Source organism: Oncorhynchus kisutch, linkage group LG12 (assembly GCF_002021735.2).
Source record: "Oncorhynchus kisutch isolate 150728-3 linkage group LG12, Okis_V2, whole genome shotgun sequence".
In the NCBI taxonomy this organism is placed as follows: Eukaryota; Metazoa; Chordata; class Actinopteri; order Salmoniformes; family Salmonidae; genus Oncorhynchus; species Oncorhynchus kisutch.
Window position 1 is genome coordinate 37,590,100 of NC_034185.2, and position 72,089 is coordinate 37,662,188.

Consider the following 72,089-nt stretch of genomic DNA (forward strand, 5'->3'; position numbering starts at 1 on the left):
TTGAAACATTAATTTGAACACACAGGGGGAAAAAAAAACAGAACGAGGTACACACACACACACACACACACACGTACACACACACACACACACACACACACACACACACACACACACACACACACACACACACACACACACACACACACACACACACACACACACACACACATCATGCCATGCGAACAGGCTTAAACCGTGCTTACCGTCACCATACAAACATATGTCCCCCAAAATACCCACTCACACACATCCTGAGAGACCCCAATGTGGGAATCGTTTGTGGATTTAAAAGGACACTCCTAATCTAATCCAGCAGTAGTAGAAGACTGCAGGACAACTGGCAGCCCAACGATTTCCCCCTGGATGTACACTAACCAACCTGCTACTGACTGACAGACCGCTGGAAACTCTCACTGATCACCTGCTAATAGGATTAACATGTAATAAGATGTAATAAGATGACTGGGACACACACTGTAAAGGGGTTACTGGGAGTTTGACAGTAGCTTACAGGCATCTCATGGCAAGTAAAATTCTGTATTTCATATTACAGTACATCTACTGTAATATAAATATGGTAATACAAATACGGATTCAAAACAAGTACTGTCTAAGACACACAGTACAATACCGTAAAATTGACTTTTCATGAAAACTTTCTATTCAAACTGACAAATTGACTTTCCATTCTCGCGAACATAATGGTGCTCTCCGTTTTGCTCTACGACTCCCACAAGTGTCACGGGACTCGTCTGACAAACCTAGTCATTTAAGGGTTTTTCTTTACTATTTTCTACATTGTAGAATAATAGTGGAGACAAACTATGAAATAACACATATGGAATCATGTAGTAACCAAAAAAGTGTTAAAATATATTTTAAATTTGAGATTCTTCAAAGTAGCCACCCTTTGCCTCGATGACAGCTTTGCACTCTTGGAATTCTCTCAACCAGCTTTATGAGGTAGTCACCTGGAATGCATTTCAATTAACAGGTGTGCCTTGTTAAAAGTTAATTTGTGGAATTTCTTTCCTTCTTAATGCGTTTGAGCCAATCAGTTGTGTTGTGACAAGGTAGGGGTAGCCCTATTTGGTAAAAGACCAAGTCCCATATTATGTCAAGAACTGTTCAAATAAGCAAAGGAAAATGACAGTCCATCATTACTTTAAGACATGAAGGTCAGTCAGTCCGGACAATTTCAAGAACTTTTAAAGTTTCTTCAAGTGCAGTCGCAAAAAACCATCAAGCGCTATGAGGAAACTGGCTCTCATGAGGACCGCCACAGGAAAGGAAGATGCAGAGTTACCTCTGCTGCAGAGGATAAGTTTATTAGAGTTACCAGCCTCAGAAATTGCAACCCAAATAAATGCCTCAGAGAGAGTTCAAGTAACAGACACATTTCAACATCAACTGTTCAGAGGAGACTGCATGAATCAGGTCTTCATAGTCGAATTGCTGCAAAGAAACCACTACTAAAGGACACCAATAAGAAGAAGAGTCTTGCTTGGACCAAGAAATGGACATTGGACCGGTGGTCTAAATTTGAGATTTTTGGTTCCAACCACTGTCTTTATGAGACACAGCGTAGGTGAACGGATGATCTCCGCATTTTGTGGTTCCCACTGTGAAGCATGAAGGAGGAGGTGTGATGGTGTGGGGGTGCTTTGCTGGTGACACTCTCTGTGATTTATTTAGAATTCAAGGCACACTTAACCGGCATGGCTACGACATCATTCTGCAGTGATACGAAATCCCTTCTGGTTTGCGCTTAGTGGGACTATTATTTGTTTTTCAACAGGACAATGACCCAACACACCTCCAGGCTGTGTGAGTGCTATTTGACCAATAAGGAGAGTGATGGAGTGCTGCATCAGATGACCTGGCCTCCACAATCACCCGAACTCAACTCAATTGAGATGGTTTGAGATGAGTTGGACAGCAGAGTGAAGGAAAGGCAGCCAACAAGTGCTCAGAATAGGTGGGAACTCCTTCGAGACTGTTGGAAAAGCATTCCAGGTGAAGCTGGTTGAGAAAATGCCAAGAGTGTGCAAAGCTGTCATCAAGGCAAAGGGTGGCTACTTTGAGGAAACTAAAATCTAAAATCTATTTTGATTTGCTTAACACTTTTTTTGATTCCATATGTGCCACTTCATAGTACTGATGTATTCACTATTACTCTACAATGTAGAAGATAGTAAAATAAAGAATAACCCTTGAACGAGTTGGTGTGTCCATAATTTTGACTGGTACTGTATTTTTGTAATATACCTAAAGGGGTCCTAAAATTCCAAATCAATAATAACGTAGTATAACCATCTTTTAAAAAATCCATATGTCCGTTTACCCCCATTCACTACGTTAATGTGCCAGAAACAGCTATATTTGTTCAATTCAGCAAAACCCCATTCACTTGGGGTTAGTCTGATCAAATAGAAAACTCTATCAGCGATTTGAAATTCATCATTAACGTGACTAAATACAGGTCACTGTGTGTGAACCAACAGTGAACAGCTTTTAGTCCAGTATAGGCTGACTCTGCATGGAAACAGTGTCTGCATTCCAACCTATTACCTATATATAGGGAATAGGGTGCCACTTGGGATGCTATGGGCCATGGACAAAAGTTGTACACTCGGTTATATAGGGTGGTATTGGGACGCAACCAGTGAAGTTCTGAGTCTGTAACCTTGACTAATGTATGCTTGACCTTTAGAGCTGACTTCATCTGGTTCAAATCAAATGGACACTAGGTCACTGTTGGCGAGACCAACAATCACTTGCAGGCCTACACACAGCATGGAGGCTCACGTGTTGAAATTTGGTCACAGTACACAGACACAGGCACAATCGATCAAGAATGTACATGAAAGCAAAACAAACACACACACACACACACACACACACACTACTAAACCAATACAAATGACTGGTTGAACCACAGTCAACGATGCCACCTACAGTACATCTCTATAACCGTATACATGAACATGTTTTAATCCGCAGACAGAACTGGGTGAATAGACACAGACATTACATAACCACTGTAGTCAGTCAGTTGGGGTTAGCTTAGGTTAGCGTAGGGCACAGTAAGGGTTAGAGCATACAGGAAGAGTTGATGAAAAGTGTCTTAGGTAGGGTACAGTATATGCCAGTGTTTCCCAACCCTGGACCTTGAGTACCCCCAACACTACAGTTTCTTTGTGTCCCTGGACAAACACACCCCATTCGACTAATCGAGGGCCTGACGATTAGTTGACAAGTTGAATCAGGTGTGCTTGTCCAGGGTTACAATAAATATGTGTACTGTTGGGGATACTCGAGGACCAGGGTTGGGAAATACTGGTACATGGAATGCTCTCTAGGCCAGGGTGGCAGGGAAAGGGAGAGGGTAAAGGAGAGGTAGGAGAAAGCAGGGAGAATCAGAGAGGGGATGAGGGAGTATGGACTGTATAGACAATGAAGGAGGGGGAAGAGTAAGCTGGAGGCTTGTGTGAAAAAAGGGAGACAGCAGAAGAGGTGGGGAGGGGGCAGGGAAGACTGCCCAGTGGGCATAAAGGGTACTGGCTGACCGTGGGCACAGTCCCACTCTGACCTTGGGAGATGCATCCTATAAAGAGAGAGAGAGAGAGAGAGAGAGAGAGAGAGAGAGATCACACAAACACTGCCAATGACAATTAGCCTCAACCTGGGGTTTCTCTGCCTGCAGCAGCAGACCTGTGCCAAAGGCTGGCAGTCACCACAGAGCAACAGTAAAGCCTCTGTGGATTGGTCTCGGTTCAGCGTGGCACTATAGTAAGTTCTGATTGGCTGGGTGATCTGATCGGCACAACCTCCACCAGGTTGTCCAGGAAGAACTGTCCCTATTGGTTAGGGTGGTTGTGCTCGCCCATGAGGTGTGAGATTCGATAGAACAACTGGGTTCTGGGTATGGCTCAGTGAGATTGAAGGGGGAATAGTGCAAATGGATTTTGTAACAGTGGGAGGTGCTGGTCATGAAACAGAGAAGACGATCAATACTCAATACTATCAATACAATTGTAACAGTTTTGCTTCCGTCCCTCTCCTCGCCCCTACCTGGGCTCGAACCAGGGGACCCTCTGTACACATCAACAACTGCCTCCCACGAAGCATCGCTACCCATCGCTCCACAAAAGCCGCAGCCCTTGCAGAGCAAAGGAAACAACTACTTCAAGGTCTCAGAGCGAGTGACGTCACCGATTGAAATGCTATTAGCGCGCACCCCACTAACTAGCTAGCCATTTCACACCGGTTACACGAGACACAAAGAGGGGAAAGAATTCCCTGTGTTGGAAGTAAACACTGACCACATACCAGTCAACCTATGTGTTCATTTGTTTTAATGAGTCCTTTTTAAAATCAGGAAAATACCCTTGATACCCTCGTGTGTGTGTGTGTGTGTGTGTGTGTGTGTGTGTGTGTGTGTGTGTGTGTGTGTGTGTGTGTGTGTGTGTGTGTGTGTGTGTGTTCACCTGAGCATGTTGCTGGACCTGATGTCTCAATTGTACCTGGTTTAGATATGGACTTTTAGATACAAGCTTCGATGGATGGCCTGATTCAATTCAATTTGTAAGTTGTTTTTGGTCATGTGAAATCCGATGAGTTGATGTTGTGATTAGAATAATGTGCCCTATAATCCATAAAGGCCCATAGAATCAGAATCATAGAATGGAAATTCCAATTCCATGCCATTCTAATTATCTGGAGCCATTTATAATCCAGAAAAGAATTAGAACGGAATGAATTATATGTCTATGTTATGACCACCACTTATCACCATGTTACACATGACGCACGTGTAGTCTGGTTTCTATGACAACAGATCCCTTCCCTCTGCAGACCACACCCTCGGTGACACATCACGGAGATGGGATGGGAGACCGAGCGGGAGGACCGGAGACGTTTGCTTGCGTGTTTAATCAATGCTTTCTCTCCTGTCCATGAAATGATAGAAACCATGCATGCCCTTGCTCGTTGCTTTTTTGACACCGATCAGATTCATTCACCCCTGTTCACAGGGAGAATTCACAGCTACACTGCACTGTGCTACCCCACCTCACAGGCCCAAAATAGGCCTACAGAACAGGCATCCTAGTCGCCGGTCATCCTAAAAACGCACATTTTATAATAAAAACCGGGGTATAATAACGGCATACATGTTGCCTCGACAGCACGAATAAAACGGTATGCTATTAATTGGGTATTTTCGTCTTATCCGACAACAGGCTTTCCCTTGAAATCCAATAAAATGCGTCCTCGAATCTCATCTAGCCGTGCAGCCGCAGCCTGTGTGAGTCGTTCATTGTGCGTTAATAACGCGAACCGTCTGAATCAAAAAGCAAGCGCATGCTTTTGCTTACCTCATCTTCCTCTCCTCTCCACCGTAGTGATAAATGAAGAACGACCTGTAGCCTGTTGTCGTTTTCCCTTTCCGGACGATTCTCTCAGTCCAGAATATAGGCGATGCGAATGTTCTACGATTTATTATCTAGCTATTAATAATAGCCTAGGCGCCGATGGTACGAAGCCTGCCGGGGATGTGCAGCGCAAGCAGATGCTGGAAAGGCGACAGCGTGGGGAAAATGCTACACACGGATGCCACAGTTTTTAGTCTCTTTTATTTAAAGCGAATCTCTCTCTAGTCCCTTTCGAGGTGGTGCCGGTGATGTCGGTGCCATCGTTCAGATCGCCACGGAGAGCTGTCCTGACGAGAGACTGGTCGGTCTGGCTGACAGCGGCTTCTGAGGTGCCATCTTCCCTTCCTCCAGCTCTGGGAGCGTGGACGCGCGGGAGGGAGAGAGAGAGAGAGAGTGTGTGTATGTGGGAGGGATAGGGGTAGAGAGAGTGTGTATATGGGAGGGATAGGGGTAGAGAGAGAGAGAGTGTATATGGGAGGGATAGGGGTAGAGAGAGAGAGTGTATATGGGAGGGATAGGGGTAGAGAGAGAGAGAGAGAGAGAGTGTATATGGGAGGGATAGGGGTAGAGAGAGAGAGAGTGTATATGGGAGGGATAGGGGTAGAGAGAGAGAGAGAGAGAGTGTATATGGGAGGGATAGGGGTAGAGAGAGAGAGAGAGAGAGAGTGTATATGGGAGGGATAGGGGTAGAGAGAGAGAGAGAGTGTATATGGGAGGGATAGGGGTAGAGAGAGAGAGTGTATATACACTCTCTCTCTACCCCTATCCCTCCCATGTACACACTCTCTCTCTATCCCTTCCTCCCGCGCGTCCACACTCCCAGTGTGTGTGTGTATATATATATATATATATATATATATATATATGTATATATGTATATATATGTATATGTGTTTCAGCTACTGTAAGTTAAAAATAAAAAAAATCCTCTCCAAACCAATGATATTCAATGGTCGGGTCCAAAATATCTCAGGGGTTCTATTTTGAAGTGTGACCACTAAGTCTGTGACCATGCCAACACCACCAGGTAATAATGTACCAGGTCTTAATGAAATGGTAGGCCTCCATGATGATGGGAATTGGATTTCCCTGTCATATCCATCCCTTTGAGCCCATGTCAGTCGTCTACACGACAGGTGTGATGGCCAGCTGTTTGCCTGTTCCTCTCTGACAGGTAGGCCTAAACAGATGGGGTTATAAGGTTAAACACAACTCGAGTCCTTTAGTCGTGTGGGTGATGCGGTTTTGGGGCCAGGACACCTGACACCTGTATGCAGGCAAAGTGCGGGGCCAAGGACAACATCAGTGGGACGATGACTGACTCAACTACTGTAAACTAGCCTACCTAATTTAATGTTTTCACTGAGTGTTTGGTCGCATAAATCTAGCATTCTGATCCTCGTGTATGCCTAGGCTTAGTTTCTGCGAGTCGGAAGGCAGAGTCTCTGTCACACTACGTATCTCCACAAGAGGGTGCTGCTCACACACACACACACACACACACACACACACACACACACACACACACACACACACACACACACACACACACACACACACACACACACACACACACACACACACACACACACAAACTCAAAACACCATGGAAATATCTTGTAATAATACTGTCCATTGTTATGACATTATTACATTGAGATTATTACATAGACAGTAGTCGAAGTAGGTGATGACTGAAATGTTTAATGGCTGTCAACAGAGACCAGACAAATACACTCATAAACCAAATAAGAGAATTCACTCATACATCCCCAAAGTCAGGGAGATGATTCATATTTTACTGAAGTAAAACTACAAAGCACACACACAAAATGGAGACATTAAAACAGAAAGGATCAGGAGAAAAAAAACACAGGCTTTCAGTTGACAGAAATATGTAAGAAATTAAACGGGAAAAAGGTAAGAGGACTATGGTCACGGATGGTGCTAGGAAAAGCAACAAAACAAACAAACTCACTCTTCCCTTTACTGCTGGTGAAACTAAACACCTCAAAACCAAAACGGTGTAACTATCAGTCAATCTCAAACATTACTAAAGACAACCTCTACTTCTAAATTCGCTCACATTGCTAGAAACACAAACATTTTTCAAACATCGTGAAAACCGAGTTCGCTTACAGACCCACTACACTTGTAAGAGCTTGGCGTAGAAGCTGCCCTTAACCACAGATCTAGAATCAGATTACCCTCCCCCAATCCTAACCTTAACCTTTTATCTGAACCTAGACCAAATGGTTAGGAGCAACCTCTACCTCCTCCTAGCCTACCCTATTGCCTTAGTAACAGATTTGGAAGTACTGGCTTGGTGATTTGAGGGGGCTTTTGTAATTGGACATTTCCATAGAAGAATACGTATTCTGATTGGTGCTTTTCTGCAGGGGGAGGGTGAAGGCGGGGGGTGTTTTGCATGTCTCGGGCTTAGTTCGGTCTGAGGTGGGGGGGCCTCCTTTGGTCTGAGAAGGGGTGGGGGTTCTGGTGGGTCTAGAGTTGGGGACCGTGGGGGCTGATTTGGCCGCTTCAGAAGACCCAGTCCTTCTTGTTAGGGGGTTCAGATAGATCTGCATAGTCACTAAGTGAAGAGGTGAAATGAGGGGTAAGGGTGACGGCCAAGGGTGAGAGTAGGGGACAAAATGAAGTTTTGTAGGTGTGAGCAGGTGGTAAGGGGTTGAAGTTTTGGGGTGCGAGGGGAAAGGGTGGAGATGACAGCAAGAGAAGGGAGGATGTGTGTGGAGGAGGGGGAATGGGAGGGGATGAGAAGTCATGGTGAGACATGGTGAGAAAATGAGAGAGAAGGATAAAACAAGTGTTCAAATACAGTGCTGACTCATACATTAGAAACCAGAAGATGTATTTGCCACAGATAAGATTTGATTTCATAAAACTTGACAGACATGGTCTTTTCTCGAGATAGATAATGCATGGGATCAGGAACAGGCGGTGGAGTATGCAGGCATAGTATACAGAGCTAGACTAACATACCCTGTAGACGGTTAAGAGTGTTATTCCAGGAGGTTGGACTGAGGCCTACCTTTACAGTGCGTCACCTGCCTCGACCCTACGGACGAAACACAGAAGCAGGTCAGTCTATCTGGGAGGTATAGCATCCACTCGAACCTCGGCACTCTTACCATTTACCAATGGCATTTTACAGTAGGATCAATCTAACCAACAGCTGTTTCCCATTAATCTGGCCATTCCTCTCCCCAAGGTCCTGTTGTACAGCTCAGTGCTGCCCTCTGCCTGTGGGAAGAGCACACTACAGTAGAAATTAAATCATTTTCTTACCGACACTGGCTGCAGGCTCCTTGGTTTTGCTGCCAGGAGAGAATGAGAAAGGAGAAGTTAGGCTCCATCATACAAGCAGGGAAAGTATTGTCAATCTCACGCTCTAGTCTAGAACAAGGATGGAAAACTCTTGTCCACGAGGGCCACAGTACTGCTGCTTTTAGTTGTTATACCAGGTTACCCAGACACAGATATACGCCAGTGTCTGATTGAAAAGAAAAAGCATGGAAACCAGCAGACCTTCAAGGACCAGAGTTGTAACTCCTGCTCTGGAGATCTATTTGAGAAAACGTAAGAGACGTATAGACTAGAACAGTACATTCAGAGCACATTTAAACAGCTCTTCTCTGTTAGGCCTACTGCCATAGACGTACCTACCTTTCAGCTTTCTTATTGCCGGGGGCTGTGGACCCTGGGGGTCCAGGTCGGGGGCCAGGCCGAGACGTTTTAGAGATACATGGACTCTCCTTCACACTGCCTACCGGACTCTTCACACCACTGGGGGGGGGGGGGGGGGGGGGGCGTTGGAAAGAGTGAGAAAACCGAAAGTGTATGATCAATTTGTTGAAATGTATCTAGTGCTAGAGTTAGAGTAGAGGGATAGTAATCGTACTGTACCTCTCTGTGTTTGCAGGTGATGGTTAGTGATTGTGTACTGTACCTCTTGGCTGATGCTGGTGGTAAGGGGCTGTAGTTCCGTGCGGTGGATGTAGAGGGCAGTGTGGAGGTTGTGTAACTCTTCTTCAAAGAGGCAGGGCTGTTCATTGATGGTCTGGACGGCAGGGCCAGAGACACAGGCCTAGCTGCTGTTGCATAGGGGAAATATGGGTGAGGGGGGTGTAAATGTACGTTTTTATGTGTGTGTGGGTGTGTGTGGGTGTCCTCTGACTTCAAAATGGCCCGAGTTGCTCCCCTCCTCAAGAAACCAACACTCGACTCCTCTGACGTCAAAAGTGCTAGACCTGTATCCCTTCTTTCTTTTCTTTCTAAAAAAACTTGAGCGTGCTGTCTCTTATCAACTTTCTCGTTATCTCTCTCAGAACAATCTTCTTGACCCTAACCTTCCAGACGGGTCACTCAACCAAGACGGCTCTTGTCTGTGTCACAGATGCTCTCCTCACTGCCAAAGCTGACTCTCTCTCCTCTCTACTGATCCTCCTAGATCTATCCGCTGCCTTCGACACCGTGAACCATCAGGTCCTCCAGAGCTGGGCGTCTAAGGCTATGCACACTCAGGCAGGACGCTCCTACCAGGTGACGTGGAAGGATCTGTATCTGCACCATGTACTCTCACTACTGGTGTCCCCCAGGGCACAGTTCTAGGCCCTCTCCTCTTCTCTCTATACACCAAGTCACTCGGCTCCGTCGTATCCTCACATGGTCTCTCCTATCAGCCTCCAGTATTTATGCTGCAGTAGTTTATGTGTCGGGGGGCTGGGGTCAGTTTGTTATATCTGGAGTACTTCTCCTGTCCTATTCGGTGTCCTGTGTGAATCTAAGTGTGTGTTCTCTAATTCTCTCCTTCTCTCTTTCTTTCTCTCTCTCGGAGGACCTGAGCCCTAGGACCATGCCCCAGGACTACCTGACATGATGACTCCTTGCTGTCCCCAGTCCACCTGGCCATGCTGCTGTTCCAGTTTCAACTGACCTGAGCCCTAGGACCATGCCCCAGGACTACCTGACATGATGACTCCTTGCTGTCCCCAGTCTACCTGGCCATGCTGCTGCTCCAGTTTCAACTTCCACCTGACTGTGCTGCTGCTCTAGTTTCAACTGTTCTGCCTTATTATTATTCGACCATGCTGGTCATTTATGAACATTGAACATCTTGACCATGTTCTGTTATAATCTCCACCCGGCACAGCCAGAAGAGGACTGGCCACCCCACATAGCCTGGTTCCTCTCTAGGTTTCTTCCTAGGTATTGGCCTTTCTAGGGAGTTTTTCCTAGCCACCGTGCTTCTCCACCTGCATTGCTTGCTGTTTGGGGTTTTAGGCCGGGTTTCTGTACAGCACTTTGAGATATCAGCTGATGTACGAAGGGCTATATAAATAAATTTGATTTGATTTGATTTGATTGCTATGCGAATGACACTCAACTACTTTTCTCATTCCCCCCTTATGACACCCAGGTGGCGACATGCATCTCTGCGTGCCTGGCAGATATCTTAACTTGGATTTTTCTGAGGTCCCTGCAAAATCCCGACCAGCGCCTGATGCGTTGGGCTTTGTTCTTGCAACCATTCAACCTTGATATTAGACACATTAGTGGTAAGGATAATGTCATTGCTGATGCTCTGTCCCATGCTCCTTTAACCTAGTTTGTATCTTCTCTCTGCTGCCCCCTACGGGCTGTCTGCACCTATTTCCTCTTAAATTGCTCCCCAGGTACCAGGGCTGCTGAGTTTGAGGGGCGGACATGGGGCCACTACTAGGAGCCGGGACTGGTATCCTTTTTTTTCTTGTTGGGGAATTTTATTGTTTTGAATATGTTGGGCCGAAATTTCGGTTGAGGGTGGGACCCTCATTTTAAGGAGGGGGGTGTCACAGCCCCTCTGCAGTGCAGGGGCGGTTCCTCCTGCAGGCAGAGGAGGGTCGTTAGTGATTGAGTCACCTGGGCTCAGGGTTTTTAAACTGTTTCACTAATCATTCTTGTCTCTCCCTCTCTGCTCCTCCAGGTATGATCCTGTTTGGTTTGTTCCTTTGTAGTTTTGCATAGTTTTCACTCAGTCATTCACACACACAGATTTGCGCATCCCTGCACTTTACATACACCTTACATTATGATACTTTCACACCTCATTCCTTTTTCTTTGTTTAAAGTTAATAGTTTGGTTTATAATAAAGAACCTTTTTGATTGGCCTATACCTGTTGTTCGTGTCCCCTCATTTATGCCACAGGCTATGAGCCGGCCTGTGACAGCGACCCACCACCTGAAGCTCAACTTCGACAAGACGGAACTGCTCTTCTTCCAGGAGAAGGCCTGTCCGCTCAAAGACCAATCCATAACGGTTGACAACTCCATAGTGTTCCCCTCCCAGAGTGCAAAGAACCTTGGTGTGACCCTGGACAACACCCTGTCGTTCTCTTAAAACATCAAAGCAGTGATCCACTCCTGAAGGTTCATACTCTACAACATCCCTAGAGTACGACCCTACCCCACAGAGGAAGTGGCGCAGGTCCTGATCCAGGCACTTGTCCTCTCCCGTCTGGACTACTGCAGCTCAATGTTGGCTGGGCTCCCCACTTGTGCCATCAAACCCCTGCAACTTATCCAGAACGCTGAAGCCCGCCTGGTTTTCAACCTTCCCTAGTGCTCTCATGTCACCCCGCTCCTTCACTGGCTTCCAGTCGAAGCTTGCATCCACTACAAGACCATGGTGCTTGCCTGCGGAGCAGCAAGAGGAACTGCCCCTCCCTACCGTCAGGCTATGCTCAAACCCTACATCCCAACCTAAGCACTACTATGGGAGGGCAGCTCCCGCTCAGCCCAGTCCAAGCTCTTCTCTATCCTGGTACCCCAATGGTGGAACCAGCTTTCCCCTGAAGCAGACAGCAGTCCCTGCCCATCTTCCAAAAACATCTGAACCCTCCCCCCCAAACCCTTTCCAGCTCTGACTTGGTGTTAGCTATGTTATTAAGGAAAAATGTACTTTCTATGACTGATATAAGGTTGTCCCACCTAGCTATCTTGAGATGAATTGTAAGTCACTCTGGATAAGAGCGTCTGCTAAGTGACTCAAATGTAAGTGTAAATGTGTGTGTGTGCTTGTGTTTGTGTACCTTTCCCAGCAGGCCCTTTCTTGGTGTTGGCGGCCTGATGTTCCTCTGAGATGTTGAGTCTCTTGAGGACGTCGGCCAGGGCCATCTTCAGCAGCTGGATCTCATCCTCCTGCATCTGCATCCGCTGCTCCAGGTACGTCAGGCGGTCCGCGACGTCCACGCCACTCGCAGCAGAGCTACGGTCATCTGGGGAGCACAACCATCGATTGAGTTAGCCCACTGAGCTAAAGCCACTGCTCCAGGTACGTCAGATGGTCCACTATGTCCATCCCGCCTGCCACCAGGTTAAGGTAGCAACATAGGTCATTGTAATCCTTTGAGCTAAAGCCATTTGTACCTAGCCAGCACCACCAAAGCCGCTGGCCATTGGGCAATGAAAGACCATGTTAGCAGCCACCCAAGAGTTTCTGATGGTTCCAGGTGAGCGATACAGACTCATCAAAGTGAAGTCTTCACACTTCAGACATATCGCTCACAAAAAAAAATGAAATGCTGTAGACATAGAAGCTGATACAAACAACACACACGCCACAGACAACAGACAGGCATCTGCATCCCGTCTGACAGATTCCACTCGCATAAAAACCAAGAGACCATTTTCTATAAGCGACATCAATAGGAAGAACAATCCTAAGAAATGGTACCATTTTGTAAATGGGCGTAAAATCATTTTTAAACGAAAGAGATCGAAAACTTGAACCATATGAGAGTAAGACCACAGAGATTAAATTGAATACATTCGCTAATACAAAGACCAAGACAATAGACACCATCTGTGTGGTTTTAGTAGACGTAATCCCAATGAGAAAGATGGTAATAAATGACTGGTGGAATAGTAAACAAACAAACAGAACAGAAAGCTGTCGTGTACCATTGGAAACTCTGTGGGGTGAGGAGTTGTCATAAAGATTCTTCATACTGGTTGACCCTTCCTCCGCTCCAGACCTCCTCCTCCTCCTCCTCTCTTTCACTGTCTGACAGACGATATCTTCTTCCTCCATCCGAGTGACGGTTGTCTCTCTCTTTCTTTATCTGTGTGTTCCGCTGGCTAGTGTCTGCTAGGATCTCATCTCCACTGCTCCATCCACTGTTCCAGTTTCGTCACACACACAGTAGAACCCACACGGAGCTCTCCTCTTTCCTCTCTTCCTCTCCTCTTCTGTCCTCTCCCGTCAGCCTCGCACCAAGATGATAACAAGTACAGCAGAGATCTCTTCTCTTCCTCGCCTCTCTAACTGCATCACATCCAGATCAGAAAGAGTAGAATCCCAGTCCAGATGGAGTCCATGGTGAGGTTATGAAATGTTGATATTATCTATCCCTCGTTTATCACCTCTCTCTCTCTCTCTCTCTCTCTGGTTGGTGTCTGCCAATGTAGGGCACGCTGATGTTTACAACATCGCTTAAAGCCTTGATCTGAGATTGTGTGTGTGTGTGTGCGTCCGTGTGTGTGTGTGTGTGTGTGTAGGGGTTAGGGTTAGTGTTTGATCACGCTTATACACTCTTGCTATCCTCTCAAATTCAGCCTGAACGGTTTGGAGTGTGTGTATGTTTTGTGGGTGTATGTGTGCGTTATGCAGTAGCACAATGATAATCCCCCAGACTGAGCCTCTTTGGTACGAGTGACCCCACCCCCACCCCCACCCCGATAAACTTTGTCAGAGAAAAAGAGAGATGGACGGAAAGAAAGATGGAGAGAGAGATAGAGGGCATGATAGATGGAGAGTTAGACAGAATGAGAGAGAAGCAAAAGAGCGATATAAAGCAAGGAGCGAGAGAGAATCATCTTTAATGCTCCTCTCCTCTCTTTTCACCCTAGTGCAGGTTGCATGTCCTTGTGTTGTTCTCCTGTAAGCAGCTTGTCCAGTTCATCGATCAAATCAAATGTTATTGGTCACACACACGTTATTAGCAGATGTTATTGCGGGTGTAGCGAAATGCTTGTGCTTCTAGCTCCGACTATATACATATGGACGAGCGAAGTCAGAGCGGAACGGACTAAGGTCCAGGTCTTTCCAGGTCTTCTATTTACAGGAGTACATGTCACTCGGAGTATTGGTGGCTAAAGGTGAGACACAACCGGTGCTGACACACCAGTGACTGACACACCGTGCCAGTACACAGGAGATCTCACAGGGGGCACCAGGTGCATCTAAAGCAGTCTTCCCTAAATAGGGGGTCAAGAAGACCACAGATTGTAGTAGCTACTATAATTATTTATCTACAGTAGCTATTATATGTCTATAGTACCTTCAGCTTGGGCACGCTATCTGACAGACGTACTAAACTGTGCCTCGATTTGACCAGAAAACGGGTGAAGACCAATTTCTAAGGCTAGTTACAGGTCATCATAGTAGAAAAAAACAAACTGGCCATCCCAGAAGTCTAACGGAGAGATACAAGTGATCACCAACACCTTATTTGAGCAGGCTCCTAAATGAAAATTGATTTTTGGATTTGTGCATTTTTAGCACTTTAAATGTGTTGTATTTATTACATTTTTTATTTTATTTTAACCGTAAAGTGAGTCAGTGTTTTTAATGAGAACTGTGAAGAGGCCGGAAATTATACTGAAAGACCAATAAACTAAACTAATAAACTAAACGAATGGTCAGGAGGTAAGCCTCTCTATGTAGCCATACTGTATGCGTCCAGGTAAAGGCTGCTACATGTGTCTCTGTGACTTAGTGTTTCTGTTCCTGTCTTTGGCTGTGACATCAGGCCTGTGCCACCTCCAGAGTCCCCATATGGGACCGGGATTAGAATAGCCCATAATCCCAGACCTGGAAAAGGGAATTAGTAGAACACAGCTCAATCTCTGCTGCTGCTGCATAGCCTACCCACACACGCTCACACGCAGGTTATACACACGCATGCTAATGGGATTATGTAGACTCACGCTACACAACATGGCAACAACCCTAAAACAAACATTTAGAAAACATAACTAAACCCGAGGCCTGTAGCAGAGATGGTGATGGAGGGAAGTCATCTGGGTTTCTCCTCTCCCAGATGGTGTGGTTTGTGAATGGCAGAATGATCAGATGTCTAGTCATATAACAAGTTCACAACCCTGCTGCATACCCACACATACGCCTCCTGTTATTAATCCACTGACACCAATACCCCCAAGTGAGCGAAGCTTTGCCAAAATATAATTATACAATTTTAACTAATTCAAAGACCCCCCCCCCCTCAAGAACCTGTCCTTCTGTTACTTTACCTATGCAAATTCTACCCCACCTCTCCATTCCCCACACCTTTAGCCCTCCCACACCAACAGTACCTATCATGAAGTCTGTGTCTGGAGCCAGCAGGGAGTCGTGGTGGTAGGTCTCCCTGAAAGAGGGCCTCCTCAGTCCAGTCTCCTCCATCCCCAACCCCTGGTCCACCAACTCCTCCATGGAACTGTCTTCCATCGACATCCCAGACGCCAGGCCTACCCGCCTCTCTGTGTGTGTGTGTGTGTGGGGCTCCTACGAAAGGCTGAGGGTTACTCATTTTCCTCCTCCTCCTCCGCCTCCTCCTCCTCCTCCACTGAGCTCATCAGTGACCTTCCCTAAACCACTAACCCTCACTCCGCTCCTTTCCTTCCTCCCTCTCTCCATAGAGGAGTGTAGATGGGGCGTAGAGAGAGATGGGGAGGGGGGGGGGGGGGGGGTGATGATATCATTATGGAGAGATTAAAGGCCCTGGTAAGCCATCTCAAGCCCTCAGCCACGGAACACAGGACAGGGGAGGGAGGGAGGGAAGGAGGGAGGGAGGAAGAAGATGGGGAGGAAGGTACAAGAGTGGATGACAGGAAGGGAGAGAGAGGAGGGGAAAGGTGAGAGGGCACCTGGTCTCAGACAGGTTAACTGCAGCCTCCACCTAAGATGTGGGCAGGGGCTGCATATGTGTCTCTATCTGGGTGTAAACAACACATTCTTAGAGCTACAGTGAGAATGGCTCACACACACTCTTCATGTTCCTCACCAAAGATGCATGGGATTTGTATTGGTAGTAAAATGCCTAAACCAGAGCGCTTGCATCAGATTGCCAGCTGGTCTGGCTGCTGCAGCAACAGAAGATTAGGAAGGAAAACTTGATCAATTAAAAGCATGGACAATAAACTGACCATGGTAATTATAATTATGGGAATGGCAGCTCCAGATTAAGGTTGCCCAATGATCAAGGATCGGCTCCACCTAGGGTTACAAAAATCCAGTAACTCTCCCAAGATTCCTAGGTTTTCCAGAAATCCTGGTTGGTTCCAGATTCCTGCCTATTCCGGGAATCTTCCAGCCGGGATTTCAGGAAAACTGGGGAATTTTGGGAAAGTTACCAGATTTTAGCAACACTAGCTCCAACCCTCTCCAATCTTACCATTAATTATTACGGAAGGAAACACTCAAATTGACTTTAGATGAGTGTTTAGGGATAACTCTATCCTACTATTCCAATGATGCAGGAATGGAAGAGTTCAACAACAGACGAAAGGGTATGAGGTACACGAAGGGCCTCAACAATAAGAACTACAGTAAGCTTCTTCCTTTCTGTCTATTTTGCACTTACTATATTGCAAGCAGATGCTCTGCCAACCCAAGTGTTCTGCACTGTACATTATTACTAAATGTTTGCACTGCTCATGTAGGGTAGCTAAACTTTTTGTTCACTGGCTGTGGTTAGTTTGAGCTAGCATTGCCTTATGGAGTGGCATCACCTTCCTTAAAGAGCTGGAGGTGCCGCTGGTAACTGTCCCTCTCGCCCATAGAAGCCACCTAGCCTTTCCCAGTTTAATACCTACAGTAGTGGTGGGAGTGTGTATTCGGCCTACAGTACTGATGGGAGTGTGTATTCGGCCTACAGTACTGATGGGAGTGTGTATTCGGCCTACAGTACTGATGGGAGTGTGTATTCGGCCTACAGTACTGATGGGCGTGAGGATTGCCAGGGACAGATTAAGGGCTGTTTTTTTTATTGTACAATATTAGGAGGCAATACAGAAGTCGGAAGTTTACAAGTTGGAGTCATTAAAACTTGTTTTTAAACCACTCTACAAATTTCTTGTTAACAAACTATAGTTTTGGCAAGTCGGTTAGGACATCTACTTTGTGCATGACAAGTCATTTTTACAACAATAGTTTACAGACAGATTATTTCACTTATAATTCACTGTATCACAATTCCAGTGGGTCAGAAGTTTACATACACTAAGTTGACTGTGCCTTTAAACAGCTTGGAAAATTCCGGAAAATGATGCCATGGCTTTAGATGCTTCTGATAGGCTAATTGACATCATTTGAGTCAATTGGAGGTGTACCTGTGGATGTATTTCAAGGCCAACAGTTGAAGTCGGAAGTTGACAGCTGTTGAGAGAATGCCAAGAGTGTGCAAAGCTGTCATCAAGGCAAAAGGTGGCTACTTTGAAGAATCTCAAATATAAAATATCTTGATTTGTTTTACTACATGGTTCCATATGTGTTATTTCATAGTTTTGATGTCATCGCTATTATTCTACAATGTAGAACATAGTAAAAATAAAGAAAAAACCCTTGAATGAGTGTGTCCAAACGTTTGACTGTTAAACACGTGTATATATATATATATATATAATACAGTTGAAGTCAGAAGTTTACATACACCTTAGCCAACTACATTTAAACTCATTTTTTCTCAAATCGTGACATTTAATCCTAGTAAAAATTCCCTGTCTTAGGTCATTTAGGATCACCACTTTATTTTAAGAATGTGATATGTCAGAATAATAGTAGAGAGAATTATTTCAGCTCTTATTTCTTTCATCACATTCCCAGTGGGTCAGAAGTTTACATTGACTCAATTAGTATTTGGTAGCATTGCCTTTAACTTGGGTCAAACGTCTCAGGTAGCCTTCCACAAGCTTCCCACAATAAGTTGGGTGAATTTTGGCCCATTCCTCCTGACAGAGCTGGTGTAACCGAGTCAGGATTGTAGGTCTCTTTGCTCACACGCTTTTTCAGTTCTGCCCACATATGTTCTATAGGATTGAGGTCAGGGCTTTGTGATGGCCACTCCAATACCTTGACTTTGTTGTCCTTAAGCCATCTTGCCACAACTTTGGAAGTATGCTTGGGGTCATTGTCCATTTGGAAGACCCATTTGCGACCAAGCTTTAACTGACTGACTGATGTCTTGAGAAGTTGCTTCAATATATCCACATAATTTGCCATCCTCATTATGCCATCCATTTTGTGAAGTGCACCAGTCCCTCCTGCAGCAAAGCACCCCCACAACATGATGCTGCCACCCCCGTGCTTCACGGTTGGGATGGTGTTATTCGGCTTGCAAGCCTCCCTCTTTTTCCTCCGAACATAACAATGGTCATTATGGCCAAACAGTTCTATTTTTGTTTCATCAGACCAGATGACATTCCTCCAAAAAGTACAATCTTTGTCCCCATGTGCAGTTGCAAACCATAGTCTGGCTTTTTCATGGCGGTTTTGGAGCAGTGGCTTCTTCCTTTCTGAGCGGCATTTCAGGTTATGCTAATATAGGACTCGTTTTACTGTGGGTATAGATACTTTTGTACCTGTTTCCTCCAGCATCTTCACAAGGCCCTTTGCTGTTGTTCTGGGATTGATTTGCACTTTTCACACCAAAGTACGTTCATCTCTAGGACAGAACACGTCTCCTTCCTGAGCGGTATGACTGATGCGTGGTCCCACAGTGTTTATACTTGCGTACTATTGTTTGTACAATTGAAAGTGGTACCTTCAGGCTTTTGGAAATTACTCCCAAGGATGAACCAGACTTGTGGAGGTCTACAATTTTTTCTTGTCTGATTTCTTTTGATTTTCCCATGATGTCAAGCAAAGAGGGGGGTTGCATCTTGGGTCCCCCACAGGCCTGGGACCAGTGGCTTCAGCCCCGGTAAGCCTCTGCATTAACCTGGCCCTGAGGATTGCAGGCGCTCCAGGAGTACAGTACTGATCATCATTTGGCTAATTGGCTTCTGTCCCATTTCACAGACACCAGTGCAAAAATATTGGGCCAGTGTTTCAGAAATACCCGTGAAGATTTCTGGTCCCAGTCCGTCCTTGCTGCTAGACATGCTCCGGAACTTTGGTGACTACAAAGTATATATTTGTTTAAACCTCCCACTTTGGGCTGTATGTGTCAATGGGTAGGCTGCATACACGCATAAATCAGCAGAATTACTGTCTTATCTCTATTAGCCAAAGCAAGTGTTTTTCTGGAAGCTGTGATGTGCCATTTCCTTTACATTTTCCCCCACGTAGGCCAGCCCCCTATTTCAATTTGATTTCTAGCCAATGAGCTTCAGCCACTCGTCATTTGAGCGACAGCTAGCACGATGCACACACAGCAAACCGAGAGAGCAATGACGTAGCGCACATATCTGCACCGATTCTCGGGGACCACTTTTGGCCCACGAGCGCTACTTTTAAGAACTACTGGCTAAAAAGTAAACAAAAGTACCAAAGACTCTTTTTTAATGTTTGAAGTGTAAAAACAAAATGTGAAAGCCTGCTGGAGTTGTTGAGTTGTCAGATGGAGGATCACATCGTTGATGTGGTGTGCTGTGCTAGCGTCTGGCCACTCAGAGCACTGGACATTCCTAATGCCATGAGCTGGGATAAGCAACGTACAAAGACGGGCCGAGGAAAGAGAGAAGGCCAAAACCTGTGTCCTGAACCCGTAGTATAACTACTGACACCTTGTTGGTTGCAACCAACATAACAGTATGCCATGAGCCAAGATGACAGGTTAGTAATTTGAACACAAAACTAACAATGAACACACACTAGAATCCGATTAAAAGACAGACCACCATTTTTTTTTTTTCACAAAGGACTTCAATCTTTATAAATAGTCTGTCAATGGTACATTAAATCAGCAGGGATGCTAGAATTCTTCCCAAGAATCCAAGAGATTTTCAGAGAGCATGACAAAGTGACACGATTATCTGATACACACATTCCTCTCTCTACTCCAAAAATATCTAGACTTTTAGATCCCCCCCCCATTGTTAAATATATCAAAATATATGCCGACATTTAGCAGTAATACAGAAGAACACAAAAAGCCGAGTTTCCGGCATTTGTTTCGATTGGTTGGAGAAAGAACACATCATGGGTCAGCGAGAAGTGGAATGGTGGATATCGGAGGTCAGGAATGTCTGACCCATGTCACCATGGAAATGATACGTACACTTGACATATCATGACTATGCCCCAATAGCCCAAACACAATATACCATCTCCTTTCCAATAGGCCTATACATGTTTGACAAAGAGAGATATATGACAAGACACCTATCCTATATAATTTCCCCCTCATCAGTGACCTAAACAAAAGGAGATGAGGAAAGGAAACGTTAAAGAGCTTTGTGACGTAGTCAGAATGTGCTATGAAGTTGTCAGTAGGACACCAGATCTGCCTATGTGGCACCCTCTAGGGGCCCAGTACTGTAATTACACATCTGGGAGTAAAGCCATGGTGGGTCAAGACCGTATCTCAACCCTCTCATCTGAATGTCCCCATATGAAAACAATGTGACTGTGCCCTAGGTCAGGACACCTGGTGTAGAGTGATTCAGTCCTCTAACTGGACAGATCAATGAGGCGAGGGTTACCTGTTAAAATGGCAACCTCCCAGACGTCAAACCCTAAGGTCAGCCAGGACGGCTACAGGTAGACGTTTCACTCCCTCAACCACAGATCTAGGATCAGTTTAAGGGTCATCCTACACTCTCAATCATAACCTTAAAGGGGATGAGGAGATACAGTATCTGATCCTGGATCAAAGGTTAGAGTGTAACTTCTACCTTGCCTAACTTTGTGTCAGGATGTGGTTTGGCCTTCTTCACACCTGAGGCCAAGTTCCATCTCTAGATAGAAAGTAGCTCTGGTGCCAATCTGTTTCTGCGGTTGCCAACCTGGCCTTGCCACTAACATTGTTACAGAAACAGCAGTGTACACTGCTAACTACAAACAAATTACTACAACCTCTGTGTAGTAATCTCCAATCATTTCATCTTGAAAACGGAGAAATTACTAATACAAAGAAACCAGTCGTTTTTTTTCAATGAATTAAATATATTTTCCAAATAAGTTCAATTGAAATCTTTATATATTGTATTGTTCACCCCATTCAAATATAGCTTTTTTTTAATATAAATTTTTCATATAATCATCAGCCGGGTCGTTCCACAAATGGGTGCCTTTTGCGTCCCTTTGATATTTTAAATTGATATGATGCACAAACATTGAATCTTAAGTCTATTATATTAAATGCAGTGCCCTTAATTTAGACCTCAAGGAGAATTCAATAAATCCAAATCCCCCCCATATGAATATCAACCCTGTCACTTCTAGGACGATTTCAACCCACTTTAATCCAAACATTTCTCAAATTTTCACCATCATTGTAAATCTCTAGATATGTTTGTTGCTTTGACAAAAGTCATTTCTGAAGATTATTGCTTTAAATGTGAGTAAGTGATTCATTTACATCAGTCCCGCATTTTAAGGTAAAACCCTGTTACGTGCATTGAACTCTTGTTTTTAATATGGTGAAACTATTCCTTTTGAAATATTATTATTAAACACTAAACAATCTAATAGTCAAATCATAGTGTAAAAGCAGGTGAGGCGGTTCTAGTTGTTTTGGGCCATTTTGTGAGCATAACACATGTGACCCTGTTACCTATAGATAGACAGGCTAGAAACGCCCCTTTTTCACACCACCAGCTGTCATTCCCCCTGTCACGAGGGAATCCATGGCTGATTTAAGATGAAATCGTCAACCCTATTTACGGTCAACCCTGTTACGGTCAACCCTGTTACTTTATTTGGCACTTAATAGGCACTTACTTACATTTTTGAGATTTTTTTCAGATGGGAAACATGTTTTGATTCAAATGAACATGTGCTCTTTATGACATAATGTTAAAATGATGCGAAATCAAACGTTTTGTTTTTACCAAGATAGATTTCTCAAAAGGCACCGAATTGTTGGAACGACCCAGCTACAGGTCTAGCAAAAATACTACTACAGCACTGTGCAATGGCTGTCGCACATGTACAGAGGATCAGGGGCCACAAGGTCAGGATTCAGATATGTACACTTAATATTTCATACAACTCTATTTAGCTGGTATTTATCTAATATTCATTTAGCTGGTATTTATCTAGTATTCGGAAGGAAATTAAGTGGAACCTTCTGTAACCAAATTATACATTATAAATTAATCCTAAGAAACTAAAATGTAATTATTAGGTAACTAACTACTATTCTACCATGCAAATTCAAAGTAAATACCAGGTAAATACTGGACTGTAAAATAACGTGTAACGAATATCTCTCAGATATCTTGTTCCAACACTTATAGTCAGAAATAAATCAAAACGTAACCTAACCCTTCCCATTTTTGTTCTTATTTCTGTTCTTACTGGTTTTTGGTCAAATTTCAACTTCTGACTTGTGATTCAAATCCAAAACTAATCTAAAATAAAAAATAAAAATTCTCCTTCCTCGATTTACACATACATTTGTCAAAAATAGTCCCTCTGAAAAATATATTGCATATGCCATTTTAAGAAAATGGCATAAAATATTTTTGATAAGGAGAAATTGTAAAGTAGGAGAATATATATAACTTTTTTTTTTTTTTTAAACAATCTGAGCACCAATAGGAAGAAAATGCCTATTGATAATTTTTCAATTTAAACTTTATATATGATTTTTCATATACAAGCTTTGTTTAGTCGCTATTTTGGGGTATGTATGATTCATACTGTTAGAATGGAGAAAGTTTAAGATGGCTTTTGGGTATTATTCAAAACTTTGCAGATTAGGACAGCAATAGAACAGAAAGCAATCCAAGGTGCTCTTTCCTATTAAAAAGTACCAACTCAGTCAGACACTGCCGTTTGTCTAAGACTAAACGTGACAGACAGACACTTCTGCAGAAGGTTACAAGGCAATGTTGAATGATTGTGGTAAAAAAAAACAAAAAAAACAACACATCTCAATAACGTGTATCAAAAAGACAATTTTTCAGAGATTCCAACCCAAAACCTCTGAGACATCACATTACATCATTCCGCACAGCGAGTTACACCAATATGCCAACTCATACCTGAACCACCTGGACAGTGTGGATAAATACCAATAATCCCATTGTGGACCCACGATCTACAGGAATGATTTATCAGCGTACACATTATTTAATTAGATGGATATGACAGGTAACATATAGACCAGGGCCAACCGTCCTCCTGGAGAGCTACTGGGAATGCAGGATTCTACTAATCAGCTGTTAGAGCAGGGCTGGAGCGAAAGCCTGCATACACAGTAGCTCGCTAAGAGTAAGGTAGTCCACCCCTGAAGTGACACATAGATAGTATGCTGGCGGATGTCCCTAATAGTAAAACACATGAAGTAGTTATGCATTGATAAAAGTTGCCATGACACAGCCTTAGTTTCCATTCTCTACTAAGCACACAGACAGTAATAATACACAGTATTGTCTCCCGTTATAATATATTTGTAGCTGAACATAAATCAGAACACAATCATAGATAGACGTTCTAATTAAGGAATGGATTAGTGCAATCTAACAAGGGAGGGAAGGAGACGAGATTAGGGAGGAGAAGACTAGGAGGAGGAAAGGGGTGGTGCCCTGCTTTAACATCCTTTGGTTTATCTTGGAGAGGGCGGAGCTTCGTAGGGTGGAAAAGGACAGGGAATAGAATTAGAATGAGTAGAATGGAAGAAAAAAAACGTTCCACTACATGTGGATCAGCAGCCATATTGGATGTCCCATGTTGGGATGTTGAATGAATTGATGCTTATCACTTGGAATCCATGAGAATTTTCAGTGTTCTACACAAACAACAATGGCAAGTTGTGTTTTGTCGCACATATTAGCTGGGCCAGGTGAAATCCATGTGGATTTTGTCTGTGGATTTTGACTTTGTCCATTCTACTCATCCAATTTCTATGGGGTGAGACGAGCTGCCTTAAGCCCTACCTTCAAGTCACAAGGCAAGTTATGGGGAACAATAGTGTGGCGTTCAGGAGGGCGCAATATTACAGAAAGTTAAGATAGACATGTATAATAAGCAATGGTGTCTGCAATACCTTAGAATTCCATTTGAACATTTTGGAAAATGTCACCCTTTTGAACACTCCAGAGAGGTGGGCACTGACATCCTCAACAATCCTCCTTTTGATAGACCAATGCAGAGCCGGAGAGGTAGGGGGGGATCTCAAATGACCCTATTCTCCATATAGTGCACGGTCTTCGACCAAAGCCCTATACAGTTCTCTACTAAGTAGTGCACTACATGGGAAACAGGGTATGATTTGAGAAGGTTAGTGTGTTGTGTTTTGTTCTCACAAAGCAAGAGAGAGGATGGTGAGTATTCCACTTCAGTGTTTCCCTTAGCGTGGGGGGCGGGCTTGGTAGTAGGCGTGTCCAATGGTGTGGATTCCGACCAAACATTTTAGAGCCCTTCCTCTTTGGCTGCATAAATGCTTTTTAAAAACACATTTCCTGCAATTCTACAGATTTTGGCAAGATGCCGAGATACATTTTTACAGTTTTAAAGCTAGTAAAGTAGTGTTTGCTGTGTTCTTAAGCCAGGGGTAGGCAACTAGACTTTGCAACGGGACATTTTTGTCCAAGCAGATGGTCGGGGAGCCGGAATATATTTATAATAATTTGTACACTGCAAATTGGCCTTGATTACATTGAGACATGATCACGTCTCTTTTTATTGGTGGGAATACTTGGGGAAAATATTTACTAAATTAAAGTACTTTTTTTGCTGAATTCCTGGTGATTTTGAAGTTATTTTTGATCAAAAACGTAAAAATATGCAGAGCCTATAGCTGACCCCTGTCTTATGCTATCTGAGTGACTTAAACATTATAACAAAATCAATGGGGCACCATGACATTTTTTGAATTTTCCCTGACTGTCTATATTTTATTCGGGCTCCATTATCTATTCTACATACTTTTTATCTAGTTTTAGTCATTTACGGTTTACACAGAAAATGTTTCACCATCCCAATTTTTTATATTTACAGTGCCAGTCAAAAATTTGGACACACACGACCAGCTCTAGGAAGAAATTCTGAAATGTTTTTGTACCCTCTGTGCCTCGATACAATCCTGTCTCGGAGCTATACGGACAAGTCTTTCGACCTCATGGCTTGGATTTTGCTCTGACATGCAATGTCAACTGTGGGACCTTATATAGACAGGTGTGTGCCTTTCCAAATCATGTCCCATCAATTGAATTTACCACAGGTGGACTCCAAGTTGTAGAAACATCTCAGGGATGATCAATGGATAAAGGATTCACCTGAGCTTATGTAAATCAGGTATTTCTTTTTTTGATGGTTTTAAATTAGCAAAAATGTCTAAAAAAACCTGTTTTCACTTTGTCATTATGGGGTATTGTGTGTAGATTGATGAGGATTTGTATTTATTTAATACATTTTAGAATAAGGCTGTAACTGAACAAAATGTGGCAAAAGGGAAGGGGCCTGAATACTTTCCGAATGCACTGTATGCCTTGATGGCAGCTTTGCACACTCTTGGCATTCTCTCAACCAACTTCACCTGGAATGCTTTTTCAACAGTCTTGAAGGGGTTCTCACATAGCTGAAAACTTTGGGATGCTGGACTTCTAGACAGAGTTCCTCTGTCCAGCGTTCTTTTGCCCATCTTAATATTTTCTTTTTGTTGGCCAGTGAGATATGTCTTTTTCTTTGCAACTTTGCCTAGAAGGCCAGCATCCCGGAGTCGCCTCTTCACTGTTGACATTGAGACTGGTGTTTTGTGGGTACTATTTAATGAAGCTTCCAGTTGAGGACTTGTGAGGCGTCTGTTTCTCAAACTAGACACCCTAATGTACTTGTCCTCTTGCTAAGTTGTGCACCGGGGCCTCCCACTCCTCTTTCTATTCTATTCAGTTAGCTGTTAGCTGTGCTAACATAATTGCAAAAGGGTATTATAATGATCAACTAGCCTTTTAAAATGATACACTTAGATTAGCTAACACAACATGCCATTGGAACAGAGTGATGGTTGCTGATAATGGGCCTCTGTACGCCTATGTAGATATTCCATAAAAAATCTGCTGTTTCCAGCTACAATAGCCATTTACAACATGAACAATGTCTACACTGTATTTCTGATCAATTTGATGTTATTTTAAATGGACAAAAAAATTTGCTTTTCTTTAATTAAAAAACAAGGACATTTCTAAGTGACCCCAAACCTTTGAACGGTAGTTTGTGTGTGTGTGTGTGTGTGTGTGTGTGTGTGTGTGTGTGTGTGTGTGTGTGTGTGTGTGTGTGTGTGTGTGTGTGTGTGTGTATATATATATATATATATATATATATTATGCACAGTGTAGGGATGCACGATATATCGGTAAGCATATCGGAATCGGATGATATTAGCTAAAAATGCCAACATCGGCTCGATTTCTAGTTTAACGCTGAAGGGTAAAACCGATGTCAAAGCTGACGTGCATACCATTATAACATAGGAAGATGACGTAATGACGCCACGAAAAATACAGCTCTACACAGAAAAAAAGCTGAAAAATACTAAGCGCACACTTCCAACAACTAAACAAGTTCAAGTCAAGCAGTCATTTGAAAGAGTAAGAACATTTCAGCAAGACAACTCCAAGGTGAAACCCATTAACACCAAGATAATGGAATACATTGCCCTTGACAATCAACCGTTCACTGTCGTGGATGATGTTGGCTTTCGCCAACTGATCGAGCACCTCGAGCCCCAGTACACACTACCAAGAATGCGCTGTGTTTCAGATGTTGCCCCACCGGAGTTACACAGTATTTTTGAAACGCACATCCCTGAGCTACTTGCTATGGGCATCACTGCTATTAGCTTCACGACTAAAATTTGGACCAGCGACGTCAGCCCCATGAGCATGCTAAGTATGACAGCACAGTGGGTTGATGAGGATTTCGTACTGAGGAAAGCCGTATTGCTCAAGAATGTGCTGGTTCTCATACCGGTGCTGACATTTCAATGGCATTTGAGAAAATGTTTGAAACTTGGAAACATGAACACCCTCCTAGCTCCATTCGAACAACTGACTCGAGAAATAAGCTCTTCAACTGCATCTGCAGCAGACGTGATACCCTCTGTCATGGCATTGAAACACCTGCTCAACATAACTGCCGACACAGACCGTGGGGTTAAAACTTGCTAAAGTATTCTACAAGAGGCTGTGAACAAGTGATTCGGTGGCATTCTCTCTGAGCCTCTTTACTGTGTCGCCACCATGCTCAATGCTAGGTACAAGGACCACTACTTCTTTAACAGGCATTCTCTCTGAGCCTCTTTACTGTGTCGCCACCATGCTCAATGCTAGGTACAAGGACCACTACTTCTTTAACAGGCATTCTCTCTGAGCCTCTTTACTGTGTCCCCACCATGCTCAATGCTAGGTACAAGGACCACTACTTCTTTAACAGGCATTCTCTCTGAGCCTCTTAACTGTGTCCCCACCATGCTCGATGCTAGGTACAAGGACCACTACTTCTTTAACATGCATTCTCTCTGAGCCTCTTTACTGTGTCGCCACCATGCTCGATGCTAGGTACAAGGACCACTACTTCTTTAACAGGCATTCTCTCTGAGCCTCTTTACTGTGTCCCCACCATGCTCGATGCTAGGTACAAGGACCACTACTTCTTTAACATGCATTCTCTCTGAGCCTCTTTACTGTGTCGCCACCATGCTCGATGCTATGTACAAGGACCACTACTTCGTTGCAGACAAGAAACAGTTTACGTGAAATGTTACAGACACAGCTGGACAAGATGGAAACAGACACAGTGACAGTCGCACCGAGGAAGAGAGGCCACGGACAGACAAGAGCTCAAAACTTCACTGCTTGACATGTATGATGAAATCCTGGTTGAGACTGAACAAATGAACTATGAACATCACAGCAAGTAAGTGAAATAAATAGATTTTGATTATGTTTTACTGGTAATGGGGACATACAGTGCCTTGCGAAAGTATTCACCCCCTTCGCACTTTTCCTAGTTTGTTTTCTTTACAACCTGGAATTAAAATAGATTTTTGGGGGGTTTGTATCATTTGATTTACACAACATGCCTACCACTTTGAAGATGCAAAATATTTTTTTATTGTGAAACAAACAAGAAATGAGGCAAAAAAAAATGAAAACTTTAGTGTACATAACTATTCACCCCACCCCCCCCTTCTGAAGTTACAGCTGCAAGTATTTTGGGGTATGTCTCTATAAGCTTGGCACATCTAGCCACTGGGATTTTTGCACATTCTTCAAGGCACCACTGCTCCAGCTCCTTCAAGTAGGATGGATTCCTGCTGGTGTACAGCAATCTTTAAGTCATACCACAGATTCTCAATTGGATTGAGGTCTGGGCATTGACTAGGCCATTCCAAGACATTTAAATGTTTTCCCTTAAACCACTCAAGTGTTGCTTTAGCAGTATGCTTAGGGTCATTGTCCTGCTGGAAGGTGACTCTCCATCCCAGTCTCAAATCTCTGGAAGACTGAAACAGGTTTCCCTCAAGAATGTCCCTGTATTTAGCGCCATCCATCATTCCTTAAATTCTGACCAGTTTCCCAGTCCCTGCCGATGAAAAACATCCCCACAGCATGATGCTGCTACCACCATGCTTCACTGTGGGGATGGTGTTCTCAGGGTGATGAGAGGTGTTGGGTTTGCACCAGACATTTTGCTTTATGGGCAAAAAGCTCAATATTAGTCTCATCTGACCAGAGTACCTTCTTCCATATGTTTGGGGAGTCTCCCACATGCCTTTTGGTGAACACCAAACATGTTTGCTTATGTTTTTCTTTAAGCAATGGCTTTTTTTCTGGCCACTCTTCCATAAACCCCAGCTCTGTGGAGTGTACGGCTTGAAGTAGTCCTATGGACAGATACTCCAATCTCCACTGTGGAGCTTTGCAGCTCCTTCAGGGTCATCTTTGGTCTCTTTGTTGCCTCTCTGATTAATGCCCCCCCTTGCCTGGTCTGTGAGTTTTGGTGGGCGGCCCTCTCTTGGCAGGTTTGTTGTGGTGCCATATTCTTTACATTTTTTTAATAAGGGATTTAATGGTGCTCCATGGGATGTTCAAAATTTCATTTTTTTATATCCAAAACCCTGGTCTGTACTTCTCCACAACTTTGTCCCTGACCTGTTTGGAGAGCTTGGTCTTCACGGTGCCGCTTTCTCTGTGGTGCCCCTTGCTTAGTGGTGTTAGACTCTGGGGCCTTTCAGAACAGGTGTATATATATTGAGATCATGTGACAGATCATGTGACACTTAGATTGCACACAGGTGGACTTTATTTAACTAATTATGTGACTTCTGAAGGTAATTGGTTACACCAGATCTTATTTAGTGGCTTCATAGCAAAGAGGGTGAAAACATATGCATGTACCACTTTTACATATATATATTTTTTAAACAAGTTTCATTTCACCAATTTGGACTATTTTATGTATATCCATTACATGAAATCCAAATAAAAATCTATTTAAATTACAGGTTGTAATGCAACAAAATAGGAAAAACTCCTAGGGGGGGGGGATGAATAGTTTTGCAAGACACTGTACGTAAATGCCAACAAAAACTTGTGTGTGTGTGTTTCAACTATTTAACTGTACTAGAATACTTAAAAGGCCGTTAAAATGTTAAATATCGGTATCGTTTTTTGGGCAAGGAAAATATTATGGTTATTGGAATCGGGCAAAAATGTCATAACGGTGCATCCCTAATACAGTGCATTCAGAAAGTATTCAGGCCCCTTCCCTTTTTCCAAATTTTGTTACTTTATTTTATTCTAAAATTTATTAAATAATTGTTAATCACACCTCCTCCATGCTTGGGAGGAGGGAACCACACATAAGGAGATCCTCTGTTCACATACTCTGCGTCCTTGAGTAGTGGTTTCTTTGCAGAAATTCGACCATGAAGGTCTTTCAAAGTTCTCAAAATTTTCCAGATTGACTGACCTTCATGTCTTAAAGTAATGATGGATTGTCATTTCTCTTTGCTTATTTGAGCTGTTCTTGCCATACTATTGACTTGTTCTTTTACCAAATAGGGCTATCTTTTGCATATCACCCCTACCTTGTCACAACACAACTGATTGGCTCAAACACATTAAGTAAAGAAATTCCACAAATTAACTTTTAACAAGGCACACCTGTTAATTGAAATGCATTCCAGGTGACTACCTCATGAAGCTGGTTGACAGAATGCCAAGAGTGTGCAAAGTTGTCATCAAGGCAAAGGGTGGCTACTTTGAAGATTCTCAAATATATTTTGATTTGTTAAACACTTTTTTGGTTACTACATGATTCCATGTGTTATTTCATTGTTATGATGTATTCACTATTATTCTACAATGTAGAAAATAGTACAAATAAAGAAAAACCCTTGAATGAGTAGGTGTGTCCAAACTTTTGACTGGCAGTTTATATACTTTCTTGGCGGCCACGATTTATCACAGGGGAAATATAGGGGAAACACTGCAATCCTTTGTGAACCTGCACCTGTGGTTTCACTGCAGCCCAGACTGAACACACACCCACCCACTACGTCACAAATATAAAACCTCAGTGTGTGTGTGCCCTCACGATCACAGCTGCCTCAGAGACAAACACAAATGAAGAAGAACGTTGTCATTACGTCAGGCTCTAACATCAAAACAATGACGTGATAAGCCCAGTGTCACTCTGCTATAACAGCTCCTCTTCTTGTTAGGTCACCAACACGGCTGTTGATGCACATTGTATAGCGGGACATGGGGACCAGGACCATTAACTCTTTAAGTGGTGTGGAGGAACAGATCTCTGTGAAAGAATCCACCTCTCCCTTCTCCATGCCGGTATAGTTCTCCAGTTGAGGGAGCGAAAACTTCCGCTCCCTAGCTACAGTTGTAAAGGGGGCTAAGGTACCCACTCAGATATCAGTGGTCCCCCTTCGATACTTGATCCTTCAGCCTCCCTCCAGCTGACCCGAGTGCCTATCAGGGGTCAAGGGTCAAACACTTCAGGGGTTCCCCCTCTCATCCTTCAGCCCCATGTGTAGGAGTGTGTTTGCTCCACTAGGGGTGTGTGTGGGTGTGTTTGCGTGTCCTCTGCTGCCCCCTACTGCAGGTTCTTGAGGATGCGTCCGTAGCGGAAGTCGTAGACGTGGCGGCAGAGGTACACTAGTTCAGGGTTGATGTTGGCAGGAACCTGGCGGTGGTCGGGGGGGTTGAAGTCCGAGGTGCAGGGGACCACTCTGGCAGTGCCAGGGGGCGCACCCTCTTCACGCCGCTTCACCAAGGCACAAAATCTATATATGGAAAATGAAAGTGAGTTTTAATTGCATATTTTCTTCTCTTTCTTTCTTTACTTTATACCTCAAGTCAATTGACCATGCTACAGTGAGGTGTCTCTCCCTTAGAGTACTTCTAATGTCAGTGATGTGTAATATTACTCGCTAAAGAATGCCTAGTTTCACCTACAGTGTTAATTATGGATACATGGTGTGTGTGTGTGTGTGTGTGGTTTCTTACCTACAGTATTGTGCTAGTGGGAGAACATAGCATCTATCTTCGATGCAGGCCACACTGTTCTCGTCTTGATGCCGAGAGGCAAAAATCTCTTTCTGAATGGTGAGAAACAGACATACAATTATCAATCGCCACACAATCAAAGGTAATGAGATGAGATGGAAGAGAGGAAGCCACTTCAGACTACTGAGATGAAGGAAAAGAAGAGATGAGGAGAGGCCTCTTTAGACTACTGAGATTGAGCCATAGTTGAGTTGTCCTCACCTCACAGTGCATACTGGAGTCTTGCCCTCCCTGTGTGTGTTCAGGTCGATAGTACCAGAACAGGCTCATCATCAGCTCTCCTGAGGAGGGGAGACACACACACACGGTCAACACACACAGGCGAGCAAACACACACACACACATACATACACAACCACAGAGGAACAAAGGTACAGCTTTGCCAACCAACAGCACACACATAAAAAATACGACCAGTCTCTCACCAGACAGATATAAGCAGCATTTCAGACAAACAATGGTCCTCGAATAACACCACAGCCAGCAGACACAAACAACCATTCACAGCCTACAACAACCACACACACACACCCCAGCTAGCACATTTGGTTCCTTGGAAGTTGTGGGAACGTATGTTTTTGGTTTCACATTGGTTGTGGGAACAAATTCATACGTTTCCTGACTGGTAAAACTGAACGTTTTTTTTTTTACATTCTAAGAACAGAATAGAACACTTCGCCTGTTCTGGGAATATTTCATTTTAGGTTGCAGGGAGGTTCCCAGAAACTTTTACTCTGGTTCCTTGAAAGTTTTCCTGGGAGGTTTTATTCTAGGTTATATGGAGGTTTTTGAACGACTTCTTTAAAACTTTCACTGAATGTTTCAATAAGACTTTCAATAACACTGGTAGCTTATTTTGGGTAAACATTTTGAATGCCAAGCAGATAGGACACATGGAAATGAATTTCCTTAAGCATTCATCATGCAAACACATGTTTTATTGTGTCAAGGCCTCAGTGAGATTTGAACCTATAATCTTCTGTTCCCTATCCATGGAGTTAGTCCATTGCACCACCAGGATGGAGCCAGCACGCCATGTTTTTTTCACACATACAAAGCTGGTCATTACAGTCTATTCAAACAGACCCAATGGCAAAGGAAACAAGCACTCATTAAGATCAGATGTGGTAAATGAGTGGGCACGGCCAACACACCTGAGAACTTAACAAGATAGAGGACAGAGAGTTTTGTTGATACTGAGAACGGAATGTATGTTTTTAAATAACATTCTTAGAACATATTCACAACATTACTAAAGTTTTCTTGTTGTTTTTATGGACAGTTTTCTTAATTTTCTTGGAACAATTTGAGAACATGACCTTAAATGCAACCATGAGGAAACCTGTAGGAAACGTTATGCTGAAGTACTGAAATTCCCACAGAAGAACATTGTTTCTTAACATTTTATCTTAACTATTTGAGAACATTCCCAATGTCAAACCAGTTGGAGAATGTTTGTAGAACATTACCAAAATTGAAATTAAATGTAACCATGTTTGTACTTTTAGGAAACGTTCTGTTAAAGTAATGAAATACCAATACATACTTTTTTGGGGGGGGCTAAGTTCCTTAAATGAACTGGGAATGTTCCAAAGCCAAGCAACTATCCTGCACCCTTCCCAGAAAGTTGCAGGAAGGTTATATGCAAAATAAACAAACATAGGACAACCACGCTCTCACCAACCTCTAAGAAACATGGTTCTCAGAACGTTGTGCTAGCTGGGACTAGGGTTGAAAAGGGTTGGAAACTTTCCGGTAAATTTCCTGAATTTTTCCATGGAAAGTTAAGCCCGGGAATTTAGCTTAAATTCATCAGAAAAATTTACTTATAACAGTGAACCTTTTTTTTGTGGGATACACATAAGGCAATTCTAGGTCTTGTGGCATATTTTGGTTAAACTTTCCCCAATTCAATGGAATTGTAACCCTCTGCATGCACACTGATTTCTTCCATCACATGTGCAGTGCACTCTTCCATCACATGTACAGTGATTTCTTCCATCACATGTACAGCTGATTCTCAAGATATTTCACACTAATGAGATGCTATTGAGCTCACACTACTACACTGTCTGAGCCAAGGACTACAAGCTGTCTAGTAAGTTTTGATTACAATACTGGGTGGGGTGAATATATTTTATATGACATACATGATTTTTTGTTAACTAGTAAATAGTAGCCTACAGCAAAGTGTGTTTAACATGTATCTTACAAAGCAGTTGATTAATCTAACTGCTTAACTATTTATCTGAACATTGAATTGTATTTGGGTTTTTTTTACTAAATTTTTTTCAGAATCTTAACAGGAAAATGCCACGGGCACTATCTGATGGGTGGAGACAATTCACTGCAGCTAATGTAGAAGGAAAAGCTGTGTACATTTGCAAATACTGTGCTAAATCATATGTGAAGAATGCAACAAAGATGCAGAATCATCTGGCCAATTGAGAAATGCCAATGAATGTCTTGCTCGAGCTGTGTATGCAACTGGTTCACCTCTGATGCTCACAGACAATGTGTATTGGAAGAGATTTCTGAATGTTCTTCACCCAGCATACACCCCTCAAACCAGACATGCTTTATCTACTCATTTGCTGGATGCAGAGTTCAACAGATTTCAAGTCAAGGTCAAGCAAATCATAGAGAAAGCAGACTGTATTGCAATCATCTCTGATGGGTGGTCGAATGTTCGTGGGCAAGGTATAATTAACTACATCATCTCCACCCCTCAACCAGTATTCTACAAGAGCACAGACACACCTGTCTCTACATTGCAGATGAGCTGAAGGCAGTCATCAATGACCTTGGACCACAGAATGTATTTGCACTGGTGACAGACAATGCTGCGAACATGAAGGCTCCTTGGTCTAAAGTGGAGGAGTCCTACCGTCACATCACCCATTGGCTGTGCTGCTCATGCATTAAATCTGCTCCTCAAGGACATCATGGCACTGAAAACAATGGATACACTCTACAAGAGAGCCAAGGAAATGGTTAGATATGTGAAGGATTATCAAGTTATAGCAGCAATCTACCTCACCAAGCAAAGTGAGAAGAATAAGAGCACCACATTGAAGCTGCCCAGCAACACCCATTGGGGTCTCCTGGAGTGGAAGGAGTCTCTCCAAGAAATGGCCATATCAGTCTGCTGATATGGACAGCCCCATCAAGAGGATTCTCCTGGATGATGTATTTTGGGAGATAGTGGTAAGCAGCCTGAAACCTATAGCAGTAGCCATTGCATGGATTGAAGGAGACCATGCCATCCTGTCTGATGTTCAGACTGCTTGCAGATAAATGTAAGAGAAGAAATCCGTACGGCTCTGCCCACTTCACAGTTGCTCCAAGCAGAGGAAACTGCAGTTCTGAAATACATCAAAAAGTGTGAAGACTTCTGCCTGAAGTATGCTGGAAAGAGCATCCTGTCTGGTGCAGAGATCAACAAGGCCTATGGTGTCATCACTACCGTGTCTCGCCACCTTGGTTTGGATGAGGGAAAGGTTCTTGGCAGTTTAGCGAAGTACACTTCCAAGCAAGGGCTTTGGGATGGAGATGTAAGATGGCAGTCGTGCCAACATATCTCATCGGTCACCTAGTGGAAGGGACTTTGTTGCCTCCATCATCCTCCAAATTGCACCAACATCAGCCGCCTCAGAGTGCAACTGGTCCTTGTTTGGGAACACACACACCAAAGCACGCAACAGGCTGACCAATACAAGGGTTTGGAAAATGGCCAGCTGGGCAAATTTGAGGCTTTTTGGGCCTGACAACAAGCCATCCTCAACAAGGTTGGAAAGTGACCGTGAAGATGAGGCCTCAGAGTCTGATGTTCAAGTGGTGGACATTGAGGAGGTCCAGGGAGAAGACATTGACTATCATTAGACTATCATTTCACAGATTTATGTTGAAAACATTTTTGGGAGATGTGATGGATCATTGGGGATCATTCAATATTCCTTTTCTTTTGTTGTTCAGTGAAATCATCCCATGTGAAGAGTCAACTCATTTAATTAAAGTTCAATTCGTAACTAAATTGGAAGGATTTAATCATTTGCAATTATGTCTACTTATGATGAGGTAAAAGGTTTATGCTTCTGTCTCAATACGATATGATAAATATATCCAATGCAAAAAAACATCTACATTTAAATGGTATTAATATTAATTTGCATATACTTATGTTAATTCCCATATATGTCCGTTAATTCCCATATATTCCCGTTAATTACCACGGAAAGTTTCCACCTCTGAATATTCCCCAAAATGTGCAACCCTAGCTGGGACACACACACAGCCAACTATTATACCCCAACAACAGGTTAGGACATCCTGCTATTTCTCTCTCACCAGATTTGGGATCCTCCCAGAGCGCCGATATCTTGGCGACGTAGGGCAGGGACTTCTTCCGGGGACCGGAGCGCAGCAGCACTGTGTCTCTGACACGTATTACTTCACTGTCTCTCTGTACTCCTTCATAACACTGCCGCAAAGCCATCTCATCCTCCCCCTGAGACACACACAAGTACCACAAACACACCGTCAAAACACGACACACTTATCTTTATTCTCCAGCTACTGGCTACATCAGAAGTTTTCTATCAGAGAAATGGACCCGTACTATCGGCATACTCAACAGCATTTAAGAAATATATTACCTTCAACAGTGTTATCTTGTGATCAAGCCATCAATGTTTTGTGATTATTGGCTTCCTAAGAATGTTAGCTAACAATTGAGCAATTAGCAGGTTTGACATTTCAGTGGAAATACTACGACTATCAGCTTTTTGATATGCGGTTTAGCAAAAAACGATGTCCTGTATTATCGGAATGCGATCCCCAGTTATTGGCCACCTTACTATTTTGCTCAATTACAAGATGTATCCATTGAATTTTGTTCAAAAATGAGACACCAATCTCATATCTGAAGTGTTTACTAGATAGTTGACTAGTTGCCTTCTGTGGCCCCCCAAAAAATGACTTGCCTGAAATTCATTAGCTATATTTCAGAGGCAAAAAGTTGGATATTAAATTATGTGTGGTCTGTCGCGGAGTCTAATTTTACAATATACAGCGTGTCCTACAAAATGTGTATAGCTAGTAAGAAGGGTGTCTTTACTGTTATTTTCCAGTCCATTTAAATGTTGAGCTCGAGGTGATTTAATCCTCTAACTGCTAGTGAGTGTCTGAAGTTAGGAGGTCTCCGATGTTGGGGGAAATTTAGCTAGGAAGCTTGAGTTTTTACTCGCCAAAGTAACAACTTAGTGTGGTCAAAGACTTAGTAACTTAGTTGTAGTCATGATCTTGTAAACTATATCTACAAACAACTTATTTCTGGATATTTTCTAAACTACCCACAATGCACTATTTTTCAACGTCATATGGACCTTTGGCAGTGATTACAGCCTTGAGTCTTTTTGGGTATGATGCTACAAGCTTGGCACACCTGTATTTGTGGAGTTTCGCCCATTCTTCTCAGCAGATCCTCTCAAGCGCTGTCAGGTTGGATGGGAGTGTCGCTGCACAGCTATTTTCAGGTCTCTCCAGAGATGTTTGATCGGGTTCAAGTCCGGGCTCTGGCTGGGCCACTAAAGGACACTCATAGACTTGTTCCGAAGCCACTCCTGCATTGTCTTGGCTGTGTGCTTAGGGTTGTTGTCCTGTTGGAAAATTAACCTTCGCCTCAGTCTGTGGTTCTGAGCATTCTGGAGCAGGTTTTCATCAAGGATCTCTCTGTGCTTTGCTCTGTTCATCTTTCCCTCGATCCTGACTAGTCTCCCAGTCCCCGCCGCTGAAAAACATCCCCACAGCATGATGCTGCCATCCCCATGCTTCACCGTAGGAATGGTGCCAGGTTTCCTCCGGACACAACGCTTGGCTTTCAGGCCAAAAAATTCAATATTGGTTTCATCAGACCAAAGAATCTCGTTTCTCATGGTCTGAGAGTCCTTTAGGTGCCTCTTGGCAAACTCCAAGTGGGCTGTCATGAGCCTTTTACGGAGGAGTGGCTTCCATCTGGCCACTCTACAATAAACGCCTGGTTGGTCGAGTGCTGCAGAGATGGTTGTCCTTCTGGAAGGTTCTCCCATCTCCACAAAGGAACTCTAGAGCTCTGTCACAGTTACCATCGGTTTCACCTACCTGACCAAGGCCCTTCTCCCCCGATTGCTCAGTTGGGCTGGGCGGCCAGCTCTAGGAAGTCTTGGTGGTTCCAAACTTCTTCCATTTAAGAATGATGGAGGCCACTGTGTTCTTGGGGACCTTCAATGCAGCAGCCATTTTTTGGTACCCTTCCCCAGATCTGTGCCTCGACACAATCCTGTCTCGGAGCTCTACGGACAATTCCTTCGACCTCATGGCTTGGTTTTTGCTCTGACATTCACTGTCAACTGTGGGACCTTATATAGACAGGTGTGTGCCTTTCCAAATCATGTCCAATCAATTTTTAATACATTATGGGCTATTGTGTGTAGATTGAAGAGGATTTTTCCCTAATCCATTTTAGAATAAGGCTGTAACGTAACAAAATGTGGAAAAAGAGAAGGCGTCTGAATATTTTCAGAATACACTGTATGAAAAGCTGAGACTCTCACGAACATGTTTTGCTCACAAGCTACACATGAGTCATTACAAGGTAAGGAGTTTTTCAACATAGAAGATAGAAAATCCCAGGACATGGTGTCTATAATACTGTAATAAGCTCACATAGCTACTGTCACAAATGCCAAACTCCACACAGTTGTCACTGAGTAGTAGGATATTCATTACCCAGTGAGCAAATCATTTATGTACTCACAGCATTCATTTAAAGTCATTTTTTGCTTTTTGCCTTCTCTGTTGTTGTTGTAACCTCTTGTCAATGAAACTCATGAATACAGCTGTCAAATTGTTTTGTGTTATACTTGTAGCCCTGGTTGTCCTGAAAATAGAATGGTAAAACACTTCATTGTGAGGCTAAATATAAGGGCTGGACATGCAGACAAATGAAAGTTAGATAACCATAAGCCAATTGAAAGCTATGGAATGGTCAGGTTGCCATGGTAGTATGAGGGAAGAAAATTCTCAGTATCTCAACACATAGACACACAAACTCTTGATCCAACCCACCGCAATGAACACTTCTTTCTCCGTGGGCACTCCTACAGGCAGCCACCCATTGGTGGCCCGTCGGTGGCTGACCCTCTTCTGCTTGGCTGGGGACAGGCAGGGTGTCGGGGCTGGCTGTTTCTGCGACAGCCTGGTTCTCCCCATGGACAGATAACCGTTAGGTGGCTTGGTGCTCTGAGGGCACTCCCTGGCCAGCTTCAGTCTAGCATGGGGCACTCTGCGGTCAGACAGGGGGGTGAGGAGATGGGGCTTGGCCTGGGTGGAGGAGGGGGTGGTGTGGAGGGGGCAGCCAGAGAGTGGGAGGGAGGGGGAGACCAGGAGGGAGGGGCTGTGGTCGCCTTTGGGGGAGGAGTAACCCTCTGGAAAGAGAAAGAGAGAGAAAGGGAGGAAGAGAAGCACTGCTGAAAAAAACAGCATAGACCAGCATAAATTTGAAGCTGGTCCGACCAGCATGGTCTAACTGGTTCTACTGGCCGACCAGCATGGTCTAGCTGGATCAGTCTTCATTGTGTTTTCGCTGGTGACCAGCAAAAGCTAAAGCAAAACCAGCATCAAGTCACATTATGCGGGACTGAAAAGTGATTCCCACAATCTACATTCAGAATGACTGCCAGAGTTAGAAAAATTGTATAAATGAGACTACCTAAACCATCTAAACTGGAACAACCATTTCAGGAACAAGTGCAATAAGTCCAACTAACAGATTGGACTAGTTGAGAAATAAGTACAGTCCATTTAAGTTTTTTTTGTGTTTTTTTAAAACTATTTTCTACATTGTAGAATAAAGTGAAGACATCAAAACTATGAAATAACACATATGGAATCATGAAGTAATCAAAAAAGTGTTTAACAAATCTAAATAGATTTTAGATTTTAGATTCTTCAAAGTAGCCACCCTTTGCCTTGATTACAGCTTTGTACACTCTTGGCATTCTCTCAACCAGATTCAAATGGAATGCTTTTCCAACAGTCTTGAAGGAGTTCCCATATATGCTGAGCACTTGCTGGCTGCTTTTCCTTCACTCTGCGGTCCAACTTATCCCAAACCATCTCAATTGGGTCGATATCGGGGGATTGTGGAGGCAGCACTCCATCACTCTCCTTATTGGTCAAATAGCCCTTACACAGCCTGGATGTGTGTTGGGTCATTGTCCTGTTGAAAAACAAATGATAGTCCCACTAAGCGCAAACCAGATGGGATGGCAAATCGCTGCAGAATGCTGTGGTAGCCATGCTGCTTAAGTGTGCCTTGAATTCTAAATAAATCACTGAGTGTCATCAGCAAAGCACCCCCACACCATCACACCTCTTCTTCCATGCTTCACGGTGGGAACCACAAATACGGAGATCATCCGTTCACCTACTCTGCGTCTCACAAAGACACAGCGGTTGGAACCAAAAATCTCAAATTTGGACTCAGACCAAAAGACACATTTCCAACGGTATAATGTTCATTGCTCATGTTTCTTGGCCCAAGCAAGTCTCTTCTTCTTATTGTAGTCCTTTAGTAGTGGTTTCTTTGCAGTAATTCGACCATGAAGGTCTGATTCACAGTCTTCTCTGAACAGTTGATGTTGAGAAGTGTGTCTTTCTCTGTGAAGCATTTATTTGGGCTGCAAATTCTGAGGCTGGTAACTAATGAACTCCTCCTCTGCAGCAGAGGTAATTCTGGTTCTTCATTTACTGTGGTGGTCCTCATGAGAGCCAGTTTCATCATAGCGCTTGACGGTTTTCACGACTGCACTTGAAGAAACTTTCTTGAAAAGTTCTTGAAATTTTCTGCATGGACTGACCTTCATATCTTAAAGTAATGATGGACTGTCATTTCTCTTTGCTTATTTGAGGTGTTCTTGCCATAATATGGACTTGGTCTTTTGCCAAATAGGGCTATCTTCTGTATACCACCCCTACCTTTTCACAACACAATTGATTGGCTCAAAAGCATTAAGGAAATAAATTCCACAAATTAACTTTTAACAAGGCACACCTGTTAATTGAAATGCATTCCACCTCATGAAGCTGGTTGAGAGAATGCCAAGAGTTTGCAAAGCTGTGGTCAAGCAAAGGGTGGCTATTTGAAGATTCTCAAATCTAAAATATATTATAATATGTTTAATATATTTTGAAATGGTTACTACATGATTTCATATGTTATTTTATAGAAAATAGTACAAATAAAGAAAAACCCTTGAATGAGTAGGTGTGTCCAAACTTTTGACTGGTACTGTATGTTATTCATCTTTGTGTAGCACAAGATAAATCAACTGATTTATCAATCAATGTACATGCAAAACCACAGATACTGAAACAAACAATTCTGAAAAGCAAACTGCAATAGAGCATGCTGGGAAATATGATAATGATGGGTGTGGTTTTGCATACCAGCAAAATTCTAATAACTTGGGAGTCAACCTCACTTTGTACTGAACGTCTCGGTTGCCAGCGACCTGAATTTCCTGCTTCACCACTGGATCTGTGGGTATGATAAAGATTGTTAAATGATTGGAACCAATAGACATTCTATCACTTGTCCCTGTAGAGGAACCCTTTTGAGTGCCACGTAAAACCCTTGGATTTTTAGAACCCTCTCACAAGAAACACTTGTGGGTTCTTTGTTTTGTCCCTGCAGGGGAACCCATTTAGATTCTATGTACAGTGCCTTCAGAAAGTAGGCATATTTACACCCCTTGACTTTTTCCACATTTTGTTGTGTTACAGCTTGAATAAAAATGTTTTTAATTGAGATTTTGGGTCACTGGCCTACACACAATACCCCATAAAGTCAAGTGGACTTTTTATATTACATTTTTTTTAAATAAATTAATAAAAAATGAAAAGCTGAAATGTTTTTAATTTATTAGTTTTATTTGTATTTCCCCTTTATTTAACCAGGTAGGCCAGTTGGGAACAAGTTCTCATTTACAACTGGGACCTGGCCAAGATAAAGCAAAGCAGCGCGACAAAAACACAGCGTTACACATAAACAAACATACAGTCAATAACACAATAGAAAAAGTATATGTACAGTGTGTGCAAATGCAGAAGAAGAGTGGAGAGGTAGGCAATACATAGGCCACAGAGGTGAAATAATTAACATTTAGCATTAACACTGGAGTGATAGATGTGCAAGTAGAGATACTGAGGTGCAAAAGAGCAAGAAGATAAATAACAATATGGGGATGGGGTAGTTGGGTGTGCTATTTACAGATTGGCTATGTACAGGTACAGTGATCGGTAAGCTGCTCTGACAACTGATGCTTAAAGTTAGAGAGGGAGCAAATAAGTATTCAACCCCTTTGTTATGGCAAGCCTAAATAACTTTGAGTAAAAATGTGCTTAACAAGTCACATAACATGGACTCAGTTGAGCAGTGAATTTCTAACACAGATTCAACCCCAAAGATGAGCATCTATTGGAAGATGGGTAAAAATAGAACAAGCAGACACTGAATATCTATTTGAGTATGGTGAAGTTATTCATTACACTTTGGATGGTGTATCAATACACCCAGTCACTACAAAGATACAGGCGTCCTTCCTAACTAAGTTGGCGGAGAGGAAGAAAACTGCTCATGGATTTCACCATGAGGCCAATGGTGACATTAAAACAGTTACAGAGTTTAATGGCTGTGATAGGAGAAAACTGAGGATGGATCAACAACATTGTAGTTACTCCACAATACTAAACTAAATTACAGAGTGAAAGGCACTAAAGTAAAACTGCAAAAAATGTGGCAAAGAAATTCACTTCATGTCCTGAATACAAAGTGTTATGTTTGGGGCAAATCCAACACAACACATCACTGAGTGCCAATCTTCATATTTTCAATTACAGTGGTGGCTGCATCGTGTTATGGGTATGCTTGTCATCTGCAAGGACTATGGAGGTTTTTTTAGGATAAAAATAACCAGAATAGAGCTAAGCACAGGCAAAATCCTAAAGTAGAAACTGGTTCAGACTGAATTCCAACAGACACTGTGAGACAAATTCACCTTTCAGCAGGACAATAACCTAAAACACAAGGCCAAATCTGCACTGGAGTTGCTAACCAAGACAACATTGAATGTTCCTGAGTGGCATAGTTACAGTTTTTACTTAAATTGGCCTGAAACTCTATGGCAAGACTTGAAAATGGCTTTCTAGCAATGATCAACAACCAACTTAACAGAGCTTTAAGAATATTTAAAAGAATAATGTGCAAATATTGTACATTCCAGGTGTGCAAAGCTCTTAGAGACTTACCCAGAAAGGCTCACAGCTGTAATCGCTGCCAATGGTGCTTCTATAAAGTATAGACTCAGGGGTGTGAATACTTACAGTTGAAGTCCCTGGAAGTCTGTGTTTCAGACATAAGGATGTGGATGGTGGCAAATGTTCTATTTTTTAACTTGGACAAAATAGAGATGCTTGTTCTAGGTCCCAAGAAACAAAGAGATATTCTGTTGAATCTAACAATTAATATTGATGGTTGTACAGTCGTCTCAAATAAAACTGTGAAGGACCTCGGCGTTACTCTGGACCCTGATCTCTCTTTTGAAGAACATATCAAGACTGTTTCAAGGACAGCTTTTTTCCATCTACGTAACATTGTAAAAATCAGAAACTGTCCAAAAAAATCTTAATCTGTCCAAAAATGATGCAGAAAAATGTATCCATGCTTTTGTCACTTCTACTGCAATGCTTTACAGTACTTTCCGGCTACTCGGATAAAGCACTAAATAAACTTCAGTTAGTGCTAAACACGGCTGCTAGAATCTTGACTAGAACCAAAAAACTAGAACATATTATTCCAGTGCTAGCCTCTCTACACTGGCTTCCTGTTAAGGTGAGGGCTGATTTCAAGGATTTACTGTTAACCTACAAAGCTTTACATTGGCTTGCTCCTAACAATCTTTCCGATTCGGTCTTGCAATACATACCTACACGTACACTACGGTCACAAGACGCAGGCCTCCTTACTGTCCCCAGAATTTCTAAGCAAACAGCTGGAGGCAGGGCTTTCTCCTATCGAGCTCCATTTTTATGGAATGGTCTGCCTATCCATGTGAGAGAAACAGACTCGGCCGCTGGCTTACTGGTGCTCTTCCATGCCGTCCCTAGGAGGGGTGTGTCACTTGAGTGGGTTGAGTCACTGACGTGATCTTGCTGTCCGGGTTGGCACCCCCCCTTAGGTTGTGCCGTGGCGGAGATCTTTGTGGACTATACTCGGCCTTGTCTCAGGGTGGTAAGTTGGTGGTTGAAGATATCCCTCTAGTGGTGTGAGGGCTGTGCTTTGGCAAAGTGGGTGGGGTTATATCCTGCCTGGTTGGCCCTGTCCGGGGGTATCGTCGGACGGGGCCACAGTGTCTCCCAACCCCTCCTGTCTAAGCCTCCAGTATTTATGCTGCAGTAGATTATGTTTCGGGGGGCTAGGGTCAGTCTGTTATATCTTTTGATTTTCTCATGATGTCAAGCAAAGAGGCACTGAGTTTGAAGATAGGCCTTGAAATACATCCAAAGGTACACCTCCAATTGACTAAAATTATGTCAATTAGCCTAACAGAAGCTTCCAAAGCCAAAGCTGTTTAAAGGCACAGTCAACTTAGTATTTTGTAAACTTCTGACCCACTGGAATTGTGATACAGTGAATTATAAGTGAAATAATCTGTCTGTAAACAATTGCTGGAAGAATTACTGTGTCATGCACACAGCAGATGTCCTAACCGACTTGCCAAAACTATAGTTTGTAAACAAGACATTTGTGGAGTGGTTGAAAAACGAGTTTTAATGACTCCAACCTAAGTGCATGTATTTCTGTATTTAATTTTTTAATGAATTTGCAAAGAATTATTATTATTATGTTATTATGGGGTATTCTGTGTAGATGGGTGAGAAAATATCAATTTAATCCATTTTGAATTCAACTGTAACACAACAAAATGTGGAATAAGTCGATGGGTATGAATACTGAAGGCACTGTAGACCCTGTCATGAAGAAGCCTCTGGTTACAGAGTTCAGTCATTTGTCCCTATGGGGTACCATTTTGGGAGTCACAGTATAACCCTTTGATTTGTCCCTGTAGGGCAGGGATCGTCAACTAGATTCAGCTGAACGACAATTTTTTTCTTTAGCAGATGATCGGGGGGCCTAGACATAATTACAAATAATTTGTAGACGGCAAGAAGTCCAAACAGATATATGCCTAAAACATAATCATTTCAAACCTTGCTTATATTTGTATATGGTCACGTGTCTTTCTATCATGCGCGCAAATACCTGGGAACAGATTTCCTAAAGTAAAATCCCTTGGAGCTGATTTCCTGATGTTTTTACGATCTTTCATATCCAACAATGAAAACTCAAAACACAGACATTTGGGTTTTTTTCTCTGAAAACTTGGGGGCCAAATAAAACCACCCGCAGGCCGAATTCGGGGAACCCTCTTCAGTTCCATGTTGAACCCTCTGGTTCCAATGTAGAAGCAATGACAATTATACTTATAGGATACTAAAGATGTGCTTATGGCACACTCTGTAAAAAAAAAATGTAATTTTACAGAACTTTTCCCGGCTACAGAGTTGCAGTAAAAATACAGTATTTTTACAGATGAATTAAGGTGTGATTGTGCTGGTGAGGGCTCATTTGCTTATTTAAGGGGCATGGTCTGAAATATTTAGTATTTGAGCCAACCGTTTGTGGAAGTGTTGTACCTGTTTAAGTGGTTTTATCGTCATGTTGATTAAGGTTGAGCACTTAATTTGTCCACTCAGTTCTACAATCTTTGTAAGCGCTTGTGACGATCAAGAGCTGCACTGTTAACTTCTTTGGGATAGGGGGCGGTATTTTGACGTCAGGATGAAAAGCGTGCTCAAAGTAAACTGCCTGCTACTCAGGCCCAGAAGCTAGGATATGCATATTGGTAGATTTGGATAGAAACATTCTAAAGTTTCTAAAACTGTTAAAATAATGTCTGTGAGTATAACAGAACTGAAATGGCAGGGGAAACCCCGATGACAAACCATCCCAAAAACATTTTTTTCATCCGATTTCTGGCACTTTTTATAATAGGGGCGAAATCGTGCCCGATTGCAGTTCCTTGGGCTTCCACTAGATGTCAACAGTCTTTAGAAAGAGTTTTAGGCTGGTTTTGGAAAAATGAGGGAGAAGAAGTAATTTTTCTAAGGGCTCCCATTTTGGCTGTAGTGTTTCCATGCGCATGGCCGAGAGAGCGCTTTTTGTTTATCTCCGGTAAAGACAATAGCGATTTTCCGTCTTAAATTTTATTGTTTATTTGCGTATTAGGGTACCTAAGGTTAGATTATAAACGTTGATTGACTTGTTTGGATAAGTTTATTGGTAACGTTTGGGACTAATTTTGTATGCATTTTGACCGATGGAAACCGAGTGGATTATTGACTGAAGCGCGCCAGCTAAACTGAGTTTTTATGGATATAAAGAAGAAATCTATCAAACAAAAGCACCATTTTTTATGTAACTGAGACCTTTTGGAGTGCCAACAGAAGAAGATCTTCAAAGGTAAGGCATATATTATATCGCAATTTCTGACTTTCGTGTCGCAACTCCCTGGTTGAAAAGGATTTGTTATGCATTTGTGGGCTGGACACTGTCCTCAGATAATCGCATGGTTTGCTTACGTAGTAAAGCCTTTTTGAAATCTGACACCTTGGCTGGATTAACCACAAGTTAAGCTTTATTCTGATGTATTGCACTTGTGATTTCATGAAAGTTTAATATTTATAGTAATTTAAGTAGTAAGTTAAGAAGTTGCAGTTTCCAGTAACTTAATGGCAGTTGGCCATCGGGGAAGTTCATGTTTTTGCAGCAAGTTGTTATTTTAAAATGTACAGTAACTTACTGTGGCTGATCTCTGTCACGCTCACTGATCTGATGGTGTGGTAGGAAGATCAGTTTGCTGCCAACCAAGATTTTGAGGCCAGGTGAGGCTGGGTCCCAAGTGTGCTCACCATAAACAATGCTTAGTAGTTGTCACCGAATGTTATAAGCTTTCTTTTAATAAGAAAATGTTCAATGAGCTACTGGCAGCTAGTTGCAAGTACATTTTACAATAACTTACTGACATCTGGTTGCCAGTTAAGCTGCCAAGAAGCTACTGGCTGTTCGTTGCCTATGAGTTACTAGCAGTTACTGGCTATTAAGTTAATGCAAATTTTACAATAACTTAGATAATGCAAAATTCACTGCAACTTCCAGGCAACTAACGTCCATTAAGTTACTGTGACCTTAATGTCAGCTCTTTAATGTCACATGCTCTTACAAAGTTTGCAGAACTAACAGTGTTAAAAAGAGGCGGCCAACCTTTGACAACATAACCATCAACCACTTAAACTGGTACCACCCTTCCACTGACGGTTGCCACAAATACACATATATTAAACCCAAGGTTTTCTGTTAGCTGGCATTAGCTGGCTTTTGTCTGATAATCAAATGAAACGCTGACAAAATAAAACTGTTGCTGGCCAAAATGACCGTGAGAAAAAAAATCAAATTGCAAAATAATGCTTTTTATTAATTGATGGAAATACCAGGTCGATGGAAATACATTTGACAGTCATGCTTATCGGTCTATGGGATCATTTGCATAATAGTGGAATTAAATTGGTGTGCGTGTATTTTCGTTAGTCATCATGTAGCCTATCTTATTTATCCAACACAACTATCACGCACGCACAGCAAACACAGCCTATTTTTGAGTGTGATTTCTCATGCAGCTCCTTTTCATTTTATAAGCCCATTCATTGCGTAACAATTCTAAATGCAAACGCGTGTTAAAAAAAGTTTTGGTGCACTTTCAAAATGAGCTATGCCTACAAAAAAAATATTCTCAACCGTTAGCCTAACATGCTGACCAGACCGGACACGTCGCGTGCGCGAGCGTAGCAAAATAAATGTAGAAATCCATGTTATTCAATTATAGCACCCACACTGCTCGCGCGTGCGCGCCAATGAGCATCTGCGATGCCAAGGGCTAAAATAGAACCCCTTTCTATTTCTAATGCAGATCTTCCTGTAAGTCCTGCCTCTCCTATCTCCTCATTGGTTTATAGAAGCAGGTACCCACGTGCCATCTCCTCATTGGTTATACCCACGTGGGTGATTGAAAGACGAACTGTTTTGCCGGTTGTTGTGGTAATACTACGAAAGTGTAGATGCCAATCACCATATAAGATCAAAGATGAAAAAGCCTGGAAGGAGGAGAGATGACTAGAAATGATTCAGTTAGCCGTTTTATGTGTGGATTAATTGTCGGAGTAGAGGACCTTGTGCATTTCAGGTAAAATAACAACTCAATGTTTATATCCCAGGACAACTTAGCTAGCAACAGCAAGCTAGCTAAATAGGACAAATTAGCTAGCAAGTGCAAGCTAACTAGCTAAATTGCCATACATGTTTAATGCTTTTCGACCTGTCCCCAAATTGGTTCAGAGTTTGTTTTGATATTTTAACATGCGTGTCGTGATCGCGTTTTGTGTAGGGGGACAAAATACATTTATGCACGATAGTGCACAATAGCGCAAGTGCGCAGCCGGTTTGGCTTCCGTGTAATTGAAGCGCGCCTCCCATTCACCATTCAAGTGCTGGCAACAGGCTATCAGCGCGTCACCACCACTTTACAATGTGAGTTGGAGTCAGTATGCATTTTGAAAACATAGGCCTACTTAATTGTTTGAAACCTATAAAAATGCTTTACTTCATATTATGAGGCATGTCTTACCTTGCTTTAAAGTAGCCTATAAGCAAAACCGACCATGGAAACGTGGAGGCAATGATTTTATAAAGACTTCATAGGCGGCGCAAGAGTTTCAAGTTTGGAGAACCTTACAATTCATCCTACAATTTCTACCGATCTGCCAGTTATGATTTTCATATGCGCATTTTCGTGAAACAGTTTAATTTCAATAATAAAATTTGCTGCAGGAGGGACTGGTGCACTTCACAAAATAGATGGCATCATGATGAACAAAAGTATGTGGATATATTGAAGCAACATCTCAAGACATCAATCAGGAAGTTAAAGCTTGGTCGCAAATGACAATGACCCCAAGCATACTTCCAAAGTTGTGGCAAAATGGCTTAAGGACAACAAAGTCAAGGTATTGGAGTGGCCATCACAAAGCCCTGACCTCAATCCCATAAAAACCTTGTGGGCAGAATTGAAAAAGTGTGTGCGAGCAAGGAGGCCTACAAACCTGACTCAGTTACAACAGCTCTGTCAGGAGGAATGGGACAAAATTCACCCAACTTATTGTGGGAAGCTTGTGGAATGCTACCCAAAACGTCTGACCCAAATTAAACAATTTAAAGGCAATGCTACCAAATACTAATTGAGTGTATGTAAACTTCTGACCCACTGGGAATGTGATGAAAGAAATCAAATCTGAAATAAAACATTCTCTCTACTATTATTCTGACATTTCACATTCTTAAAATAAAAAACGTCTGCTTCCCTTTCTATATGTCTTGATTAGAGGTCAACTGATTATGATTTTAACGCTGATACCGATACCGATTAATAGTGGACCAAAAAAAGCCGATGCCGATTAATCAGACGATTTTTATATATATTCGTAATAATGACAATTACAACAATACTGAATGAACAATGAACCCTTTTATTTTAACTTAATATAATACATAAATACAATCAATTTAGTCTCAAAAAAATAATGAAACATGTTCAATTTAGTTTAAATAATGAAAAAACACAGTGTTGGAGAAGTCAAATTGTAATATGTGCCATGTAAAAAAGCTAACGTTTAAGTTCCTTGCCCAGAACATGAGAACATATGAAAGCTGGTGGTTCAATTTTCCCAGTTCTTCAATATTCCCAGTTAAGACGTTTTAGGTTGTGGTTATTATAGGAATTATGACGCGTCGACTATTTCTCTCTATACAATTTGTATTTCATATACCTTTGACTATTGGATGTTCTTACAGGCACTTTAGTATTGCCAGCCTAATCTCGGGAGTTGATAGGCTTGAAGTCATAAACAGCGCGGTGCTTCAAGCATTGCTAAGAGCTGCTCACATACACAGTATAGTGCTGTTTGAATGAATCAATGCTAACGAGCCTGCTGCTGCCTACCACCACTCAGTCAGACTGCTCTATCAAATATCAAATCATAGACTTAATTATAATAAACACACAGAAATACGAGCCTTTGGACATTCATATGATAAAATCCGGAAACTAGCATTTCGAAAACAAAACGTTGATTCTTTCAGTGAAATACAAAACCATTACGTATTTTGTCGAACGGGTGGCAACCCCAAGTCTAAATATTGCTGTTACATTGCACAACCTTCAATGTTATGTCATAATTATGTAAAATTCTGGCAAATGAATTTTGGTCTTTGTAGGAAGAAACACAGTTCGCAACAAAACAAATATACTTCTGTGTATTGATTTTAAGAAAGGCATTGATGTTTATGGTTAGGTACATTTGTGCAACGAATGTGCTTTTTTCGCGAATGCTCTTTTGTTAAATAATCACCCATTTGGAAAAGCTGAAGTAGACTATGATTCAATGATAAATTAACAGGCACTGTATTGATTATATGCAACGCAGGACAAGCTAGTTAACCTAGTAATATCATCAACCATGTGTAGTTTACTGCCCCCCCAGTCCCAAAGACGTTTTGAGTAGCTTGGATGAATAAGGTGCCCAGAGTAAACTGCCTGCTACTCAGGCCCAGTTGCTAATATATGCATATTATTAGTAGATTTGGATAGAAAACACTGATGTTTCTAAAACTGTTTGAATGATGTCTGTGAGTATAACAGAACTCATATGGCAGGCAAAAACCTGAGAAAAAAACCAACCAGGAAGTGGGAAATCTGAGGTTTGTAGTTTTTCAAGTCATTGCCTATCGAATATACAGTGTCTATGGGGTAATATTGCACTTCCTAAGGCTTCCACTAGATGTCAACAGTCTTTGGAACCTTGTTTGATGCTTCTATTGTGAAGGAGGGGGGAAAGGGAGCTGAATGAGTCAGAAGTCTGCCAGAGTGGCATGAGCTGATCATGCGCGCTCACGTGAGAGGTAGCTGCGTTCCATCGCATTTCTACAGACAAAGAAATTCTCCGTTTAGAACATTATTGAAGATGTATGTTAAAAACATCCTAAAGATTGATTCTATACTTCGTTTGACATGTTTCTACGAACTGTAATATGACTTTTCGTTTGAACTTTCACCTGGACTTGCCCGCGCGTCGTGAATTTGGATTGTGTACTAAACGCGCAAACAAAAAGGAGGTATTTGGACATAAATTATGACTTTATTGAACAAATCAAACATTTATTGTGGAACTGGGATTCCTGGGAGTGCATTCTGATAAAGATCATCATATGCTCTGTCCAAACTGCGAGCTTCCCAAATAGGCAAGTTTCTAATTTGAAACAATCCGCAGCTTTAAAAAAAATCTAATGGTTCTCATTTCCTCTGTAGCTAAGTCATGCTTTATTTGATTTATTTCTGTATAGTGAAATTATTTATTTCAATTTACTTCCCTAGCATATTCGCCGGGCCGACTGAAATACTTCCTCATATGCCACTCTCCTGTCCTGTTTTATATCAACTTTCTTTTGCTGTCCATAAACAAAGACAATCTTAGTATATTAGCAACCCATCCTAGTTGTTGCATCATTAGATTCCACCTCATTCTACATTTCTAACTGATATTTTAATATCTGTTACATATGGAACCACTCATCAGGTGCACTGTTCAACATTTTGGCAAATGTTTGAAAATGATGTTTTATTGGCTGCTTCATTACAGGAGTTGCATGTTCTGTTAAGATGAATTACCATAATCTAAATCTGATTTCGTTCATTCTGAGAACTGTGGGTGGATGCCCTGGGTAACATAAGGGTCCGGTAAATTTTTCAAATAGCCGGTAAATTAAAATCTCCCGGTCACGTTGTCCACCGCCACATTTTACTAACGGAAACTCTGATTAGACCACGCTCCCCAAATATTCTCATTTACTTGTCCCCAGCAAAAACACAACGAAGGCTGATCAATAGCGAAAACACAGCAAAGGCTGGTCCCCAGCAAAAACACAATGAAGGCTGGGCCCCAGCGAAAGCACAACAAAGGCTGGTCACCGGCGAAAACACAACGAAGGCTGGTCTTTGCTGAAACATTTATATCAGCATATAGGGCCAGTAGACATATGTAGACATAGGACAATGTCGTCCTCTTACCTGTCTTGAGGCCGTGTGTAAACCCGGAACAGCCTGTGGAGAAAGAGCACCCCCTGCTGTTGACCGGCTGCATGGCTCTGTAGGTGTAGCCGCTGACACGGCAGGCCTTGCTGTAGTAGGGCGAGCCCACTGAGCCACAGAAAGCAGGGTGGGCCAGTGTCGAGGCATGGGACACCGGAGGACCCAGCAGCTTGGACCCAGACACCATGCCGGGACACATTGTCGAAGTGCCAAAGTTCAGAGGTCTCGAGCTGAGGGTGGTCGACGGAGCTCCGGGGTGTGCGATGTGGACGTAGTAGCTGGAGAAGCAGGCGGGGTCGGCGGTGCAGAGGCAAGGGTGGGGGCTGAGGGTCAGGGCTGCATGGGAATGGGGGTGGGCCACGGAGGGCGATGTCACCAGGCACTCCCGCTTCATAGGGGTCATTGCAGCGTTTAAAGGTCGTTCTTCTGAGTCAGCATAGGCCTTCTGACCCAGGAACAATGCTAGGCGGTGGCAGTACTCCACAGAACCCTCTGGGGGGCAGCAGTAGTACGGTCTCAGCTCTGCCTCAACCTGCTCCTCTTTGACGACAGGCTTCAGCGGGTAGGCTAGCATACTGCGCGACTGGTAGCCTGGTTTGGTTAGCCTGTGGGTGCAACCTCCAGACTCCCACTCCCCTTTGGGCTCAAAGTTGGACTTCTTGCAGCCTCCCTGTTCTGGAATCGACTTCCTTCCCTTCTGCTTAGGCTGGCGGCCACACTGTTTAAGATTCAGTCGCGGTTGCTTCTGCTTCACATCAACTGATGCGGCGCTCGTGGTCTTGCAGTCGGTCGTCGTAGTCGATGTTGGTTTCACTCGCTGTTTGCTAGTTGCGGAGGTGCTCGTTAACTTTAGCAGCGCGGCAGCGTTGAGTCCGGCTAGCCGTCGAGGAGCAGGGGTGTGTAACATCTGTAGAGTCATCATCGCAGTCTCTTTCTTCTTTCCTTTATCTGGTTTGGTCCGTTTCTTGGAGACTTTCTTGGCCTTTTTGGAGCGTCGGCACAGTTCAGGCTTGTGCAATATGGAGGCCTTGCTGCTGCTGGCTCTTTGAGCTTTAGGACCTCCGGCCACCCCGCCACTAGCTGGTTCTGTCCCCAGGGTTGACTCACCGCTGGAGGGCTCCTCCTGCTCTCTCCTGGCCTGTTTGCCAGCCGGCTGGGTCTCGTTGGGTCTCTCCAACAGCAGACTGTTCACCGCCTCAGCGTTGAGAGAAGCTAGACGTCGCTTACGCGGCTCTGGAAACGGCGACTCCTGCACATCACTGGTGGTTTTGGATATCATTTTGCGAATCATCTTCTTCGCGAGGAGTTTCCCCTTGGCTTCACCTTTTCCTTTGCCCAGTTTATTGATCGGGGATTCAGGTTTGACGGGCGGTTGGGTAGGCGAATCATTCCCCCTCTCATTGGTGTCCTCCTGCTCCTGGATGTCCTCCTCCAACCGCGTGAGTAAAACGTGACAGCTAAGTCCCTCTTCCTCCGAAGACCCTCCCCTTCCTCGTAAGGGATATGATTTCCTGCCCCGCCGCCTATTCCGTTCCGGCGTCTTCTCCCGCATCTCTTTAACCCCTCTCCTTCCTCGCTTGGTCCTACACTTCTTCAAGGTCCTGCCGAATCGCAGCGAGCGCTCAAGCCATGCCCCGCCCATGGTCTCACCATGTGGCCTATGGGGGCAGTGTTCCCGCCTCCCTGTGCTGCGGCTCTGGCTGAGGGAACCTTCGTTCCGGGCGTGGATCATCACATGCTGCACCACTGGGCCTGGGGAGGAGAGACAAATTGTTAATGTCACTCCTATAAACAGGATAATACTGCCTGGGTGGTATTCATTAGCCACCAAGCGGAAGAAAACGGACTGAAACTTTGAGGGATTACCTGAAGTTGTCCAATAAGAAACTTCTTTATTTTCTTATTTCTCATAGTTTTTGTTTTGCTACAGTGAATACAACCCTAGTATCTTTTCAATCCCTAGCCTATCGCCTAATCCCTTCCATGTATATACGTACATACCCCTTCAGGTTTCACTAATACAATTTTGGTCTCTAGTCCCTTATCCTAACCCTTCTACCCATCTGAAAAGACTGGACAGATGAAAACACTATAGAAGCTCCACTTATGGAGCAAAGAGTCTTGGAGGGCTAGATGGAACATCATTATACTGCTTACTCATACTCTCCTATCCATTTCTTACAGTTCCGTAAACACTGGAGTGGTAGGGGCCCCTAGGGAAAGAGCTTAGGGTCCAAAATAAAACCAGGCCAACACGAGCCACATACCACAGAATACCAGAATACCGCATACCATCTTATCCATATTCACAACAAACAAAAATCCCCGGAGAGAGAACGGTGTATTCAAACGTGCCAAAAAATCCAGTCTACCATCTTATCATTAGGGATACCTACCTACCTTAATTCATGTGTGAAACATACGTCTTAATCAATAGTTTGGTAGAATCAGGATAATTTTTTGTCCCAGAAAAACACTCTAAAAGTGATGAATGTGCCTTATGAAGAATCCAAACAGCCAATACAAGTGCTTTGATTATCAACATCCAACAGTAGGCCTATTGATGGTTATTGGCGCTGCCCTACATGTTCGGGATTTTGTATTAAAGCTGAAAAAAGCTACTCATTATGTCCAAATTATGAACAATAAAATGAAATACCCTATACACTCACATGTATAATTTTTCAATAAATCATGGAAAATAGAGAGGTGCGCGACTAAATATTGCCGTTATCCATTTCATTTATCCGCAGGCCGCCAGTTACCAATCCCCTGTGCTAAACAATAAAAATAAGGGCCACAAAAAGGAATGCAGCAAAACTGAAGTGCATGCCAACGCAATCAAAACAAATGCAAAATAGTCAAAACAGGATTCCTTCCTTATGAGATCGTGTGAGGGGTCAGGAATTCCATCTGCACAGGGACAATGTTCTGACACCTTTTGGCATTCTAAACGGACAATCTAATTTTTCAGACATTCTAATCCATCAGGCATTCTATACTGAACCAAAAAATTAAACACAACATGTAAAGTGTTGGTCCAATTTTTCATGAGCTGAAATAAAAGTTCCCAGAAATCTTCCATATGCACAAAAAGCTTCTTTCTAACAAATTTTGTGCACAAATTTGTTTACATCCCTGTTAGTGAGCATTTCTCTTTTACCAAGATAATCCATCCACCTGACAGGTGTGGCATATCAAGAAGCTGATTAAACAGCATGATCATTACACAGGTGCGAGTTGTGCTGTGGACAATAAAAGGCCAATCTAAAATGTGAAGTTTTGTCACACAACAAAATGTCACAGATGTCTAAAGTTTTGAGGGAGCATGCAATTTGCATGCTGACGGCAGGAATCATTAACAGAGCTGATAATTTAATGTTAATTTCTCAAGCATAAACCGCCCCAAAGTCGTTTTAGAGAATTTGGCAGTACATACAACCGGCCTCACAACCTTTTGTGTGGAAAAACGTATCCTGATTACCTGGGTCTGGCTCCCCAGAGTGTGAACTTGGGACCCAAGTGGGTGGGCTTATGACATCCCAGGCCCACTCATGGCTGTGCCCCTGCCCAGTCGTGTGAAATCCATAGATTAGGGCCCAATGAATTTATTTGAATTGACCGATTTCCTTCTATGAACTGTAACTCAGTAAAAACTTTGAAATTGTTGTATGTTCTGTTTATATTTTTTGTTCAGTGTATTTCAGCAAACATTCTACATACAGCAATCATTCTAAAATCAGCAGAAACCAATTAGACAACATGACATAATGTTTGTATTAAATCATTGTTACATGAATGTAGAGCCCAATGCCACCGCTTCATTCGCTTCATTCGGCAAACAAGTTACAAAACAACCATATCCTGTGTAGCCTAGTCTACAGGCTATTAACACAGACACCTAATAAACGTATCTAGCTACTGTATCTTGCCTACCATGTCTCTGTGCAAGCTACTCCACGTTTAGACAAATGCAGATAAACACTTATTTCAATGACCAGCCATTAACCTATGTAATTACACCTTAACACTGTATGAAATATGGGGGCAATGAGGGACCAACAACTTGCCCAAAATACCCCGTACAGGGTAAGGTGTTTTGAACTGATGCGGGGGTATTTTGAACACTTTCTATGCCCGAATTAAAAATATAAAACACGAGGCGTCGGCTTGTTTTTGTCGTTAAATGGTCTTCAGGTAGTCTACAGTCCATCTAAATCGATTCAAAACACTGAATGTAACACCGGAGCTTCGCTCTGGTAACCCATTTAACTTGATCAAACATACCAAACGTCCGATAGTCTACTTGAGGACATCGGGGCCGACATACAGTAGACAGGCTGCGCCTCGCTCGCTTGAAGTCTGTGAGTAGCCTGCCATCCGAAGTAACTGCTTCATCTATGGGGCTATGGGCGACCCGAACACACATCGCGGCCAAAATAAGACTGCCACAATCACATATTCCATGCCATTTATGAAAATAATATCGAAATAATTCGATTTTCTAACACTATTTAGTATGAAACCCATGGATATCGCATGCTAGCAAGCTACAGCTATCGATTCTGCAAGGCAGAAGCGAAAATAGGTTCTGCACTCCTTTTTGGACGGGCTCGGAACGCAACTTCAACACCCGGCACTCGAAAACCGTTACGGAAGAAATATTTAGAGATATTAACTTACACACTCCGTCATACTGTGCCTGGAGATGCGTCGAAATAGTTATGGACTGGTGTGATGGCTGAACTGATCTCCGTACTGGGGGAGAGCAGAAGAGTAGAGAGAAAGCGAGAGAGAGAGAGAGAGAGAGAGAGAGAGAGAGAGAGAGAGAGAGAGAGAGAGGACGGTGGCTGCCTGAGCGATGTGCTTTGCTCTTCCTGGTTCGGCTTCACCGATTTGCAGAAAACTTAATCTTAACCATTTGCTATGCAGACAAGCCTCGCTGACATCCAGTCTTCCAATGGCGAAAACGCCAGGCTGTTTATTTCAAGAATACAACCTAAATATTTGTAGAATTTGCGTCCCCTTGCGAAGTGGCTCGAATTACTTGGTTCAACTCGATTAATGCACGGGCTATGGAGCGATGTTGCCCCCCTCAACGCCAGCCTCACCCTGTCATTATGTCGTGACCAGACCAGACCAGACCCAACCCAGACCACATCCAGTAAACCCACGATCTGTGTTTTCACACATCGCCTGGTGTGTACAGATATCACAACAACATTGTAATGTACACACAGGAATGTAAAGCATGCGGGGAAACAACACCAGTTCATTCCCATTCCCTGTGGTTGAATAATTACAGTTCATTCCCATTCCTCGTGGTTGAATAAAATGATCATTATTTTCAGATCACAGTCCATAATGTTATTAGCCTAATATTTTTTTTTTTTGCGCGCCCCAAAAGTTCTAATGGATATGGAAAGAATTCTAATTTCAGTCAATCTATAGGCTAGGGTCCAAATGATTGTCCCTATTGGCCAGGCATATTGGCTGCTTCGTGTGCATTACCGCTAATAGGCCTGTTTTATTTCTATTTATTGCTTTATTACATGATATTTTGCTTTATTATGCCTAAAAGCACACACGACCCAGTCCTGTTGCAGAGGAATTAGCATAATCCAGCACAACAATAATATGCGGGCCTCCACACCACGTGTGATAACGGGCATATTACGATAACACATTTTAAAGATCCAAACACTGAGCACACTCGGGGTTTTGGGTTTTGTGCAGGTGTCAGGTGATTGCAATAATGCTTAGGCAGCGATTCTCAATAGTCCTGAGTGGCTTCATTCCTGTGGCTTCATTCCTCTCCTTGTCTCCTTTCCTTCAACTGCACAGAAATGAACTGGACAGCTTAAATCAAATCCTCAGGGTATCCACCGTTGCTTTTCCTTGCTATGCGCTTTCAGATCTGCGCAGATGAAGGAGGTGAGGAAGCTCCTTTAGACTATCGAAATTAAGGAGAGAAGGCAAGGAGAGGAAGCTGTTGTAGACTATTCAGATGGACCCTATACTGTTTTACCACCACTACGCCTTGCATGAAGGTGAACATTTGTGATTTCATGGCCAAGACATCTGACTAACCGTCGCTATTTCTGATGTTGCCTATGTTTCCTGAATATCCCCATTGAACCCAATAGATGAATATATGTACCTACACGTTCAACATTTCAGTCATAAATCTGGTTGAGGAAAAGGACCGGGGCTGCAAACTGAACAGGACGTTAAGGGACAATATCAGACGACTTGAAACCTTCAACTAAGACAACTGACATTTCTTCTTGTTTGACAATAGACAGAGCAATCTTCACTCCTTGAATAATGTCAAATCAAATATATTGTCTGTGTACACAGTCTAACAGATGTTATAGGGGGTGCAGCGAAATCCTTAGGATATATGTTACTATAGCGTCTAACAATGCTGTAAAAAGTCAAACAAGTACATAAATATTCAAAAAATTAAATAAAAATCAAGAAATGTCGGGACGAATCCAAATAAACGTTCGGAGCAAATCATTTAAGAAACAACACACGTTTTTATTACTGCAAGTCAGCGCCATCTCAGACAATCGATTTAAGACATTTGTAACCTCTATAAGCCTACCTAAGTTAAACTTTTCACCGTATGACACGGCAACCATACAGTGGAGAGGATGAACGTGCAAGTGTTTCGTAATAACAAGTTAATAAGCAGTTTACACAGCTAATCATGACTGACAGTTTTCCATATTTAATTTATGACATCATTATGCAGGCCTCTATGACTGCGGGTACAAGCAGTAGTCAACTCCTGAAAAGTGCAGTGCACTTCAGATAGGCTAAGTGCATTACCGTTTTTCTCAGGGATGTAGGTCTAACGATTCACCGCATCAGTCCCAGATTCAAATGTTAAAGATAGATAGAAGAGCATCGGTCGTCGGACCTCAAATCGATCCAAATGTAGAATGCATCGGTCCGTAAATATATTCTAAAAAAGTTACGAATCACCGGTTCACGTTTTTTTTTCCCTCATATAACATTCTTTCTACCTTCTGAAAATAACTCTTATTTTGTGACAACTGATACGTCCTCTCCTTCAGTGTCGAACTGTATGTAATTGTATTGACACGTCTGTGATCTACAACTCATTTTGCATGCCGAACCCAGTGCAATATCAGTAGCGTCGTCAAACTATGCACTGTGCCCAGTTTCCTGGACCTTTCAACATTCAAACGCTAAATTGGCTTCCATGATATTAAGCTTTATTAGGCGATTGACAATCTATGCAAATTGCTAGGTTATTGTTATCTAAGCCCTGTTAAAAATGTATTTTACCGGAATAAAAGTAAGCTACAGGAGAACTCATCTGACTATACCTGCTGAATGTGGCTTACAATATAATTTATTTTGATTGTTCAAGTTCACCATCAGCAATACATTTCGTAGTTGTGCTTTAACAATCAGTGTATATGGTATTTTTTTTAGATATATATGGTAACGTTGATAATTTCACAAGCAGGACAGCAATCACTTTTGCGAGGCACACTGCGTGGCAGAAGCCAGAGTAGAAAAGATCACTCTGTAAAAACTTCCAAATGGTCAAAAACATTCGGGGTGAAACGCAAAAGCTGTATTCAAAAGCTGTGCTATATTCTCATTGGCTATGTCATAGCCCATTTATAAATTATAAATAAATACATGATACATATTCATACACCTGAATTCTAACCTTGTATACCACACTCAACCCTTTTCACGTGTGGGAACTGGCCTATATGGATAGGGCTAAATTGAAATGTTTCTTTACAGAAGAAATATGAAAAGTATACGCATGGTAGCAATTGAAAGGGAACAGTTTGGAGATGGAAAAATGATCAGACCAAAAGGTGAGGGACACAACAGTTCACCTGACATAAGACTGAATCCAAATGTACACAGTTTATTTTATGTGCATTTCACATTTACTGTACATTTTCGCCGCATTTGTTGATAACGGAATCTGAAAATACTCCAACACATTATTAAGTAACATGATAAGAATATTTCTGGGAAATGTGAGGTAGGTGCAACATAAGACAAACAAAATGACAAGGCTTTGAGTGAGAGGACTAACTGGTGTCTCCAAGTGGCCACACACCTCTCCAAAGGGTGCACAGTTCCTAAGTCATTTCAATGCATTTTTATGACTCAAAGAAGAGTCTTAATTTTTATTTATTTTTATAGTTGATCTCTCCTAGCTGTGCCTTTGAGGAACTAGAGCAAGCACACTTGTAGTTTTGGTTGGAACACAGCCCTGCATCCCCGCCATCACACAATTACTGTTGTTTACGCAATCCAAAGAAGGTCCATTATAAACCAAAATCTGGGTCAGGAGGGCATAATTTGAAAGCTTGTTCTATTGCCAACACGACTAGCTAAATTATACAATACCATATCAAAGTGGCAGGCTTTCACAATGCAATTCAGAGAAACAGATCGTAATTTGGGTGCTCATAGAAAAGGAGTCATAAGTGCATTCAGGTGCGTGTGTGCTGCGGCAAATTTGATTCACAATAGAAAACCATAGGCTCATTCTGTTCAGAACAACCCAGGGTATGAAGCCATGTCATCTTGTAACTGTACATTAAACATAGTGGTCATAAACATTGGCACTATATGACATGTATTTTATACTATGGAAATGTGAAGTAAACATTTGACTCACGGGTGTTTGGCTTGCTTGTATGACTTCAAATGTGGTATAATCCTCAATGTCTCATCTTTCAAAATACAGTCCTCTTAGTTTACAGCATTTCCCTCACTCAAAAATATATATATTTTTGCTGAAGTTGCCCAATTAGTGGGAGGGATGGGGACAATTTCTTGTCGTACGAGGTGCTCAAGTTCAGAGCAGCTGTCAGTCAAAACCCATACAGCGCTGTGAAGTGGAGAACCTGAGCTCTGAAGTCATGTATAGCATGTTACTGTACAGCCACTGCGTTCCAATTTAGGCGTTTATCAGTGTCCAAATCTGCCATTTTCAAACCGTTTATGAGTGTAAAGTGTTAAAAATACAGATGCAAGTTGGAACCAGATAAGGTGCTTGAGAGTGATACCATAGGGAAACTACTTTAGGTTCTCTGAAGAACCATACAAAAAAAATCTAAAATCCAAAATGTTTCGGCCCGCCAGCACCGGAATTGAATACCCTTGCTACAGGGTCTTATTTGAATATTTCCCAGGGTTATTAACATATTTCGCAGGTGCCTTTCCAGTGAATTTTAGATTTTACGTGACTGTTTGGTAGTGACAGAGAAAGGGTTGTTAAGATTCATAAATTTTCAGTCCTGTGGCCTTCACCAAGTGAGATAAAAAATGAAGACAATACAATACATATTTCATAAGGCCGTCTTATGAGGGCCTAGTTTTACCCTAATACAGTGGCCTGAAACTCATTACAGGCCACAACAGGCCTGCAAGTTATATCATGCTGGCTTGTAAAGTGGCATGTAATTCCTATTGGAGTGGGGATATCCAACATTTGAAAATGTTTATTTATTTGGAATGATTGCCAGGGTTGGGAAGTCTAAGACATGAGACTACTTTAAACATCTGAACTGGAACAAGCGTTTCAGTAACGGGTGCAATAAATCCAATTTACAGATTGGAATACTTCAGAAAAATGTGTTATATTTATATTTGAGTTGCATAAAATGAATGAATCAATGCAAAAACATAGATATTGAAACAAATAATTCTAAAAGTCGACCTACAACAGAGCATCCTGGGAAATAAGATGGACGTGGTTTTGGTTCAACTCTGGATATTAACAACACTGGGATTATTTTACACCGCTGAGTGTTATTTTAAGTCTTGAATCAACACTAGAAATGCTACACCAAAAAAAAAAATAATAGTTAACACTGGCTAATATGCTGTGTGCTATGAAAGGGAAACGTCTGCAGGCTTCCATACAATTAAATAACCTCTTAGAATTCTGAAGGACTGTAGATGCCACGTGAAGAATCCAACGTTTTTTTTTTTTTATCGTGCAAGAGTTCTCCAAGGAACCTTTTTCAGTGCAGGTTTAGTACCATGGTACTCAATGCAATCACGATACTTGATACCAAGGCAACAAAAAATAAGGCATATTAGCCAAAGTCACAGAATGACACTTCATCCAGACAGATCAACTCAGATACTGCCCTATTCAATCATTGGGCATCTTTTGAGTTCAATATCATTACATTTGCATTTTTTTATATACAATTTTTTCCAAAGACAACCATGTATGCATGAATTAACCAATTACACGTTTTTATTTATACCAATCTAACATAAAAGATATTCATTTACCATTCAAATAATCTCTATTGGTAAACTGGGTAAATCAATATGTAGTCTAGGCCTATCCGCAATACAGGTGAATGCGTATTCAATAGGTGCGTGCATGCAGAGTTATAAACTTGTTTTGTCTGATTTCATGGGGCTACAATCTGTTTCCCTTCCATTTGGGACTTATTGTATTGTACTGATCAACTACATTTGAACAGAAGTATCTTATTTTATAAAAATGTGCATGGTCTCTTTAAAGAACTGCACTTGCTGATTTTGCCCCACAAAAATTGTGTTGCTCCTCAAGAAATGCTGCCGGCCATGACAGAGGCCAAACATGGGCTGGGTTGGCTTAGGGGTGCGGTTTGATGTGGATGTTTCTTGGGTGTGTCCTTGACACTCCCATCTGTCAGAATCTTACCTGCAGCCATTCCTCCCCCCCCCCCCCTACAAAATCAGCCGGGCTAGACAATCTGGACCCCCTCTTTCTAAAATTATCTGCCAAAATTGTTGCAACCCCTATTACTAGCCTGTTCAACCGCTCTTTCGTATTGTCTGAGATTCCCAAAGATTGGAAAGCTGCCATGGTCATCCCCCTCTTCAAAAGGGGGTGACACTCTAGACCTATATCTATCCTACCCTGCATTTCTAAGGTCTTCGAAAGCCAAGTTAACAAACAGATTACTGACCATTTTGAATCACATCGTACCTTTCTACACTATGCAATCTGGTTTCCGAGCTGGTCATGAGTGCACCTCAGCCACGCTCAAGGTCCTTAACGATATCATAACCGCCATCGATAAGAGACATTACTGTGCAGCTGTATTCATCGACCTGGCCAAGGCTTTCGATTCTGTCAATCACCACATTCTTATTGGCAGACTCAACATCCTTGGTTTCTCAAATCATTGCCTCGCCTGGTTCACCAACTACTTCTCTGATAGAGCTCAGTGTGTCAAATCGGAGGGCCTGTTGTCCGGGCCTCTGGCAGTCTCTATGGGGGTGCCACAGGGTTCAATTCTCGGGCCGACTCTCTTCTCTGTATACATCAATGATGTTGCTCTTGCTGCTGGTGATTCTCTGATCCACCTCTACGCAGACGACACCATTCTGTATACTTCTGGCCCTTCTTTGGACACTGTGTTAACTAACCTCCAGACGAGCTTCAATGCCATACAACTCTCCTTCCGTGGCCTCCAACTGCTCTTAAAACGCAAATAAAACTAAATGCATGCTATTCAACCGATCATTGCCCGCACCTGCCTGCCCATCCAGCATCACTACTCTGGACGGCTCTGACTTAGAATACGTGGATAACTACAAATACCTAGGTGTTTGGCTAGACTGTAAACTCTCCTTCCAGACTCACATTAAGCATCTCCAATCAAAAATTAAATCTAGAAGAATCGGCTTCCTATTTCGCAACAAAGCTTCCTTCACTCATGCTGCCAAACATACCCAAGTAAAACTGACCATCCTACCGATCCTTGACTGTGGCGATGTCATCTATAAAATAGCCTCCAGCACTCTACTCAGCAAACTGGATGTAGTCTATCACACTGCCATCCGTTTTGCCACCAAAGCCCCATACACTACTCACCACTGCGACCTATTGGCTGGCCCTCGCTTCATACTCGTCGCCAAACCCACTGGCTACAGGTTATTTACAAGTCTCTGCTAGGTAAAGCCCCGCCCTATCTCAGCTCGCTGGTCACCATAGCAGCACCCACTCGTAGCACGCGCTCCAGCAGGTATCTCTCACTGGTCACCCCCAAAGCCAATTCCTCCTTTGGTCACCTTTCCTTCCAGTTCCTTCCAGTTCTCTGCCGCCACTGACTAGAACGAACTGCAAAAAAATAAAAGATTCCCAACTCCCTCACAAGCTTTAATCCCCAGCTGTCAGAGCAGCTCACAGATCACTGCACCTGTTCATAGCCCATCTGACTGTATGTTTTGTTCATTCCATGTGTAACTCTGTGTTGTTGTATGTGTCGAACTGCTTTGCTTTATCTTGGCCAGGTTGCAGTTGCAAATGAGAACTTGTTCTCAACTAGCCCACCTGGTTAGATAAAGGTGAATAAAATAAATATAAAAAATGTATGGTGCGGTGCCAGAGGAAGTTTTGAATAGGTCAGTAGCCTACAGAGTATGAGAAGCATTCGTGACGTAGATATTCTAAACTAAGCATTTGGACAAATTTCAAATGTAGTAGCAGGACCATGTAGAAGAAACAACCCTTTACATAATACCATACAAGCAGTGTTCTGCTAATATAACAATGTTAACATTTAATCTTTCATTATCATTCCCAGTTGATACGGATACTGTGCCTATCAGCATTTCGTCTGGTGGTAATGAGGCTACCTTGTCAAACATGTCAGAGTGGTCATACCTTCCTGTGTGGTGTCCCGTATACAACAGAAGTTCCCTGGTCCTGGTGCAGAATACACAGGGCTTCGCCCTCCCTCCTAACTAATACCAATCAACTCAATAATAGAAAAAGACAATACAAGTAAAAGTTGTGTCTAGTAAAACTGTAATGCCAAGTCTCTCTCCATTCGAGATCTCTCCCCATTCAGAGACATCAGTATCAAGCCCATCTGTCAGTCATCACATCATCTTGCAATTCTCCTTGTGCTGGCTCCATAAAATGTTTCTGTGAACACATTTTTAAAAATGTAACTATGCAAGTCAGTTAGTCAGTTAAAAAATATTATTTTTTTTTACAATGGTGGCCTACCAAAAGGCCTCCTGTGGAGACTAAAAAATAAATAAAATATAAATATAGGACAAAACACACATCACAACACTAAATAATGAGAGACCTAAGACAACAACATAGCAAGGCAGCAACACATGACAACACAGCATGGTCGCAAGCAACACAACATGACAACAACACAACATGGTAGCGGCACAAAACATGGTACAAACATTATTGGGCACAGTCAACAGCACAAAGGTCAAGAAGGGAGTGACAACAATACATCACACAAAGCAGCCACAACTGTCAATAAGAGTGTCCACATAATCACTGCTATATTACCAATGGCAGTTAGGACAGGTAATATCTGACACAAACAGGTACTATGTAGGTACAAACAGGTACTATGTAGGTACAAACAGGTACTAATTTTGTTCACCCCGTTGACGACAGTTGGTGAGCAGGCAAGAGGAGAGTTCTTTGCCAGAGCCTCAGAGCCTCAAAGCTGTTGCCAATGACAGGTGAAGGTTGTTGGCCAGATACTTGCCAACATGTGGGTGATTGTTCCATTCATAGGAATGCTCACAGGGAGGGTATGTCTGCATGATGCTGATCAGGGCCCCCTTGTTGGTGTTCTTTATGCTGCATGTTCGACTGCAAACAACTACAGCAGGCAAATCTTATGAAGTCGTTTTGACTGGGAGGGCCTGTGACCGGGGGATATAATACACAAGCCAAGTAGTAAATAGCATTTTATTCTAAAGAAAGGTCAAGCCGGGTATTTTTTTAATACAACTTCACACAACACCTGTCATTGTTGATGACGCTGTATGTGTCATCAGGGCAGTAACTCAGATCACTATCAGAGGCCTCATGATGCCATGTCCTTTTCATAGGAGTCCAGGGAGACTCTAGCAACAACCGATTAGGTGTGACAAGGGTACTTGAGTCGCATGACACACTTTTATTCAGAGATCTTGCCTGACAAGCTGTGAAAATAGCTAGTAAACAATGAAATAAATTATTTTGGAGGTTGCGTAACCATTACTAAGAATAGTAAAGCCCCTTTTACTGGCTCAAATTGCTGTCCAATCTCCCTGTTACCAACCCTTCGCAAAGTTTTTGAAGAAATTGTTTTTGACCAGATATGTTATTTTACAGTAAACAAATAGACAACAGACGTCCAGCAAGCTTATAGGGAAAGACATTCAACAAGCACAGAATTTACACAAACTACTGATGATTGGCTGAGAGAAATTGATGACAAAAATATTATGGGGCTATTTTGTTAGACTTCAGTGTGGCTTTTGACATTATCAATCATAGTCTGCTGCTGTAAAAACTTGTGTTATGGCTTTACATCCCATGCTATATTCTGGATAAAGAGTTACCTGTCTAAAAACAGAGGGTGTTGTTTAATGGATAACATAATCCAAGTAGAATCAGGAATTGCCCAGGGCAGCTGTCTAGGCCCCTTACTTTTTTCCATCTTTACTAACGACATGCCACTGGCTTTAAGTAAAGCCATGTGTCTATGTATGTGGATAACAACACTATAAATGTCAGCTACTACAGCGACTGAAATAAGAGACTGCAACACTTAAAACCTGTTATGGCTGCGATCCCTGTACAGGGATCAACATCAGGGGAAATTTCAGAGTGACAACTAAAAATACAACGTCGTAACATTAAACATTCTTGAAAATGCAAGAGTCTTACACCCTTCAAAAGATTAGAATCTTGGTAATCAAACTACGTTTTCCAATTTAAAATAGCTATTACAGAGAACAAATACCATGCTTTTGAATGAGAAGAGCAATCAACAACAGAAACATTTTCCCGCCATGACAGTTTTTACACATTCACATCTGAAGGTAAAATTATGACTTACATTCTGATATCTTGTTCTTATTTCTCTTCCTGAGGGTCCCAGTGATCAAATGAAGTGCCGTTTTCTTTGATAAAATTCATTTTTATAGCTTAAATCGAAATATTTTGTAACCTGTTTGTGCCGTGAAATCCATCTCCATCAATTTTTTACGGAGCATTCGACATAATTAAACACGGTAAAACATTGTTTATCTAGTCATGGTTGGTTTCAGTGCATTCCTCTGGATGTTTGCAACACAGCCAAATGTCATTTTTTTTTGCGGGTAGTATTGACCGAAGTGAACTGATTTGAAGACAACGAGCAATGACTACCTGGCGCACCAATCATTTTAGCGAAGCTTCGTTGATGGACTGTATTTCTGCCCAATGACCACTGATCTTCTTGAAATCTAGCTGGGTAGATAGCTAATGAGCTGAGGTAAACGCCAGTATGTAATGGTTTTGGGTTGGAGCACCATTCCTTGTTTGATATCGCATGCGTAACGAACTCCATTCTCACCTTGACGATCAGAGGAGTTGCTGTGAGGCTTGTTACGCGCAGCTGTATTTCGTGAAAGTTGTATTTTCAACGATTTCATTGAAGATATCATGGCGAATAAATCAGGAAAAGAGAAGTCAGTCTAAAGTGAAAGTGAGAGATTTTTTGTTTGAGGAATCTTTGAGTGTTATGATTCAAACAGGAACTGAGTATCTGCAAGGACAGGACGTACTTCTGGACGGGTAAGTGCTAATGCCTTTTTGTGAAATATAAATATATATATATATATATATTTTTGCAAAAAATTGTATTTAAATTTGCAATGACATGTGTGGTTTGTTTGTGTGTGTATATATATATATATATATTCCATGTCAGATATATATATATATATATATATATATTTTCAATTTTTTTATTCAAATGGAATGGAGTAGAACAGCAAAACACACATGGCCACTACGCCTGCTACTCCTCTTCATTTCCATATGAAATAGCCATTGGGTGCTGTGGGCGAGTGCAGGCCCACAACAATGGCCGGAGTTGAATGGAACAGCACTTCAACTTAGTGACTGTTCGCTCTGCTCTATACAATACATATCTGTTTATTTTATGTGATGATAAAAGGCTCATACAATAACACATTTTAAAAAATGTTTCCTTTCACAGTGATAGCGACTCCGACTGGGAGCCCCCGGTGCCAAGCTACCCACTCTACCTCTGCCCCCAGTGGTGTTCATATGCCACAGTTCATTACTGCAGGCATGACTGTGCCTCAGGGCCAAAAGGGCACAGCATGGAGGCGTCGTTGTGTTCTGTGTCGCATGAACTGCACCACTTGTTCAGTTTGCCTATGCTTTACATCAGAAAGAGACTGCTATGGGACATGGCACAGGCAGCAAAATATTCTGACGAGGACTTCCAAAGGGTGTACTGTTTTTTTGTTATTTTTCTAATATAAAAAATAAATAATTGTGTGTGTGTTAGAATTGCTTTTTGATATGTTGTATATACACTGCTCAAAAAAATAAAGGGAACACTTAAACAACACAATGTAACTCCAAGTCAATCACACTTCTGTGAAATCAAACTGTCCACTTAGGAAGCAACACTGATTGACAATAAATTTCACATGCTGTTGTGCAAATGGAATGGAATAAACAGGTGGAAATTATAGGCAATTAGCAAGACACCCCCAATAAAGGAGTGGTTCTATAGGGGGTGACCACAGACCACTTCTCAGTTCCTATGCTTCCTGGCTGATGTTTTGGTCACTTTTGAATTCTGGCGGTGATTTCACTCTAGTGGTAGCATGAGACGGAGTCTACAACCCACACAAGTGGCTCAGGTAGTGCAGCCCATCCAGGATGGCACATCAATGCGAGCTGTGGCAAGAAGGTTTGCTGTGTCTGTCAGCGTAGTGTCCAGAGCATGGAGGCGCTACCAGGAGACAGGCCAGTACATCAGGAGACGTGGAGGAGGCCGTAGGTGGGCAACAACCCAGCAGCAGGACCGCTACCTCCGCCTTTGTGCAAGGAGGAGCAGGAGGAGCACTGCCAGAGCCCTGCAAAATGACCTCCAGCAGGCCACAAATGTGCATGTGTCTGCTCAAACGGTCAGAAACAGACTCCACGAGGGTGTAATGAGGGCCAGACGTCCACAGGTGGGGGTTGTGCTTACAGCCCAACACCGTGCAGGACGTTTGGCATTTGCCAGAGAACACCAAGATTGGCAAATTCGCCACTGGCGCCCTGTGCTCGTCACAGATGAAAGCAGGTTCACACTGAGCACATGACAGACGTGACAGAGTCTGGAGACGCCGTGGAGAAGGTTCTGCTGCCTGCAACATCCTCCAGCATGATCGGTTTGGCGCTGGGTCAGTCATGGTGTGGGGTAGCATTTCTTTGGGGGGCCGCACATGTGCTCGCCAGAGGTAGCCTGACTGCCATTAGGTACCGAGATGAGATCCTCAGACCCCTTGTGAGACCATATGCTGGTGCGGTTGGCCCTGGGTTCCTCCTAATGCAAGACAATGCTAGACCTCATGTGGCTGGAGTGTGTCAGCAGTTCCTGCAAGAGGAAGGCGTTGATGCTATGGACTGGCCCGCCCGTTCCCCAGACCTGAATCCAATTGAGCACATCTGGGACATCATGTCTCGCTCCATCCACCAACGCCACGTTTTACCACAGACTGTCCAGGAGTTGGCAAATGCTTTAGTCCAGGTCTGGGAGGAGATCCCTCAGGAGACCATCCGCCACCTCATCAGGAGCATGCCCAGGCGTTGTAGGGAGGTCATACAGGCACGTGGAGGCCACACACACACTACTGAGCCTCATTTGGACTTGTTTTAAGGACATTACATCAAAGTTGGATCAGCCTGTAGTGTGGTTTTCCACTTTAATTTTGAGTGTGACTCCAAATCCAGACCTCCATGGGTTGATAAATTTGATTTCCATTGATAATTTTTGTGTGATTTTGTTGTCAGCACATTCAACTATGTAAAGAAAAAAGTATTTAATAAGAATATTTCATTCATTCAGATCTAGGATGTGTTTCTTTAGTGTTCCCTTTATTTTTTTGAGCAGTGTAGTTATTTGCACTGCTGTATATAGTTATAGGTCATTTCACCAATTCGGCCACTTGGGTACAATTGGGCAACTTGTGTGGGACACCTGGGTGACTTCATGCTAAATGTCATGTAGCTCACCCATTCCTGAAGTTATCAGTCTGAAACGTTGCACACCTACAGTTGCCCTCTTGTGTTATCCATCAAAATGATCTCCAGCATCCTATTCTAGTACATGTGAAAGATGATACTACAACAATAAAAACAGAAAACGTATGTTCTTTCTTTCTCTTTTCTTCTACCAGATCTACTGTGTTATAGTCTCCTACATTCAATTAACATTTCCACAAACTTCAGAATGTTTCCATTCAAATGATACCAAGAATATGCATATCCTTGCCTCTGGGGCTGAGCTACAGACAGTTAGATTAGGGTATGTCTTCAGGCGGAAATTGAGAACAAAGGGATGCAGCCATAACAGGTTAAACAGCTTGGAAAATTCCAGAAAATGATGTCATAGCTTTAGAAGCTTCTGATAGGCTAATTAGCCTAATTTGAGTCAATTGGAGGTGTACCTGTGGATGTATTTCAAGGCCTACCTTCAAACTCAGTGACTCTTTGCTTGACATCATGTGAAAATCCAAAGAAATTAAGAAGACCCCTTTTTAGCCCTCCATAAGTCTGGTTCATCCTTGGGAGCAATTTCCAAACGCCTAAAAGTACCACGTTCATCTGTAAAAACAATAGTACGCAAGTATAAACATCACGGGACCACGCAGCCGTCATACCGCTCAGGAAGGAGAGACGTTCTGTCTCCTAAAAATGAACGTACTTTGGTGATTAAAGTGCAAATCAATCCCAGAACAACAGCAAAGGACCGTGTGAAGATGCTGGAGGAAACAGGTACAAAAGTATCTATATCCACAGTAAAACAAGTCCTATATCGACATAACCTGAAAGGCCGCTCAGCAAGGAAAAAAAACACTGCTCCAAAACCGCCATAAAAAATCCAGACTATGGTTTGCAACTGCACATAGGGACAAAATTCGTACTTTTTGGAGAAATGTCCTCTGGTCTGATGAAACAAAAATAGAACTGTTTGACATAATGACCATCGTTATGTTTGGAGGAAAAAGGGAGAGGCTTGCAAGCCAAAGAATACTATCCCAACCGTGAAGCACGGGGGTGGCAGCTTCATGTTCTGGGGGTGCTATGCTGCAGAAGGGACTGGTGTACTTCACAAAATAAAAGGCATCATGAGGATGGACAATTATGTGGATATATCGAAGCAACATCTCAAGACATCAGTCAGGAAGTTAAAGCTTGGTCGCAAATGGGTCTTCCAAATGGACAATGACGCCAAGCATACTTCCAAAAGTTGTCAAAATGGCTTAAGGACAACAAAGTCAAGGTATTGGAGTGGCCATCACAAAGCCCTGACCTCAATCCTATACAACATTTTTTGGCAGAACTGAAAGAGTGCGTCCGAGCAAGGTGGCCTACAAACCTGACTCAGTTACACCAACGCTGTCAGGAGGAATGGGACAAAAATCACACAACTTATTGTGGGAAGCATTTGGAAGGCTACCCAAAACATTTGACCC

General features: G+C 42.6%; 3 protein-coding genes across 9 annotated transcripts in view; all 3 read right to left on the reverse strand.

Annotated features, from left to right (window-relative positions):
• Window positions 1-5,985, reverse strand: part of LOC109900966 (ena/VASP-like protein) — a 68,639-nt gene extending 62,654 nt beyond the window's left edge. The window contains exon 1 of one of the 4 annotated variants that reach the window (XM_031837493.1): window positions 5,382-5,985. In XM_031837493.1, coding sequence (XP_031693353.1) covers window positions 5,382-5,386 — 5 coding nt within the window. In that variant the 5' untranslated portion in view covers window positions 5,387-5,985. The remainder of the gene's footprint in view (window positions 1-5,381) is intronic. The other 3 variants (XM_031837489.1, XM_031837492.1, XM_031837490.1) reach the window with 3 other exon arrangements.
• A 1,137-nt stretch (window positions 5,986-7,122) lies between these two features.
• On the reverse strand, window positions 7,123-16,133 carry LOC109900390 (echinoderm microtubule-associated protein-like 1). 4 transcript variants are annotated; one of them, XM_031837496.1, is made up of 7 exons: window positions 15,814-16,133; window positions 12,528-12,713; window positions 9,406-9,547; window positions 9,123-9,242; window positions 8,745-8,773; window positions 8,488-8,514; window positions 7,123-8,028 (listed from the first exon to the last, which is right to left on the reverse strand). In XM_031837496.1, the coding sequence occupies exons 1-7, from the start codon at window positions 15,950-15,952 to the stop codon at window positions 7,736-7,738; spliced, it is 936 nt and encodes a 311-aa protein (XP_031693356.1). In that variant the 5' UTR covers window positions 15,953-16,133; the 3' UTR covers window positions 7,123-7,735. The 4 variants fall into 4 exon arrangements, with proteins under 4 accessions (XP_031693356.1, XP_031693355.1, XP_031693358.1 ...); XM_031837495.1 differs by having other exon boundaries at window positions 9,406-9,550; window positions 15,814-16,061; XM_031837498.1 differs by lacking the exon at window positions 15,814-16,133 and adding an exon at window positions 13,399-13,899.
• Window positions 16,134-29,687: 13,554 nt separating this feature from the next.
• LOC116376525 (bromo adjacent homology domain-containing 1 protein) lies at window positions 29,688-57,331 on the reverse strand. Its single transcript, XM_031837494.1, has 7 exons — window positions 57,231-57,331; window positions 52,527-54,299; window positions 39,298-39,656; window positions 36,541-36,700; window positions 32,395-32,474; window positions 32,134-32,225; window positions 29,688-31,910 (listed from the first exon to the last, which is right to left on the reverse strand). Exons 2-7 carry the CDS (start codon window positions 54,277-54,279, stop codon window positions 31,721-31,723), a joined length of 2,634 nt encoding a protein of 877 aa, XP_031693354.1. The 5' UTR covers window positions 54,280-54,299; window positions 57,231-57,331; the 3' UTR covers window positions 29,688-31,720.
• Between the last annotated feature and the right edge of the window lie 14,758 nt (window positions 57,332-72,089).

What these genes read in the sequence shown, in the direction of transcription:
- LOC109900390 (XM_031837495.1), bottom strand. Translation starts at nt 15,952, where the DNA reads ATGTCGATGGAAGACAGTTCCATGGAGGAGTTGGTGGACCAGGGGTTG. An exon ending in GGCAATAAGAAAGCTGAAAG is followed by an intron (nt 8,774 to 9,122) that starts GTAGGTACGTCT and finishes CTCTCCTGGCAG; the next exon opens with CAAAACCAAGGAGCCTGCAG. An exon ending in GGAGCCTGCAGCCAGTGTCG is followed by an intron (nt 8,515 to 8,744) that starts GTAAGAAAATGA and finishes TTTCGTCCGTAG; the next exon opens with GGTCGAGGCAGGTGACGCAC.
- LOC116376525 (XM_031837494.1), bottom strand. Translation starts at nt 54,279, where the DNA reads ATGATCCACGCCCGGAACGAAGGTTCCCTCAGCCAGAGCCGCAGCACA. An exon ending in TACACACGGCCTCAAGACAG is followed by an intron (nt 39,657 to 52,526) that starts GTAAGAGGACGA and finishes TTCTCTTTCCAG; the next exon opens with AGGGTTACTCCTCCCCCAAA. An exon ending in ACTCCAGTATGCACTGTGAG is followed by an intron (nt 32,226 to 32,394) that starts GTGAGGACAACT and finishes CTCACCATTCAG; the next exon opens with AAAGAGATTTTTGCCTCTCG.